Source organism: Zingiber officinale, chromosome 1B (genome assembly GCF_018446385.1).
Source record: "Zingiber officinale cultivar Zhangliang chromosome 1B, Zo_v1.1, whole genome shotgun sequence".
NCBI classification, from domain to species: domain Eukaryota; kingdom Viridiplantae; phylum Streptophyta; class Magnoliopsida; order Zingiberales; family Zingiberaceae; genus Zingiber; species Zingiber officinale.
Window position 1 is genome coordinate 171035314 of NC_055986.1, and position 71429 is coordinate 171106742.

General features: G+C 40.5%; 4 protein-coding genes and 1 long non-coding RNA gene across 5 annotated transcripts; 3 read left to right on the plus strand and 2 right to left on the minus strand.

Annotated features, from left to right (window-relative positions):
* Positions 1–3028: 3028 nt before the first annotated feature.
* LOC122021433 (FCS-Like Zinc finger 5-like) lies at positions 3029–3549 on the minus strand. Its single transcript, XM_042579583.1, has 2 exons — positions 3310–3549; positions 3029–3236 (listed from the first exon to the last, which is right to left on the minus strand). Exons 1-2 carry the CDS (start codon positions 3498–3500, stop codon positions 3041–3043), a joined length of 387 nt encoding a protein of 128 aa, XP_042435517.1. The 5' UTR covers positions 3501–3549; the 3' UTR covers positions 3029–3040.
* Positions 3550–22100: 18551 nt separating this feature from the next.
* Positions 22101–24543, plus strand: LOC121992209 (pentatricopeptide repeat-containing protein At1g71460, chloroplastic-like). The gene has a single exon (XM_042546423.1). It carries the CDS (start codon positions 22157–22159, stop codon positions 24155–24157), a length of 2001 nt encoding a protein of 666 aa, XP_042402357.1. The 5' UTR covers positions 22101–22156; the 3' UTR covers positions 24158–24543.
* A 15345-nt stretch (positions 24544–39888) lies between these two features.
* On the plus strand, positions 39889–41036 carry LOC121992319. Its single transcript, XR_006114853.1, has 2 exons — positions 39889–40219; positions 40814–41036. It is a non-coding gene; the product is annotated as an uncharacterized LOC121992319 (long non-coding RNA).
* Positions 41037–44435: 3399 nt separating this feature from the next.
* LOC122045193 (CST complex subunit STN1-like) lies at positions 44436–44903 on the minus strand. The gene has a single exon (XM_042605306.1). The coding sequence runs from the start codon at positions 44901–44903 to the stop codon at positions 44436–44438; it is 468 nt and encodes a 155-aa protein (XP_042461240.1).
* An 8960-nt stretch (positions 44904–53863) lies between these two features.
* LOC122045201 lies at positions 53864–57237 on the plus strand. Its single transcript, XM_042605314.1, has 3 exons — positions 53864–53895; positions 55821–56255; positions 56385–57237. Exons 1-3 carry the CDS (start codon positions 53864–53866, stop codon positions 57235–57237), a joined length of 1320 nt encoding a protein of 439 aa, XP_042461248.1.
* Positions 57238–71429: the final 14192 nt, after the last annotated feature.

A 71429-nucleotide genomic window follows, 5' to 3' on the forward strand; every position in this document is an offset into this window, starting at 1 on the left:
GAGATGGAAGCGGCGCTGCTTAGGGCTGAGAGAGCCATGGAGGAGGCTCTCCAGTTCTGCGCCCAGCTCCGCCGCATGCAGATGAAGCTCCTGACGCTGTACTCTACCGCCGCCGGCTGCCTCGGTGATCAGTTCACAGTCGGTTCTTGTATCGAGGAGTAAAGGATTTGACGTCCCTTTTAATTGCTATTTGATGGATGCACTATGTGGTGGATTATTTCATTTCTAAAATGGAGAAAATAGATATCATTCAATCGAATCGACAATTGTACTCCACTTGTCAATTCATGCTCAGAATAGAAGCGTAAATGAGAAAACTTGATGCTCCGTCACCACAATTTTTTCTCGATTTTAAAAAAATAAAAATCTGAGTTTAAATAAAAATGAAGTTTGCACATCAACAAAACATCTCTAATAGCCGCGAGGCATTGGAGGAGCTAGCTCCTTTGGCTCGCCCCATGGCACGAATCCATGTACTCACACATCACTAAATGGACGACATTTTATATATGACTTCTGCAGCCTCCTGTTGCAACTTGAATTGTAAAACTGTGTTCGATCCATGCTTCTTGATGGAAGACGATATACGTCTGTGCAAAGTGGAAAGGCACCGTATGCCTACTGAATATATCCCTTGATTGGATCGATAAACATCTTGTCGCTTCTTGATCGGCTACCAGCTGGAGGAGCAACGCAGCTGGTTGAATGAGCCCATCTCCTAACTCATTTGAACACTCGGCTTTACGGCTTTACCTGCTCAGTTTGATCAACGCACTTAATTTGTCCGGCCAACCCAACCACTCAACTTGCCTAGGCAGACCAAACTTATATGGGCTAGCCCATTGCTTGGGCCATTCAGCTAGGTTGTATGTAATTAGATTGTCTTGCTCAATTGGCTCATTTAGTTTATCCAGTCCACTTGACCTGTTGACTCGTCTGACATATTTGATAGGTTATACCAGTACTCAAATGATTCACGAGTGGTCGATCGTTAAAATAGGTCACCCCACCCAGACCACTTGGCATATTTGAATAGGTTGCACTTAGACCACTGAACCTATCCAATAGGCCGAATTAATTGCTTTGGTTCAACTCAATCATCCAATTGGCTTCACCCTCTAATCCGAATCATTCGTTCTACTTACACCTCTTCAATCACTTAGTTTGTTTTTATATCAAATTATTTCATGATAAAATTTTCTAACAATTATAAAAAATTTAGTTCTATAGAGCAAATGCAACATAAAAACGTATTATAAAATTTATCTTTTTTTCTTCTGCCCGATCATCAAGAGAAAGAGGAAAACAAAAATTCGTCCTCTAGTTTCAGGAATATTGTTTATTTTTTTCGGAAATCATCCCAGCAAGCAGGAAAGCCAAAGCACATCTTCTAGTTAGTGTACCTCCGTCAGACTTCATTTGGATGGTGTGTCAGCGGTTGAATTATTATATTTTTAACAAAGGGCTTATTTCCACGCGTCCTCTACTGAAAACTTATTGGTAGAATTGTTCGTTCTTATTTCATGCATCTTCCTTTACTGAAAACTACTAATTAACTAATTAAGGTATCGGTTTTTGTTTGTTTACATTCCTGCCCCACATTTATTGCTTATTTTTTCAATCTGTTAAAAGACCCTCTCTGCTCTCTTGCAAAAAATAATGAGAGATAAAGGAACAAAGTCCAGAGTTGCAGTAGCGGGAGCGCTATCGGGAGAGAAGCATCACCCGGAGCTCCGCCGCCTCAACCTGCGAGCCCACGTTGCTGGGCCTGTAATAACCTGTCACCGGATCCAGCACCCAAGAATTCAGTAACGACGACGAAGAAGCAGAAGCAGAAGCAGAAGTGGTGTTGGAGGATTTCACCACCACCGTCGTCTTCTTCTCCGTCGCCGATGCTGCGGCGGAGTATGCCCTTCTGCATCCATGCATCGTTCATTAAGTTAGCATAATTATACTGCACTTATATATGGGGGGAGGCTGCTTATAAGCACTAGAATTAAAAGGCTGCGGCATACCTGTTAAGAAAGAGGGTGATGCCTTGGGAGAGGGTGGAGAGAGACTGAGAGAGCGAGGCATCGCTGAAGAAGCTTGGTTGTTTCTTTCTTGTATGAGTTGGGTTTGAAGAAAGGACCGAGTCGAGCCGCTTTTTCTTTTCTTTTTTTTTTTTATCTCCTCCCTTGCTCTTCACTTCTATCGTTGTCTAGTTTCTGCTGCTTGGTTTGGGGGAGATGAAACTTTGTATTTTGGTTGAACGAAAGGGAACGGAAACGTTGGAGAAGGTGGAACGAGTCTTCCGAGTTCCGTCCGTGGGCCGCACGCGCGTCTGTTACACGTTGCGAAAAAATAAAACATTCAGAAATTTATATTTATTATAAAAAAACCCGTAATTATTATTATATCCGGCGTCATAATTACTAGTCCAAAATTTTAAATGTCATTTCCGAAAGTTGTATGGAAGAATGCAAGTTTGCCGTCTCCATGAGGTTTTCTTATTAAGCCTACCAGATGGACTTTAAACCTGGTAAATTAGCTTCCAGTAGGTCAATTGAGCTACTTTGAAGGTCAATAACTTGGTATACTGCGCTTGTCGTGCTCAATTTGATGGATTCTTTGTCGAATCTCAAATGGCATTCGAATGGGCCTTCTGATCGTAGTTCAACTAGGCCCTGATGGGCAACTCGTTAAACCCACTGATGTTGTGTTCTTATGCAGCATATAGTTTCTACCAAGATGTTGCTACATGTATCAGATACAATGGCCTCTATCATACGACTATGTATATTTTAAATACTATGAAGAAAAGAAGTTTAGACACTGAACCAATCCTTGCATTTCGTTTAGATACTAAAAAAAGAGGCGAACCAACCAGCCAAATTTTCATTTGAATACCAGATTAATTTAAGATAGAAATAAAAATTAAAATAACAATGATAACAAAGGAGGGGCATTTTGGAGAAAGCCCAACCCGACCCAACCCAAGTCCTACTGCCCCCTCCTTCCCTTCCCATTCGCGCTCATCCATCTCCTACTATTAGAACAACTATTTAACCCTACAGGAAGTGGAACCCAACTCTTCCGCCTGCCCCCCGTACTCCACCTTCTCCTGTCGGCTGCGGTCCACCGGCACCACCACCTCCCTGACCAGCGAGCCGTACTGCTCCTCCCTCCACCCGCCCTCCTCGTCCATAAAAATCCGCTGCCGCCGGCACTCCTCGCTGCAGAACCCCTGGTCGCCCCTGTCCAAGTGAGAGAAACGTTTAGCTTTTTAAAGAGAAAAACAGGAGTTTGGTTTATTAATTACTTCCCCACCTGTACATGTAGATGTCACGCCCTTCCTGCAGCTTTCTCCGGCATAGGCCACAGCGTTCCAGAAATGAGCCACCGGAGGTGGAGAGAGAGGAGGGCTTCTTTGGGAGAGAAGTTTGGCTGATTCTATGGTTGTATTTAGGAAAGGAAGAAGACTCTTGCGATTCCACGAGGAGAACGCTTAAGCCGGCCATCTCTCTCTCTCTCTCTCTCTACCTTTGTGCCCCTGCTCGCTATCGTGTTTCCGATGGCGGAGCAGCGAGAAGGTTGATTTAAAAGAGGGAGAGCGCGGTGCGGTGTGTCTCAGGAACAGCTTCTCCTTGACGGGGATTGGGGAACAGAAACATTGAATGCGGCGTCTTCCTTTTGGATTTTTGCCTGCATTAAATCAAACCCGACGCGAATAGTACGTGGTAACAAGACAAGGGAAGTAAATGTGATTCCGAAACACCAAATAGCATCCGACTTGAAACTACCAAAAGTGCAATAAAATTTTATATATATATATATATATATATATATATTTCAGCAGGATCCCTCTTCTTCTTTATTGATATTTACCAAAATATACCCTTATATTCATTTCAACCAAGAAATGAATATTGTTTTACTCACACATTTGCTACACCACCCTTATAATTAATAAAATGGCGGGGATTGCCTTGTCCGGAGAGTTTGAGACTGAGACTGACTGAGAAAATTTATTATGGATAATAAATTGCTGTGATCGGAGACTGTGGGCATCCGTCTTTCGTGACAGGCTTCATCAAATCTCTTAAATTTTAATTTCCGGATTGGAGAAGGGGAGTGAGAAGGCAAAGAGCGTAGCGTAATAAAGAGTGTTACAAAGTCGGGAAGCCTGAACCCGAACATAAACAGGAGACTACTTAGTTAGCAGATGTAGCTTTGCAGGTCTTTATAATCTTTTATATATATTTGCATGCATGACACGTGGATGGTGGACGCTAGCTTTCATTTGAATAATAATGGTTTAATAGTTTAATATGATTAAGGCGGTAAAGAATAACTGAGTTAAGTTAAATTTTGGAATAATTAAATTTGTTTAATAAGATAATTGGATCGAGTCGAGTTTAAAATTAATTAAAATTTTAAAATAATTATTCAAGTTTAGGTTGTTCATTTTTATAAGTTTAAATTTATTTAAAATTTATTTGAGTTTGATTCGTTTAAATGTTATTGAATTTTTCATTCAAATTTGACTTGAGTTTAATTTATTTAGATGTTATCGAACTCTCAATTTAAACTCGTTTGATTGTTTAAGATTTTTACTTATTTGATTGATTATCGAGTTTGATAATTTAAACTTATTTATTTATTTATTTATTGATAAAAAATTTATTAATGACATGGTTTATGAATATTGCTAATGAACATTAAGAAGTCAAATATACCTGTTTAAATTTGTTTGTTTAGTTTATCGAGTTGGTCAAACTTGTTTATTTAATTGATCTTATATATATTAAGCGAACATAAATAAATTCTTATCAAATCGAGCATTTAATTTATTCATGAAAATTTGATTCATTTATCGTCTTAAATATGATCGTGTTTTTTCTTTAACTCGATCCATGATTACGTTGATTTTGAAGGAGAAAACAGAGGGAAGTCGAACTGATGACAATTAGTTTCCAAAAGCACAGAAAGAAAAAAGAAGAGTGGGAAGAGAGTGGAAAGAACTGAAATTAAGATTCACCTGTAGGCGTTGCACTATACCTTGTCGCGCGTTGTTCCACCTTTCACTTCAGTTGCCCACATCGATCGAAGGCGAGTAGGACTTTGTTCGTGCAGACTAGATGAATGCAATTTGACTCTAAATCAAAATTAGACCCTTGCCCCTAGCATGTTAATTTTTTTTCTAAATTAACTAGAAGAATGGAAACTATGTATACACATTTCGCCTACATCACATCATGCATCCTCTCCACTCTTGGACAGAAGCTGTACGTTTAACAGGAATTTTGGAGTGTGAGTAAAGATTATTTGTGTCCACCCAAAGTAAAATGGGAGTGCCATGATTCCAAACTTCTGTGCAACACTGCGTATATTCTACTTTTGTTGAATTTAAAAATTAATTGAAATAGAGAATATGTTTCTATGCCAAAACTCACACTTTCTGCATGCGGATTTACATGTCATCGATGCGACTGAATCTAATATACCACGAGATTGGCCGCTTGAAATTAGGGTGGAAATGAATCGAATTTGTTCACGAGTGATGAGGGAGGTAATAAGCGGGTATCATTGATTAAAAAGGTTAATAATTTTACTGAGGTGGTAGTTAAAGTTAATAGAAAGTTGCTCCTCGATTATGTAGTACTCCCGTAATTTCATGTCGCTTTGACTTTGCATTACTCCCGGATTAGGATCATACTGGCTTCATGCACTCCCGACTCCATATCGTTCCTAGACTAAGATCATCTCCATTTCCGTGCAGTCCCGAGTCTAAGCAACTCCAGCTCCAAATCTCGATTCTAGATCACCTAGATTTACTAGAGTAGCACAGCCGACTATTGACAACCAAGGTAATAAGCTATGGCTCGCTAAAGATAAGGACAACATAGTCGTTGTTCCTTGGAGATCATGAAAAATACCACCATTTAATCCAAGAAAAGTTGACAACATAGTCATTTATTTCAGAAAACATGAACAACACCGGCATGAATCTCGGAACACGAGGAGTCTAGCTGCAACTCTATATAAGGTAGCTCGCTCCTATATGTGCAAGTAAGCGCACACGTATCCAAAACCCTAGACTTTTGTTCTTCCTTCTACCTCCTCTAACAGAGATTTACTTGAGCATCAGAATAACTGCACTCAGAAACTCTCTGACCGTCATTCTAACCCTCTCCTTTTCCTTTTCTTCCATTCAGGCTTCGATGGTCTCTCCACAAATCCTTAATGTTGCTAGGCAATTAACGACCAAGTCAATATCGACACCCACTCACCAGTGTCTCGTTCGTCGGCGTTTTTAGACAGGATCAAATTGTCGTCGTCTGTGGGAACACTGAGTGAAAAACTGAATTGAAATATTAAGATGAATGATATCAAAAGACCTAACCTCATCGCCATGACAACGGACGATTTCAACAAGTTGGTTGTTGTCACGGTGCATATGGTGTTGAAAGGACAGCCTCAGCAGCCAACATCGCATATGCCCAATCCCTTAACTGAGATGTTGTCCCAATCAGTTGAAGCACCTCAAGCGCCTCACAAAAAATTGACCCAACCCACAGGAATGCCTCACGCTGCGTTCCCCACTAAATTCAGTATGTCAACTGTGAGGGAATCCTCCTTGGAATCTTCGGGGAAGACCCTGCATTGAAATTCGTTGAAGGAAAAAGTTTCCGCATCTGGCAAAGTGTAGGCTCCTGGGGTCCTCTATTTTCAAAGAGCATCCTTCAAGCAAATTACCACGACATTTTTGAGTGTTGCAAATCGGGTTATATAGTGGTATGACCGACCCCAAAAACCACATATGTGAATTCGAAAATGCCTCTCTGTTGCATCAATATATAGATGACATTAAATGTCAAGTCTTCCTGATAGCTCTATCGGACTCGGCGCAAAGTTAGTTCAATCGTCTCCACGCCTCATCCATTCAAACCTTCGAGGACTTGATGGTCGTGTTCATGCAGTACTTTGCCACCAGCCCGAGGTACCAAAAAACTCCACACGACCTGTTTGCCCTCAAGTAGAATCCCAAAGAACCCTTGAAGGAATACATACAATAATTCAATCGTGTAGCTATAGATGCTCTTTTGGTTACCCAAGAGGTGCATGCCATTGTCTTCTCACAAGGTTTGACATATGGGGATTTCTTTAGATCTCTGGTAAAGAAGCCTCCAATCGACTTCGATGGGTTGCAGGCCCAAACACTCAAATTTGTTAAGGTGGACGAAGATCAATCGACAAAGAGAAAGGAAGTGCCGACTCTAGTTCCCGCCCCTACCTAGCTGGATTGCAAGGCTCCCCCTCCTCTTTTATGGAATTAGGAATTTGCCAACCAGAGGGGAGACAAGGTTGTGTAGACAATGGAGACTACTTTGACCTCTGTATCCGAGTTGGGACGAGAGTCTTTCAAGGCAGAGTGTTATTGTGTCTACCATCTATTCAACACTCACTCCACTCGATGTGGCTAGCAGTATGTGAGGAAATTATAACGAGTGGTCGATCAATGGAGAGCCAGTCAAAGTCAACCTAGTAAAAGAAGATCTCCCAAACCTTACAAGTGTCATCGCCGCCCTGACCATAATGCTTATATCAATCATCATTCAGATTGACAATCTTGCTCTCCCCCAGGGAGCCCTGAGGCTCCTCTTGATCTTGTCGAGAAGTGGCTGAGGGGAAGGACAAAGACAAAAAGGCAAAGGCAAGATTAATCTCCAAGGTACTGTAAATATGATTTTAGGAGGCTCAACGGATGGAGATTTCACTCGATCCCGAAGGGCTCATGGTAGAAGATTGGAAAGTTACGCAGTTAGCATCAGTCAAGGGAAAAATAAAGGGCCCTTCAATTAGCTTCAGACCTGAGGATTTGGAGGGAATAGAAACCCCTCTTGATGATATTTTAGTGATCCAGGCTTTCATCGCCAACTACAGGGTGAAAAGAGTTTTCGTAGATATGGGTAGCTCGATCAACATCATTTTCAAAAGAGTCTTCGACCAAATACAACTAGACAGGGAGGAACTTCATCCTAGACATACCTATCTATATGGATTTGCCGAGCATGAAGTGCAGCAGCTCGGTCAGATTGATCTCTCCCTTTCCTTAAGGTAAGAACCATTGATGAGGACTCAACGTACACCATTCATTGTTGTGAACACAGCTTCCATTTATAATGTCATACTTGGGAGGCCGATGCTAAGTGCTTTCTAGACAGCGATCTCCACTTTCTATCAAAAAATCAAGTTCCTGGTGAAAAGCCGGGTTGGGGAAGTGAAAGGTGTTAGTGCAGTTTGCACTAATGGTCTAACCAGGTTTCGATGAATGACAAATAAATTAAGTTAAGTATAATTGTAACCTAACCACTTTACCAAGTGTGCAGGAGTTAACCAGATAAGTTGACGGGCCGACCGGATATCTGGATAAGTCAACGGACCAACCAAATATCTGGAGGGAAGTCCAGCTAGGTTAACGGGTCGACCGGATAGCTGGTGTGAAGTCCAGCTAGGTCAACGGGCCGATTGGATAGCTGGTGCAAAGTCCAGATAGGTCGACGAACCGACTGAATATCTGGCAGGAAGTCCGGTTAGATCTGTAGACCAGACAACTGACAAATTAATAAGTAAAGGTAAGTCACTGGAGGAGAGTGACTAAGTGATGATGCATCCCGGTTAAGGGGACAGTAGGCGTCGATCCAGGTCAGGTCGATTTCAGATCCCTAATCTAAGAATCTGACTAGTTCGTGGTCCTGGGAGGACAAGAACTAATTACTATTGTTCATTATTACTGTGCTAACATTTGTTTTGCATAGATGTTTTAGTTATTAGACTAACACATGTTGTAGGGAAAAAGGAGAAAAAACCTTCGGATGAACAATGTCCGAAGGTGCCTTCGTACTGTTCATGGAAGGCACCTTCCAAGGGATAAAACTTGACCGCTTCGACGATAAGCTGCAGCAAACTTTGGGATAAAGTTTATCCCATTGGAGGTGTCTTCCAAGGCTATGGAAGGCGCCCCTCAATGCCCTATATAAGGTAGTCTCGAGGAAGCTTCAAATAATAACACATATACGAGCGACTATGCATCTATTTGAGGTTCCGACTGTTCTGGGCTCCTCTACCACTCTACTATGAAGCTGTTATGTCTAACGACTGCTCCGAGGACTTTTGATCACTACCGATAGACTGACATCGACACACAAACAAGCTACTTCATTTCCCAAGTGTCGGTAACATCTTTTGTACTTAAATTCTGTAAATGGGAAGTGCAGTCTGTTGCACTTCTCCGATCTTCTTTGTACTCGATTTTATCTTCCGAAGGTACCAAAAGAGGTTTTTAGTGGATAACCCATCGATAGGTCTGTGGGACCTGGGTCTTAGAGTAGGAGTCGTCGAAGGCTCCGAATCAAATACAACCACTTGTGTTTTCTTGTGTTGTTTTTTTTTAAATTTCCGCTGCGTATACCTTGATTTCAAAACGAGAAAACAAGTTTTCAAAAATCACATGATTCACCCCCCCCCCCCCCCCCCCCCCCTCTCACGTGCATATCAATCCAACAAAAGGGGACCAGTCAGTGGCAAGAAAATATTATGTTGATGTAATCAGAACTGACTCGTGTAAGACTTGCTAGACTTAAGATATTGTAGTACAAGTTGTCCAAGAGGTACCGATATCCCGATCGATGGAGGGCAATGAAAACATGCAATTTCATCCCGACTGACTATATGGGGTTACCCGAGTAGCCATCGATCTCCACTCGGGGCTCAAACAAGAATTGATTGTGTGTCTCTCATGCAAACACGACGTCTTCGCCTGATCGACCAAAGATATTACAAGTGTTTCTCCGACTATGATGACTCATCAACATAACATGCTTTTGTAGGACCATTGATGTTAGATAACATATGAATAAATATTATATATAAGATAGGATGACTAACTATGAAATAATTTAAAACTTAACATAAGTGAATTTGTTTAGGGGATAATAATAATAGTTTGATATATATATATATATATATATATATATATATATATATATATATATTTTATGTTATTGGAATTTTATAGATTTATTAGAAAATATCTAGTTTTTTGTAACGAATTTTGGAATAATTCATGGGATGATGCTATTAAGGAAGGAACATGTTCATTTGATTTACCTATTTAAAGAGGAGTTGATTAATTAAAATAAACCTAAGTTATATTATTACCATAGCTTCATTTGGCGCCCAACCCTTCTCCCCTTCCCTTGCAATTTTCGCCTGACGCCACATCCTTCCTTTGCTTGACGTCGCAACTTCCTCTATTGACCCATCTCCCTGCGATTTCCTCCGCACGTCGCCCACTTCTAGTTTTTCCCATCTGAGCAATGAGGCTGGGAGTTGGTGGTTGCCAGAGATTGAGACACCGTCGACAACCTCAAAAACCCCTTAGATTGTTGCCATCGCCAACCTCCGCCGACCCCTCCCTTCTCTCTTGTGGTTCCATAGACGCTACTACCGACAACCTCAAACCACTTGACTCTGTTGCCTCCGCCGACCACGATGATCTGTTGTCAAAAAAGAAGGAATAGTAGGGATTTGAGCTTGAGAGAAAGCACTGGATTTGAAGACTACTAGAACGTTCTACATTAAAGGTGGGTAGTTCCCTCTTATTCTTTTTTAGACCCTTTGTACTTGATGCATAATTTTATTTTATTGTTATGGTGGTATACATAGTTTACCTTGACTCTATGTTTGATTGATTCTTATATTGATACTTGTTCTGCTTGCCCTATTGTTTAATCCATTGAATATTTATACAGTCTCCTTGTTATTATGTTTGATTGTTTATACACGTACAATACCTTTAGATAGTGATATAACTAGTGGTGTGTATGCTAGTATATGGTGATGCTTGTTTCTTGTCTTTATTTGTTGTGTACATGTAGATCTTGACTGCCCATGAGACCATCCGTGGTAGCGTATTTTTCCACAGTCTATAACTAGATAGCTACGTACATGCCCTGTCTACTCATGAGACCATCCATGGCATAACATTTCTCCCGCAGATAGTGGCCACTAATAAATTATGTCTGCCCACGGGATCATCCATGGTAGAGTGCTTCTCCTACAAACAGTGATGGCTTACATTCCCTGATTGATGATTCAGCTACAATCAATAGTTGTTATATACTTGTTATATGTTTATGCTATGTAAGGATTGGATGTATGTGTCATATTTGGTTGTTCCAGTTTGTGATTCCTAGGCTGGTAATTTCCTCTTACTCTTGCTAGTAAGTAACTGAGGATTTTCCCTTTTCCCCTTTACTTTTAGTATCATGTACTATTTGTTTTATACCCAAAGAATATCTTATACTCACTATCCCTTTGTTTTCCTTTGATTTCCATATTAGCTGGTATAAAAATAAAGTCATGTCGCTCGAAGATTCCTGGCTATTGGTCCCATGTCGCCTGAGATGCCTTTTATTCCTTGTTTCGTCATTATGGCACTTTGACTTTTTAGTTATTTGAAATTTATTTTGAGATTTTTCTATTAGAGTTGTTCTAATTGGTCAGTTTTTGAATAAAATATGTTATTTGTTAGACATGTGTGCATGCAGACTTTTTCTTATTTATGTATTTTAGTTAGGGGATGTTATGTTATTATTCTCTTTACTAGAGTGTCTGCGATGTGTGGCTTCGTATCATGTTACATTAGCATTGTCACTAAAGGGTATCTCTCCATTATTGGATGACCATTTATACCCCTAGAGCGTGACAATTTTATTTGTATAAGAGCCTAGGTTGCAATACCGATTTATGGGTTTTTGCAATACCGATTTATTGGTTCAAGGGACGAGAAGCCGAAGTGGAAGTCTGCTCGAGGAGAAGGTTGGAAATTAGGTTCGGATTAGCTCTATTTCGGTTGATTGAAATCACTCAGGCGATCGGAGCAGCGGAAGAGCTAAAGTGGAGCTATGGAGCTGCTAGAGGCGCCTTCAATAGGAGTTAAAAGCCGCCTTCGCGACCTTCAGGCAGAAGATGCCTTCAATGGCTGAAGGCGCCTTCAACCAGCCATGGAAGGTGCCTTCGATAGAAAATTCTGGCCATTGCGGAAAAGGATAAAGTTTTATCCTTTGCCTCACTGGAGGCGCCTTCTAGCCCTGTAGAGGGCGCCTTCAACCTACGGATAAGTTTTTCCATGGGCTATAAAAAGACCCATGGATCTAGGAAAGAGATAACAACTTCTGTATTCATTTCCTAGCAATAGTCTGAGCTATTAACGTGTATAAGAGACTTCTCCATCTTCACCGAAGGAGACTTTTTAAGAGCTTTCATTTGTCTTGGATTAACAACCACCTAGGTTATAACTAAGTAAATTTTGGTGCCTCGTTCTTTAATTTCTTATTATTTTATTTTATTTTCTATTGTTGCTAACTTGAGTTGAAAGATCGAGAAGGCTTTTAATTTTTCTATTTCAGGCAACTCAACCCTCTCCAACCGGCCTACCCAGTCCTACACTTACTCAATGGTTTCCTTAGTCTTTACTTAATGGAGCTCGAGCTGTTTAGCACTAGCACGGAGACTTGAGCAGGTCTTACAGAAGATTGGCACATATTCTAGACCGAATTATCCTGACCGGGCATTTCATGCCCGGACCAGTCATGCTGTCTCGATCTCAAGTCTTGCAAAGGAGTGATCTACTCAAGTATGATAAGGCTAGAGGTAGTTAGCACTCCATGGACGGTCCAACCTCCTACCCTGAGCGTCTTGCAGGTAGTAGTCACCTGACACTAGCCTTTTAACAATTTTATATGGCCCGTCCCACTGAGGTGCTAACTTGGTTACCTCTCCTACAGGCTTTGTCCTTTTCCACACTAAGTCCCCTTCTCCGAAGAACCGGGGAATCACCCTTCTTTCGTAATTTTGACATATTCACCGTCGATATGCAGTTAACCGGGCAGCTGCTTGTTCTCGGGTTTCATGATAAAGTCCAGTTCTGAAAGTCGCCGCTCAACATTTTTCGCATCATATAGCAGCCTTCTGACGAATGACACCCCAACTTCTATGGGCACAACTGCCTCACTACCGTAGACCAGGTGAAATGGGGTGAGCCCGATGCTCTCTCGTGGAGTCGTGCGGTATGCCCAGAGGATACTAGGTAGCTCTTCCACCCAATCGTCGCCTACATGATCTGGCTTGACCTTCAAACCCAAACTATCTTTCTGTTGGTGACCTCCGTCTGCCCATTACTTTGAGGATAAGCCACGGACGTGAAGGCCTGGGTTATTCCGAATCCTCGACACCATTCCTGGATCTTGCGTCTTTGGGACTGTCTTCCATTATCTAAGACCAGCTTATGCGGTATTCCGAATTGGCATAGGATGTTCTTTCATAGAAATTGAATAACGACTTCCTCAGTAATCCTAGCTAGGGCTTTTGCTTCCACCCATTTAGAAAACTAGTTTATTGCTACAAACAAGAATCATTTCTGACCTGGTGCCCTTGGGAAGAGTCCTACAATGTTCATGCCCCATTGATCAAAAGGGCATGAGACTATTGAGGCTTTCAGCATATCGGTCGGCCGATGGGTTAGGTTCTGGTGCTTTTGGCAAGATAAGCAGGTATTCACCAATTGTTGGGCGTCTTTCTGCAGAGTGGGCCAAAAATACCTGGCCAGTAATACTTTTCAAGCCAGCATCCTTCCTCTAACATGGTTACCCAACACCCCTGATGTACTTCTTACAAGACATACTCCGCTTCATCCGCACCTAAGCATTTGAGCAGTGGTTTGGAAAATGCCCGCTTGTACAATTGATCCCTAATCAAAGTATATACGTGAGCTCTTCTCCTGATCAATCTAGCTTCTTCAGGATCAACAGGTAGGACGCCTTACTGAAGATAAGTGATCATTAGGACTCTCTAGTGGATTGACTCTTTTATATTGTTCTGTAAGTCTATTAGCGCTATTAGGAAGCTTTGGGCTATCGACTTATCCAGCACCCAAGTGGTCAAAGAGTTGGCCATTTTCGCTAGGTCATCCGCCCTTTCATTATCTGCCTGGGGAATCTTAGTCTCTGTGACTTCCTTGAAACCTTTCATCATTTTCTCACATGCTTCCCTATATAACTGTAACTTATCACTGTTAACCTCAAAGCTACCCGCTACTTGCTGAGCTACCAGCTGAGAATCTGAATAAATGACCACCCGGGTGGCTCTGACATGCCGAGCTACTTGCAGGCCTACTAATAGTGCCTCATACTCCGCCTCATTATTAGTAGATCTGAAGTTTAGCCTAACGGTCAATTGCAGAATATCTTGCTGAGGAGATATCATAAGTATCCCTACTTCGCTTCCCTGCTAGGTGGACGACCCGTCTATGTAGACCTTCCAAGTTTCTTTAGAATCAATTTGATGGACCTCTATCAGAAAATCTGCCAGGGTATGCGCTTTAATCGTCGTTCGGGGTTGATACTGTATGTCATATTCTCCCAGCTCAGTTACCCATTTGATGAGACGATCGACTACTTCTATGTTGGTAAGGGTCTTCCCCATGGTGCTATTGGTCAGGACCATGATCGAGTGTGCTAGGAAATAAGGCCGCAGGCGACGGGCCATGAGAACTAATCCGTAAACTAACTTCTCCAGGGTCGTATACCGAGACTCAGTCTCTTTCAATAGATAACTAAAAAAATATACTGACTATTGTACATCATCCTGTTCTTTCACCGACACCGCCCCCACGGCCTCAAGGGTAGTTGACAGATAGACCCAGAAAGGATCCCCCGCAATAGGTTTAAATAGTGAGGGCAAGGTCTCCAGGTGTTTTTTTAACTCTTCGAAGGCTTGGTTGCATTCTTCATCCCATTGAAACTTGGATCCTCTCCTGCCCCCCCCCCCCCCCCCCCCCCATATTGTTGTAGCGTGTCGCAAGTCTCTTCTGTGTCAGAAATCAAATTTATGGCTAAGGTGGATTTGATGAGGATGTCGTCTACATAGATCTCCATGTTCCGATTCATCATTCTTTGATAGGTAGCTCATGCATTTCGTAATCCGAAAGGCATGATGGTGTAACAAAAAGTACCATCTGCCGTAATGAAGCTGACCTTCTCTTGATCTTCCAACACCAGAGGGATTTGGTGGTATCCCTGGTAAGCGTCGAACATGCAAATCCTTTCGCAGCAGAGGTTGAGTCCACCATCTGATCAATCTTGGACAGCGAGTAACAATCCTTAGGGCTAGCACGTTTGAGGTCTCGGAAGTTGATGTAGACTTTCCACTTGTTATTGAGTTTTGACACCAGGACCACATTAGAGAGTCAGGGCGGGAATCGTACTTCTCTAATGTGCCCTGCCTTCAAGAGCTGATCCACCTCAGCTCAGATTATCTTATTTTGCTCGGCCAAGAAGTTCCGCTTCTTCTGCTTGACCGACCGTGAATTGAGCAGAAAATGTAGTTTGTGCTCAGCTACTTTGGGCTTGACTCCAGGTAACTCTTCGGGGGACCAAGCGAAGACGTCCCTATTGCGTGTTAAGCATTTGACCAGATATGTCTTGATCTCGACCAGCAAGTCGCTAGATATGCGGGTGAGACTTTTCGGACGCTCGGAATAGAGCTGGACCTCCTCCCAAGTTATGTGTTCCTTTGCTATAAGTAGAGGTTCCTCTTGGATGACGTGAATCCCGTCATCTTGGGTTCTTTGAGCCTTGCGGGCCTCCGCCTTTACCATGTCGATGTAACACCTGCGAGAGATCAATTGCTCACCTTTGACTTTCCCAACCTGGTCTCCTATAAGGAATTTAATCTTCTAATGGAAGGTGGATACTGTCGCTCGGAACTCGTGTAATATTGGTCTTCCCAGGATGACGTTGTAGGAGGATGGCGAATCTACCACAATGAAAGTGCTTCTTCACGTCCTCAATAGGGGCTCGCTACCCGGAGAAATGGCTGGCTTAATTTGGCCCATGGGTCTTACTTCATTGCCAGTGAAGCCGTATAATGAAGTGGCCACGGGTTGGAGCTCACTGGCATCAATTTGCATGCCCTCAGATGCATTCCTGAACAACATGTTGACAGAGCTTCCAGTATCAACGAAAACCTTGGTCACACGATTGTTAGTTATGACGGCTTTGATTATTAGGGCATCATCATGAGGGAGCTCCAACCCCTCCAGGTCTTATAGCCCAAAATTGATTGTGGGCCCGACAGCTTGCTCCCGACTGCATCTTACAACGTGTATCTCCAGGCGACGCTAATGAGATTTCTAAGCACTGGAGGAATCTCTATCTATGAGCCCCCCAGAGATCATGTTGATCTCTCTAATGGCTACATTTCCCCTGTTCTCCTCCTCCAATGATTCTCTTGGCTCCTTGCCAGAGCATAGCTGCTGGCTTCCTTGACCTGCGTTGTCGATCGAGGATTTACCTAACTGACCTGCCACGACCTGCTGGCCGACCAGCAACCTCTGAAGTTGAGGCACGATCTTTGGTCGAGACAGGCCTAGTTCAGTTGCGCTCCGAGAGTCATGTGCAAATTGAACGCAATCCCTAATCGTATGGGTGTGAGACCTGTGGTAGGTGCAATAGCGAGGTCCCCACTGATCAGGTCTTGGGGCTTGCACAAATTCTACCCTTTGGGCAATCCGAGAGTCATGCCTGAGAGGGAATCCCTGGTGCGCGAGAGAGGTTGAGTTGGCTCTTGGGGCGGCGTCTTCTTTGGTTTGTTGGCAGGAGCAGGCGCCTTGTCCGCTTTCCACCGAGCTGCCTAGGCTTCCTCTACGTTGATGTAACTGGCAACCTTCCCTAACATCTCATTGAAGTTCTTCACAAGCTCTCGGATGAAGGCTCGGAAGAACTCCCCTTCTACCAGACCATGGGAGAAGACGCTCATCAGTATTTCAGAGGTAGCAGATGGGATATCCTGGGCTGCCTGGTTGAAGCGTTTGATATAGCTTCTCAGGGCTCAGTAGACCCCTGCTTGAGGGCAAAGAGACAGTGATCTGTCTTTTGGTACTTCATGCTACTAGCGAAGTGGTGCAAGAAAAAGGTCTTAAAGTCATGGAAGCAGGTGATGAACCCATTCGACAGCCCATCGAACCATTTTTGTGCCAAACCAAACAGAGTGTTTAGGAACACTCTGCACTTGATGGCGTCATTGTATTGGTGCAGTAGCGCAGCGTTCCTAAACTTCTGAAGATGATCCTCTAGGTCCTTGCTATCGTCATACTTCCCAATAGCTGGGGGCTTATACCCCTTCGGTAGCTTCTCCTCGAGTACTCTTAGAGAGAAGGACACCTACTCCTCAGGCTCCCCCTGAGGCTCCTCCTTGAGGACTATGACTTTCCCTTTCTTTGAATCCCTAGGCAGGGAGCTCTCCGCAATAGAAGTCTGTGGTTGCTCTTTCTTATGGTAATAGTCCGGGCCTTTCTGGTGATAGTCCGGTCCGGCCTCTCAGTAGAAAGCTGGAGGGAAGTCCTCGGGCTATTTTCTCTTAGATCCCCTATCCAAGACGTGAGTCGGGTCCTTGAAAATTACAGACATCTTGTACGGTCGTGGAGCAGTGGTTTGCTTTTCGGAAGCCGCCCGCCTCTTGGTCTCCCTGAAGAGTTCATACTCTCCTGCTATCATGGTGACGTTGATTCTTCCAATATCCTCCATCTTCACGTTCCAGAACAGGTGAAGGAAGTTTCCACAGACGGCGTCAAATTGATCCTCTCCGGAATCTGAGTCAGACAAAGGCCAGATGAGTTGTTGCTGGTGTTGACGAAGAGGCGACTAGGACACCCTTATTGTATGTACCCCAGAGAACGGACCCCCACTTGGCACTGACCGACAGCGATGGCTAAGTCGGCGGTATTTGAGCTCTGCGCGCACTTAGACAAGCACATAGAACGTTAGAGGTCAGAAACCAGGGAAAAAGTCCCCGGAGCAGGCATTCCGACGCTCAAGTCAGGTACTTTTTCCTAGAAGAACAATATACGAAGGAGAAAGAAAAGTAGAAGACAAGTGCAAATGTGCGAGAGAGCGTACTTGCTCAAGGGAGAGGACCTCCCTTTTTATATGATAGTGCGTACCTCTGGAGCCTGACAGGGAATGTCGGGTGTCAGGACTTGTCTGGTGATAGAGGACACATTGCATCCTCTCATGGATTGGAAGAAGGTTCCATTCGCAGATGATCGTAAACCATTGGGATGTTCCCTGACATACAACAATTATTCTCTGACAGGCGGTTATGATTCCCTGACCTTGTTGTCGCGTAGCGCCTTCTATCCTGCCCGAGTATGACTAGGGCAGCTCGAGATGATCTGTCAGGTGTAATACCTGACCTAAGTCTTGATGAGCACGAAGAGCTGTGGCGAGATCGCTCAAGAACTGACCGGGAGTTGACCTACTGAGAGAACCAAGCCTGGATATAATCGAGATGTGAAAACCTGACTAGTCAGAGCAGGTCAGGCATCACCTCGATTGCACATCCTAATTCAGATCTAGGATCCTGATCTGTAAGCACCCTACCGGGCATCATGCGGCTGATGACTCCAGGCGGTCTTATCTGTTCTTTCCCTAACTGCTGACTGTCACATGCTCCTAACTATTGACTGTCACCCTCCATGACTTCTGATTGTTACGTCTCCTTGACTTCTGACTGCCATGTCTCTTTGACTTCTGACAGTCTGACCCTACCATTATTATGGCAAAAGGCGAATACGCTCGCCCCCAGCGCCCCCGCCAACCTATCCCAAGGCCAACACGGAAGAGGTAAATCATGGGCGGCTATTAGTCTTTGGAATAGTGACTAACACATAAGAGAGGTATTTACCTCGGATTTGCCGAGATTCGAACCCCAGACCTTATTGTGACAACACCTCATGTGCTAGCCACTAGACCCATCCGAGGGGGCGTCTGACCCTACCATTATGCACCATATCAATATACAATTTGTCAAGTATTATCAATAAAATAGGCAAATCCAAATTAAATTATTTCTCACACATATTAAAACATACATAGGGGAAAATGATCGAGCACATCAACTTATAAGTATTGTTGTACCAACAATCTTCGTAATCCCCTATTACGGATAACTACTCCTTTTTATAAATTGTGTAATGGATGGAGGCTGTTTGACAAATAACGGGATCAGATTGATAGCCAACGTAGGAAGTGCGCAATTAGAAGTGCATCAGATATTATTGCCATGAAAAGATATTGTTTCTTACTTTGGCCTGTTGAATTGGATTCCAGACATGCAAATGATGTCCATCCACATTACTAAGAGAATGGATTTTTGTTCACTGACAGGTATGCTGTTCTCCAGGCCCATGATTTAATATCCAACAAACTGCCGTGTCACAAACATGAACCCTCATCCATCACTACTTCTCATCCATCAATTGCCAAATAAATGAACGACAACTTTTTACAGAGTAGGCCTAATCAAGGAACAAGAGTGGCATGTTACATCATACTTCAAACAATGTAAACCTTGTATATATCAACATTCGTGCTTCATTGATACGACCATCACGAATAAGAACATTGATGATCCATTCGTAGTTTTGTTCAGAGGCCTTTTATATCATGCTCTTGAATCATCATATTGAATATTCTAAGAGCTAAATCAACGAAATCTGATCTCTCACAAATTCTTAAAACAACATCAAACATGTAATGGTTTGGTACAAGACCATTCGATAGCATTGAGTCGACGATATGAATTGCTTCTTCATATTGAGAATTAAAACCACAAGCTTCTATAATTGTTCTACAAGTTAAGGACCCTTCATTATCAATGCCATCATAAGCCATTCTTGCATTGCCAACATTTGTAAATTTGCCCTTCATTTTCACTACTTCAGCCATAACAATAGGGACCGACTCAAGTTTCATTTTAAACACTTGAGCATGAAATTCTGTTCCAAACTTAATTGAACCCATCTCACCACAAATACTTAAAATCCTGGCTAGAGCAACACCATCTGGCCTTTGCTTTATTTGGAGCATAGACTGAAATACAGACAATGCATCGCATGAACTACCATTCTTTGAGTATGTATCAATCAAGGCAGTCCAAGCAGGACATTTCTATTGGGAATCTTATTAAATAGTCTGCAAGAGTAGTCTATATTACTAGAAGCTAAATACATGGTCATCAATAAAGTGGATATAGAGATATTTGGTAAGAAGCAATCACAGCGAATGCATGCATTTCCTTTCCTGTCTTTGAAGCTTTCATTTTGGCACAAACAGGGATAGTCGTAGCAATTGTGACAATGTCTGGTTTGATTCCTGTTTGCTGCATCTAAGCAATTGACCTTAGTGCTTGTCCGAACATATCCCCACACTTGCAATACATATTGATCAAACCCGCTAGAACGAATACCATTTTATGGTAGCTCCTCGAGCTCTTTGGAACAAAACCATGAACTTCATGGCCTAAATACCTTTTCGACAGTTCTCCTATCGCCAGAAGGGTAGAGGTTAATATGACAGAATTAGGCTGTATCCCTTTGCTTCCCATTAATCTCTAGTACTTGATAGACTCCCTGTACAACCGTTTATGTGCAAAACCTTCTATTAATGCTCCACGCAAAATAATATATCTTTCGGTAATTTCATCGAATACCTTCATTGCCATCTGAAAATCTTGCCACATTTGAAGTACATGTCGATCAAACTAGTGTGCGACAAAGAAGAAGTGTAAAATCCATTCTTGATGGGAAGCCCGTGTAGCTTCGCGCCCTGAGTGAACGAGAACAAGCCTACAATGCCCTTAGAGAAAAAAGTGACGCCGCCACCTCACCTTAGCAGGGAGATCCCACACTTTCTAGAAAGGGATAAATCATAGAGGCATTTTACATCCATTAAAAATTGACTTGAAAATCTATTGAATCTATGGAACACAAAAAGGTGTATTCATTCTGTTTCCACCCCTAACTCTCGCATCTCGATGAACAAAGAGAGGGACGTATCTCCCCACCGCTTGTCTATGACAACGTTCCTCTTAAGCAACGTGTTCTAGAAGCCTAGATCTCCTATATCACAAAAAAAAATAGAACAGAGGATGAACCACTTATAATTACGATCGGATCATCATCACGATCTAATCGTAATTGATTGTGATCCCTCTCTACGTTCACCGTCTCGACCTAAAGCCATAAAGCCCTTACCAAATGGAGGTCGCCCCTCGCCCGGAAGCCACCTGGAGGCTGCCCCTCGCTCGACACCAGGCTACTTGGTCACTTGCCTACTATTGGTGGTTTCCGGACGGTCTACGACCACCCGTCCCTAACTAAACTATAATCTGAGAGGATGATGAAACTAGGGAGGAATCTTAACTAATTGTGGTCGGATCATAGCCACGATCTAACTACAGTTACAAATGATTCATCTCTTGATCCATTTTTTTTATGGACTAAAGGATCTACCTGTCATGTTCTAATATAGACAGTCCTCAGCGAGAGCTTGCGAACAGTCTTCTAGCATCATCTGGAGTGCGGGTGTATATTTGGATGCGCTTAACAAGGAGGAACTCATTGGTCTTAGGCCATGGGTGCGCAAGTGGATATGAACCTAGTGGCCAAAGGCGAGGGCTTTAAGGCGGTGTCAATTATTTGATCAATCATAATTCATTTGGAATTATGTACTTAACTTATTTTAAAATTAAATTAACCCAATTGAATTTATAAATTAAATTGGTTCAGCCAGCTACTTCGATTTAACCTCTATTTCTATTTTTGACCCTAAAAATGTTAAACGTTTATAATTTATGCAGTGCCAGGTAAATTAGCTTGCACTCACGAGATAATACTCATAATAGACATTAACAAATATCTGGGTTATAAAAAAATCAAACTACAAGGGGTATTCTATAAAGGTTATTAAAAAAGGGTAAAATAAAATTATCTAAAAAAGAGAGCACCTATGTTTAATATTTTCAATCAGTAATTGAGTTTTTTATTTTTTTTATTTATTTGTTTTAATTTCTCGATTATTCAAATTAGATTTTGTCTTAGATTTAAAGGTTAAGTTATAATATTAAACAAAAAAAAAAAATCGGAAAAAAAAACTTTGGGCACAAGATGTGCGGCGGTATCAAAACTCTTTCGATCCTTCCTTGTTTTTGAATATATCCTGTTTGGATATGTGTATCTTTTATCCCTCGGCTGTTGGCACCAGAAGCTGCAATGGATTGCAAACATTTGCACTCGGTTACCGTCGTCTACCCCAAACCCAAAACCATCGGCAATCGATCGTCGATTCCTCCGCCCTTCACCTTCCACTCCAAGCCACTTTCATGTTTCTCCGTCCAATCGTCCCGGATTCCCAAGTTCAGGGAGGCGGACGCCTTCCCCGACTCGCTCCCCCTCCATTCCAAGAATCCCCACGCGATCTGCAAAGACATCCAGCGCTTGGCACGCCTCGGCCAGCTGCACAAAGCCCTCGCCATCCTCGACTACCTTCAACACCGCGGGATCCCGGTGAATATCACCACATTCGCTGCCCTCCTGTCCGCCTGCTCCCGCCATAAAGCCCTCGCCTTTGGCCGCCAGGTTCATGTCCACTTGCGCACCCATGGCCTAGAGGGCAATGAGTTCCTCCTCGGTAAGCTCGTCCAAATGTACGCCACGTGCGGGTCCCCAGATGATGCTAGAAGACTGTTCTCGGAGCTCTCGCCGAGGACTGTCTACACCTGGAACGCGCTGCTCAAGGGGAACGTCGTCAGAGGAGGCAAGCGGTGGGGGGACGCGTCGCTCTCTCTGTTCTCCGAGATGCGGGAGTTAGGGGTGGATACGAACGAATACACCTTCTCGTGCTTGATCAAGAGCTTTGCAGGCTCGCCCTCTTTCACTCAGGGCGCGAAGATACATGGGCTTCTCATCAAGAATGGATTTTACACTTCTTCCCTGTTGCAGACTAGCCTGATCGATATGTACTTCAAATGCGGCAAGATTCAGATGGCAATGAAGGTATTCGATGAAATTACCGAGAGAGATATTGTTCTGTGGGGAGCAGTAATAGCAGGTTTTGCACACAAACGGTTGTACAGGGAGTCTATCAAGTACTTGAAATTGATGGGAAGCGAAGGGATAAAGCCTAATTCTGTCATATTAACCTCTACCCTTCCGGTGATAGGAGACTTGTCGGAAAGGTATTTAGGCCGTGAAGTTCATGGTTTTGTTCTAAAGAGGTCGAGGTACTACCATAATATGGTATTCGTTCTAGCAGGATTGATAAATATGTATTGCAAGTGTGGGGATATGGTCTCTGCGAGACGGGTTTTTTATGGATCCCATGAGCGGAATGCAGTCTCATGGACTGCTCTGATATCAGGATATGCATCATGTGGAAGGTTTGAACAAGCACTAAGGTCAATTGCTTGGATGCAGCAAGAAGGAATCAAACCAGACATTGTCACAATTGCTACGGCTATCCCTGTTTGTGCCAAAATGAAAGCTTCAAAGCCAGGAAAGGAAATGCATGCATTCACTGTGAAGCATTGCTTCTTACCAAATATCTCCATATCCACTTCATTGATGACCATGTATTCAGCTTTGGGTAATATAGACTACTCTTGCAGACTATTTAATAAGATGCCCAATAGAAATGTCCTTGCTTGGACTGCCTTAATTGATACATACTCAAAGAATGGCAGTCCATGCGATGCATTGTCTGTATTTCGGTCTATGCTCCAAACAAAGCAAAGGCCAGATGGTGTTGCTCTAGCCAAGATTTTAAGTATTTGTGGTGAGATTGGCTCAATTAAGGTTGGAACAGAAGTGCATGCTCAAGTGTTGAAAATGAAACTTGAGTCAGTCCCTATTGTTATGGCTGAAGTAGTGAAAATGTATGGCAAATTTAGAAATGTTGACAATGCAAGAATGGTTTATGATGGGATTGATAATAAAGGGTCCTTAACTTGTACAGCAATTATAGAAGCTTATGGTTTTAATTCTCAATATGAAGAAGCAATTCATATCTTTGATTCAATGTTATCAAATGGTCTTGTACCCAACCATTACATGTTTGTTGTTGTCTTAAGAATTTGTGAGAAAGCGGGTTTTGTTGATTCAGCTCTTAGAATATTCAATATGATGATTCAAGAGTATGATATTAAGGCCTCTGAACAAAACTATGAATGGATCATCAACCATCTTATTCGTGATGGTCGTATCAATGAAGAATAGATGTTGATACATACAAGGTTTACATTGTTTGAAGTATGATGTAACATGACGCTCTTGTTCCTTGATTAGGCCGACTCTACAGAAAGCTGCTGTTCATTTATTTGGCAATTGATGGATGAGAGGTAGTGATGCAAATTTGTCCAACGTAAGTGATGTACTTGCTTCCCAGTGACATTATACAATATAGGGTCACTGCATAAGTGGTTTACTTGTTGCTCAACAGTTTGTTTTAATTTCTTCCTTAATGGCATTAGCCTCTGCTCAATATAGTGTCAATGCATAAATGGTGAACTTGTTGCCCGCTGAGAAAATACAATAGTTCACCATATGACACCTTATATGTGAATTACATTTAAGTTTATATTCCTAGTATGCTTGTTATTTGCAAAGCCAATAATCATTTTAACATTAACTGGGTCTTGAATGGGCTGGTAGTAAGAGCTGTTAAGAAAGATTGTGTCTGAAACAATCAAGTTAACAAGCTGTAAACTGCTTATGCTGCGTTTGATTAGTATTCTGGTAATTTTTTGATTTCATTAGCATAATTTTATAAGTTTTCTGCACTGATTTTTTGTGAAGGTGCATCAACAAATAGCCTGGACTCATGGGTTGTATTTTGTGAAGTTCCACGTTAAGAGTAGAGGAATTTGATTTATACTTATGTTCTTCATCACCTTCTTTGTGAAATGCTTGACCCTTCCTTATGTCAAGATTATTGTGCATTTTATTGTATAGTTTGATTTTGTCAAGGAAAATATCCTGATTATGTTGTGTAATATTTTTCACTTAGTTTAAGGCTTTTGGCCATGTTATCTCTAATCTGTAAGATTTATCAAGCTTCTCATTAGCACCTAGATAAAATTTCAGAAGAAATAGTGGATTAGTTCTTTTGATCTGGGGGAAAAAATAGTTCTTCAGATAGGAGTTACACTTTTCTTTGGTAGATTCTTTTAGAAGGATGCTTGTGAAGTCGGTTTAATTTGATTACATATGTAGTCTTTGCAAGATGATATGTGGCTTCTTGTTTGTTCTCTTCCTATATATCTCAATGCAAAACTTGAATATTCCCTTTTAATAAAGATTGATTTTTTAATATTTTCAGTTGTAGGAGGTTAATTCACGGTTCATGTGCTGTAATACATCATTGTCATGTTAGCAAGTCCTGTTACGGTCTTTTATGAAATTTCAGAGCACTCCTTTGAACAAATACACAATTGTCATATTAGGGGATTAATCCATGGGTCAGGCACTTTGCTGTGTGATAGTAGACCAGTCTACTATTGCAGTTAAAGTAGTCCTTTGGAAGGTTCGAGGAAGTCCTTGATCCAAGATGGCATTACTTGCCTTGGTTTCTCGGAAAGAAAATAGCTGGCCGGCTGTCACTGAGGTTGCAACAATTGGATGCTAAGTGTGAAACTAAAACAAAGGTTTTCTCTCTAGCTTGTTAATATTTCTTATGCCTATTTGATATTCATCATAAATATAGATGATTAATATAGATGATGATATAATAGAGGATAAATTTTAATGATGTAGGAAATTCATATAATCAACCTACCAAGATAAAGTTTGGTTGTTGTATGCCTATTTGATATTCATAACTACTACTTATTCATTGTGTATAGAGAGAAAATATTGCCTTTTCTTCCACTTCTAAGTTCATGAAAATATAAATTATGGCGTGGAAACGTGATGTTGGGTAGGTCTCCCTTTCTAAAAAATAAATTATCCTTGCGAACACAAATTAAGATTTACATCATAATAATAGATGCATACACTCAATAAATACATTCTCCAAAAATACACTAACCATAGAATTTGTTTGCAAATGGATTACAGCAACACCGAAGAGCCTTCTTATTTGAAGCAAGTACCAGCTTTGCAAAGCCATAATTACACGAAATCAAAGCAAGGTCAGCTAAGCCCGGGCCGTAACCTGGTAAATTAATCCGGTGAAAACCAAATCTCCTATCCATATAGTCTAACATCGTATTGATATCTATAATGGTTAGTTATGTTTTTAATAACTAAGTTTTTGTTTTCATGTAAAAAGGAGGGTAATAGAATAAATAATAAAAATTTATAAATTATTAATTAATTAAGAGAATTTTATTAGTTAATTTATAAAATTTTAATTTTTAAAAAATATAATAATAATTTTGAATCTTGATAAATCAGGTAATCGTCAATCCGAACTGTAGTTAAGTCTACTCAGACCATCAACAATGACTTGTCGTTGTCGTGCTATACCTAACGCTGCCAAGTACTTAGATTCAGCATCACCTTCTCACCGTTTGATCTGCAATATCTTTTCATACTGCTTGGAGGCGCCTTGGACCTTCGAGATAGGATTTTCAGGATCTATTTAAAGGCCCCTGGAGCTAGGAAATAATCATTCATTCAAGCATTCAACTCTGTAATTAATTCCTAACAGCTTGTGAGCGTTTTTAGTGTAAAAAGGTTTCTCCACCTACAGTAAAGGAAACACTCTTAGTGCGCTTTTTTCACCGCCTTGGATTAACAACCGTCTTGGTTGTAACCAAGTCAATTTCTGGTCTTCGTTTTATTTCTGCTTTTAATTTTATTATTGTTGCTGTATTTTTGAGTTGAAAGCCTTGAGGAGGGTATAGTTTTATTTTTCAGGCAATTCACCCCCTCTTACCGGCCCCGCTGCACCAACAAGTGGTATCAGAGTCAGACTGCCAAAGGTGTGCTCCTTCCATAGCAAAGAAGGGAGACGCAATTGTACTCCTTCCAATTTTTCAGAGACGGTCAAGCAAGCGGGTTGGTGTTGATGATCCCGCAGCTCAAAGGGAGAAGGAAGATGGAGGCGCCATTTGACAGGCCAAGTCATAGCGTCAGGCAATTAGACGTAGAAAAAGTTAGACTTCCAGCCTTTATTGGATGAAGGCATGCCCTCAAAAAACTTATACTCAGTCCTAGATTGCACCATGATGATGGCGGGCTCAAAACGCTTGAGGGAATAGAAGTAGTGGAAAAGTTGAGGATGTTGGTACCCCAAGATTGTTTTGATGTGATCAAACAAGTTAAATTAGGTTCTGTTATGGTTTGATCCCTATGTCTAAGTATACAGGAGCTTAGGAGCACAAGAAGTCGAGCGAAAGACGCGACTAACGAGAAGAATGACATGGGCGAGAGCCAACGAGCTCGGTGTGTCCGAGGGAAGAGGTACTACGGAAGAGTACACTGGTGGACGAGAAGGACGTATGCAACGTTTGAGGGACGAGAAGCCGGAACGGAAGCCTGCTCGAGGAGAAGGCCAGAAATTGAGTTCGGGTGAGCTCTATTTCGGTTGACCGAAATCACCCAGGCGATCGGAGCAGCGGAAGAGCTAAAGTGGAGCTATGGAGCTGCTAGAGGCGCCTTCAACCGGAGTTGAAGGCACCTCCACGACCTTCAGGTAGAAGGCGCCTTCGACAGGCAATTCTGGTCATTGCGGAAAAGGATAAAGTTTTATCCTTTGCCTCGTTAGAGGCGCCTTCCAGCCCTATGGAAGGCGCCTTCATCCTGTGGATAAGTTTTTCCAGGGGCTATAAAAATACCCTTGAACTTAGGAAAGAGATAACAATTTCTGTATTCATTTCCTAGCAATAGTCTGAGCTATTAATGTGTGTAAGAGGTTTCTCCGCCTTAACCGAATGAGACTTCTTAAAAGATTTCATTTGTCTTGGATTAACAACCATCTAAGTTATAACCAAGTAAATTCTGTTGTCTCATTCTTTAATTTCTTATTGTTTAATTTTATTTGCTATTGCTGCTAACTTGAGTTGAAAGATCGAGAAGGTTTTTAGTTTTTCTATTTCAGGCAACTCAACCCCCTCTAGGCGACCTACCCGATCCTGCAGAGGAGCCAAAGGAACTTGATACAAGTGATAATAAATCATCATTCCACACATGGCGCGGAAGGCGTTGGGAGCGAATTGGGACAAAGGGATACCAAAATACTAACTCAAGGATGAGAAGAAGGAAGGAATGAGAAATCGCAGACCGCCAAGAAACTGATCTTTAAAGAAGGTCACGAAGCCGGTAGGGGGAGGATATGGATGGTCATCAGGCCCAGGGAGGCGTAGTTGATATGCTTCGGACAACCTCAAGCTGGATCATATAGATTTAAGGTCACTCCTGTTCAAATCTGAACAAAAATAGGCATACTAGGGCACTATCGTATCTCCAACCATTATATAATCAATAAACGAAGGTGTGATGAAGGAAGAAGGAGAAGTACTTACACGAAAGGAAAGACTAACAAGCAGAAATGAGCAAGGGAAGAGAGATTGGAGGAAGACGATGCACTAGTAAACCACTACGAAAGGTCTTTAGGGTTTTTAAACTAAAACCCTTAAGGTGCATCAGGAGTCGAACCGGACAATCGAAACAGTGGAGCATACTATGACCGTCAGATCAAGGGACATAAGTGCCCTGGGGTCGTGTGTAGAAAGCGTGCGTCAGACATCATCACAAGTAAAGTTCAGGGGGCACGTGTCAGCTCCCTATGAAAGGGCATTTATAATGGACATGACAGGGAAATCATGGAGGTGATATGCAAACAGGAGCACCCTACCTCATGAAGACCATGCCTCGAGGATCGAAAATTTCAGGCGATGGCCTCGGGAAACGAAGCAAGAGACAACGGGAAATATTGATCAAAATTTGGTGCCTCCACCCATCCTCAGAATTAGAGTACGGTTCAAATTTAACTAAAACCTTATGTAATGCACTTTGTGATCACAGGAGCATTAGGCTAAGTCCACCAGCCCAATTCCTTCTGAGCCACAAGTGTTGTCCTGCCAAATCATTTCTCGGTCGGGATTCTAAACTCTCGCCCCAGCGCGAGTTATAAGTGAGCATGCTCTCACCTCCAGACTCTCGCATAAGTGCGAGTTATAAGTGAGCATGCTCTCACGCCTCCAGACTCTCACCCCAGCGTGAGTTATAAGTGAGCATGCTCTCACGCCTCCAGAGTCTCGTCCTAGCGCGAGTTATAAGTGAGCATGCTCTCACGACCAACAACCTCTCGATCGACATTCCAGACTCTCACCCCAACGCGAGTTATAAGTGAGCATACTCTCACGACCAACGACCTCTCGGTCGAGAATCCAGACTCTCGCCCCAGCGCGAGTTATAAGTGAGCATACTCTCATGACCAACGACCTCTTAGTCAGAATTCTAGACTTTCGCCCCAACGCGAGTTATAAGTAAGGATGCTCTCACGACCAACGACCTCTCAGTCTAGATTCCAAACTCTCGCCCCAGCGCGAGTTATAAGTGAGCATGCTCTCACGCCTCTAGACTCTCGTCCAGCGCGAGTTATAAGTGAGAATGCTCTCACGCCTCCAAACTCTCTCCCTAGCGTGAGTTATAAGTGAGCATGCTCTCACGACCAACGACCTCTCGGTTGGGATTCCAGACTCTCGTCCCAGCATGAGTTATAAGTGAGCATGCTCTCTCGCCCCAGCGTGAGTTATAAGTGAGCATGCTCTCACGCCTCCAGACTCTCGCCCCAGCGTGAGTTATAAGTGAGCATGCTTTCACGACTAACTACCTCTCGGTCGGAATTCCAAACTCTCGCCCCAGTGCAAGTTATAAGTAAGCATGCTCTCATGCCTCCAGACTCTCGCCCCAGTGCGAGTTATAAGTGAGCATGCTCTCATGACCAATGAGCTCCAGGTTGGTATTCCAGACTCTTGCCCTAGCGCGAGTTATATGTGAGCATGCTCTCATCAACGACCTCTCGGTCGAGATTCCAGACTCTCGCTCCTGCGCGAATTATAAGTGAGCATGCTCTCACACCTCCATACTCTCGTCCCAGCACGAGTTATAAGTGAGTCTGCCCTCACGACCAAAGACCTCTTGGTCGAGATTCCAGACTCTCGCCCCAGCACGAGTTATAAGTGAGTTTGCTCTCATGACCAACGACCTCTCGGTCGGGATTCTAGACTCTCGCCCAGTGCAAGTTATAAGTGAGTATGCTCTTACACCTCCAAACTCTCACCTCAGCGTGAGTTATAAGTGAGTATGCTCTCACGCCTCTAGACTCTCGCCCAAGCACGAGTTATACGTGAGCATGCTCTCACGACCAATGACTTCTTGGTCGGGATTTCAAACTCTCGCCCTAACCTGAGTTATAAGCAAGCATACTCCCACCCTCAACAACTCATGGGTAAGCTTTCTACACTCTTGTTCCCGGGAGGGTTATCAGCAAGCAGAGCCTTCACTAACCCCCCTCAGGGTCTACATAAAGTAAGGAAGTACTAGGGAGGTAAGGAAAAAAAGAAACATGTACAAAGACCAAAACCCAATCATATTTGCATCTATTTGATAAAATACAGGAAACACTCCTCAAAGGATCATTTTTGCATTTGAGACATCTAATCGATCATAGTTCTCTTCTAGTATCAGCAGCCAGTTGGCACCTCGGGCAAAAGTGTCCTGCTTGACTTGCCTGCTCCAGATAAGCTTGAGCCTAAATCAGCTTCACCTTGGTGGACTGAATAATGCGACGTTTGATAACGAACCTGTCACACTCGTAAAACAAATTAACAATTTGTTATCCATAAACCCCTTACATACACAATGATGTTGTAATAACAAGCCCAGGATCGAATCTTTCGAGGAACTAGCGGTCGGATGATAACCTAGGATTGCACGTTATTTCTATTTTTGGGGTTTTTAATATGTAAACGGGGGAGTTTAAGCTTTTAATCTAAATCTAACAAATGCAAAGCACAACAATAAGAAATTAATCTAATGCACAAATGAAACCTAACTAGGTGCCAATGATCAAACCATAACGCATTGTCACTCTACGTCATAATTAAACCATCAACACTCACTTAAACTAAGAATGAACAACAAGACATAAATGAATACGATCTAAAGCAAAATTTAAATCTTAACTACAGAAACTAAACTTCTCAACCGTGCTACAAATTAAGCTAAGCAAAATTAAGAACAATTTCAAACTCAATTGAAACTAATTATCCAAAACACTTAAATTAAAACAATTAAGCTAAAAAGAACTATGCTACTGAATCCAAATAACATAAACTGAAATCTAAATCTATCAACAATAAAAAGAATGCAAAAATTAAACCCTAATCCATCTCAACACCAAACCAATCTACACGACAACTTCTCCTTGCTGTCACACAAGGAAGCATCCATGAAACCTCACTTCAGCAATCGGGGAAGACAATCTCAGTAGCTAAACTCAGCTCAACCTTTACCAGATTCACCGGACACCTCTCCAAGCGAAGCTGATGAAAATCGGAGCCACCCAACTCAGGAAATCTGCCAATCTGTGAACTGCAAACTCAGATCTAATGTGGAGAAGATGATGGATGGAATGTCGTCGGGAATGGTCCAGAAGCAGTGGAGGAACGCCACCAAAGCTCACTGATGGGAAGCAGAACCCCTAATCGGAGGAACACCTCTAAATCTGGTGCGGCAGAACAGAGGTTCGCAGACACAATTCTGCCCGTAGGAACGCCTTGGAGCGAAGTCAGATCACCGGAAGCTGGTCGCAAGCATATGAGAACATCGTCGCTGATGAAGTTGGCCGAAAAATGGATCTAAAAGTGGAGATGGGGTCGGAATCTCGGAGAACGCCGCGTGACGCGAACGCTATACTGTGGAGGAGATCGACGAAGCCAAAGGGTACTGCAGCTTATGTTTTGAATCTGATCCAGATCTAAACGGACGACTGAAATTGATTTGGAGTTTGATCAATGGTGGAAAGTCACTTAAAATCCGATCTGAAGGTGCTGATCTTGATCTAGCATTTGGATCTACTCTTCCTTAGGTCGGATTGACCGGATCTTCACTGGATGGTTCAGATCTATCCAATCTTTGATGAACGGTCCATAATGGAAGAGGTGTGTTTCTCTTTCAAATGGAAGAGGTGTGGTTCCCAATGATCTGTGGGACCATGTGTTTTGGTGTTTGGGCAAAGGGTTTAAGTTAGTTTCACCCTTGTTATTTGATATGTGTATGTGAGTGTGCAAGTATGCAGGATACACATGTGACTCAGGTTGATGGCTTCGGGTCCGGTGAAGGATGGAGCATCCGAGGGACCGTGGACAAGGCAGCGAGGACAAGAGCCAAAGGAAGTAAGCTTGAAGGCAAGATGTTAAGGCTGCAAAGAAGCGTCCAGTGAGTCATAAGGGTGAGGGTACGAGTGCATGAGAGATTCTACTCGAAGTAAAATCCTAGTTTTAGGGTTTTACTATTGCGTTACTGTAGCAGTATTGTAGCAATCGATTGCATGTTTTAGCAGTCGACTAGTGCAGTCGACCGCGCAGTCGACTGGGTGCGAACAGAATGTTTTTGTTCATTCGGTCAGTGTGGATCAGTCGACTGCTAGTTTTAGCAGTCGACTGGTATCGAGCCGTTGGATATAACGGTCGAATTTTCACAGAGGGCAGTCGACTGGTAGGCGGGGTTTTCAACCCGCGACCTATATAACCAAGGCTTGGAAGCTTGGTTATCCCTGACGAAATTAGTGGTGGTAAACCCTAATTAGTAGTCTACTAGTCTCAAGAGTCTTGGTTGGTGTTGTGGTGAGGTTTCTCCACCCACAAGGAGCGACTTGAGATAGCTGGAGTTTATTGGGGGCTAATCCACCGACGAATAGGGATTATCAACCTCAAGGACACGCCGTGGAGTAGGAGCAAGCAATCTCCGAACCACGTTAAATAATTGTGTAACTTGGTTTGATTTCTTTCTTGTCTTTAGCTTTCTTTGTATTCATATTAGTTTGTATTTCCGCTGCGCAAACTAACAAGTGTAGGAAGTGAGTATTTAAGGGTGTCGTCTATCCAACCCCCCTTCAAGCCGGCCACCGATCCCTCCGGGGAGAGAGTATGAGCGAGAAATGGAGGAGAGAGTGTGATTGGGGGAGGGGTTGTGTGAGAGGGAAATTAAATGACACAATGATTGGGAGAGAGATTGGGTGAGTGAGAACTTAATGCGGGCAATGATTGGGAGAGAGACTACCTAGGAGTTAGGATAATTAAATGAGGCAATGATTGTGAGATATAATGCTTAGGTGAGAAATTATTATTACAGTAAATCTTGTTGGCCAGAATCTGGCCAGCTAGAAATCTCTATCTTCGAATTATAATGCATGCATGTACATGCATGTAATTAATATATAAATATGATATTACTAAAATATCCTTGTACATGCATGCATGCATGTATTCTGGTTGGCCAGATTCTGGCCATTTAGCATTACTCTTAGGATGCGTTTGGTTCGGGGTTATCCTGGATAACATTGGTTATCCATCCAGGGTTATCAACCAAAACCTTGTTTGGTTTAAATAATTGACGATCCCTAAGTTATGATGTATGCCTGACACATCAGCAATTTGGGTATATATCCCAGAATCAGAAAACCTCAGCAAAGTGGGGTTTTTCTTAATTCCGAGGTTAACAAAAATTTTAAGACAAAATTACCCTTCATTATTTACCCTTTGAGACAAAAATAACCCTTCAGATTTATAAAATGTCAATCTGCCCTTGGATATAATCAAACTTCTGATTCACAAAAACCCCTAGCCAGTTCGCCGCTCCTCCTCTAGCGGACACGCACGCAGCTTTTCCCTCTCGCGGCTATCCTCCCTCTCTCAGCGATCTAGCGGCGTTTCTCCACGACGATCCTCCCTCCGCGATGATGCTCCCTCTCGCGAAGATCTAGCGGCGTTTTTCTGCGACGATCCTCCCTCTCACACACACGCCGTGTTCCTCCCTCTCGCAACGATCTAGTGGCTTCCCCCCTCACGAAGAACCCTAGCGGTTTCCCTCATGCGACGATCTGCATGAGGAGGACCATGGAATCTTATGGAAACATCAAGATTGGCGAATAGGTTTAGCGGAAGTTAGGCGATCAAGGAGGTTAACTATTTCTTTCATATGTACTGTTGCTAACTATGAATATGGCTTTTTCTGGCAATTCTATCAGGTAAGTTCTGCGAGAAAATATTTTACATATGTGATTTTATGGTTTATTCTATATTTTAGCACATTTTTGTTTCTTTGTCCAGACTAAGTATTTCCACTGGAAGTTTGTTGAAGTTCTACTCAAATTCCATAATTGTCGTGATGCCTATCAACCTCTGTTGTTAAAATTGAAATTGTTCTTCAATATAGCCATAGATACCTTTGAAGGCTTGAAATGGATATACTTTATTGATCATCACTAGTATCTTGAACTATGGTTATTATTCATTACTTCTATGCCTCGTTGATAATTTTCTTCTCCATCAAGAATCAAGATGAAAACATTGTATATACATATGAAAGCATTATATAAATGTTCATTTTGTTAAGACATGATAGAAAGCTAAGGGATTTTTTTTGCTGACAAGATAAACAAGATTTAAGCTATTCCTACCGAGATAGCCAGAGAGATGCTTGATTCATGATCTTAGCCAGAGATATTATTAAGTTTTGTTGTTATATTTATGTTTTGATGATAGTATGTCCTTACCCAGCATTGCCTCTTCTCTGTTCCACTGATACTATCATCCATAATATTTATACAAGGAAATGCTTATGTTATTAAAGCTTCAGTTTGTTAGTAGCATGATAGTACATTTTCATTTCATTTTTTCTCTGATGTATTAAGGTCAATTGACGAAATTGATTCTGTATCCCCACTTGCTTCAAGCCTTGCTGTTGGCTTTTCGGGAGCTTTAGCTGCTGCTGCTCCTCATTCATTTAACACTGCTAAAACTCGGTCCTAGAGTATAGTCATACCTAAGCTAAGGTACAAATTCCTTGGACATAAGTTTACTAACAATTTATTTCGGATGTCACTATTCGAGCACTTATAATGTTTACACATTACATTATTTGCTATGAAGTCATGGCAGAATACAAGTTTTACTATGCAAGTAAATTCATAGTTCTAAAAAATTACTGATAACCATCTTGATCGGCCATGGTGGATTGCATCGTCTGTGTTCGATATGATATTTGCTGATAAATTCAAGTGTAAATGGATTGACTTCAGTTTACAAATAAATTGAAAAAAATCTGAAATTTAAATAATTATAAACACTGCTTCAAGCCTTGTTGTTGGTTTTTCTGGAGTTTTAACTAGTGCTATTTTTTCATTCATTTGATACTGCTAGTATGAATTGGTAAAATACAGCAACCTTGAACAATGGTCATGTTTCTGTCATGTCTCTTTTTTTAATCATAATTTACAGAAACTTAATACTCTTGCCAAACCTTATAATTGTCAATCTACTCAGTACGTCACTTATCCATATCTTATTCATTCATTGTGTGTATGTAATATGATGGTGCAAATATTAAATTGACTATTTTTTTTAAGCAGTATATTGCCATGGAAAGAAAGCTTTTGAGATGGGAAGCAGTTGTCGGAATGTCTCCTGCTGGCAGGAACATTATGTTCTTCAAAGCTTCTCTGTTCCACTGACGCTGGCCTCTATGCTCAATTCATTTTTCAGAGATCAGCAGTCAAGATTATTCTAGCACAACTCTAGCTCTGTTTTTGTTTCGTTGGTGAGAATGTTGAATTTGCGGGGAGATAAATTACTGGGAAGAAAGTTGTTTGTGGGGGGAGTCTGATGCACATGATGTATTTATTCTAAGTCTGTTCATTAGAACTAATTTTCTTTTTATTATAAAAGCTTTTTAGATTACAAAAAAATAATGAAATATGTTTTCTAGTGGTGTTGCAATTCTAAAAGTGGTCAAAAATTTATTAGAACAGTTTGAAAATTTTAAGCATAAAAGGCAGGACTCAAAATTAATGAAGGAAGAGTAATATTGTTGAAGATTTTGAAAAAAAATGTCAAAAGACATATCTTTCTAAGATTATTTATTTCCTTTTAAAATCAAATAAATTAAAACAATTTGATTTTATATTTTATATTATAATAATTTTAACTAAAACTCAATCGAAAACTGGGACCAAATTTGACTCACAATTAATCAATTATTATAATTAATATTAATAGTAATATTAATATTATTTTAAAAATATTAATTAAATATCAAATTAATTTAGTTGTGAAAATATTTAGGACTGAACCAGGGGTAATATAGTAAATGTACAACTAGGTTATATAGTAAAACCTCCAAACAAACAAGTTTTTGTTACATTACTTATGATCGAACCAAACAACATTAGATTATATTATATTCTTTATAACCTTGGTTATGTGATTACTTGATAATCACATAACCAAGGTTATGATTGATAACTTGAACCAAACACACTCTTATTATTATCATATCTATCTCTCCGCTCCCTTTCCTTCCCTCTCACACTGACCTTATAATCTTTTTTAGGTAATGCTAAATGGCCAGAATCTTGCCAGCTAGAATATGGTTTGCTAAGCCATGCTGTGCTATGCTCTGACATTTTATGCTAAGTATTTATGGTAACTCTTGTTAAGTGATATGCTATGTTCTGCTATGTTATGTGAACTTATCAAAGTTAAATCTTGTCATTTGCAGTGATTAAGAGAATTTGACCAATTTTAATCGTGATATTAGATGGTATTATGTGGTACATTAAATACGGGCGATCACCCTAAATGTTTACACAAGGGCGAGGAGTTTTTTTAACTCATTCGGTCTATTTAGGCCAAAGCCTATTTAGACTAAAATCCATTTAGCGTTAAGCTCATTTAGCCCTAAGCCCATTTACACCAATGCCCATTTAGCCCAAAGCCCAAAGACGAAAGCTCATTTAACCCAATTAGCCCAAAGGTCATTTAGCCCATTTAGCCTAAAGGTTATTTAGCCCAATGGGCTTTGGGTAAATTGGGTTAAATGACCTTTAGGCTAAATGGACTAAATGACCTTTGGGCTAATTGGGCTAAATGGGCTTTCGCCTTTGGCCTTTGGGTTAAATGGGTATTGGTGTAAATGGGCTTAGGGCTAAATGAGCTTTGGCTTAAATGAGCTTTTACCTAAATGGTTGAATGGGCTAAAAAAACTTCTCGTCCTTGTGTAAACATTTAGGGTGGTCGTCTGCATTTAATATACCACATAATACAATCTAATATCATGATTAAAATTGGACTAAATGACCTTGGGCTAAAAAAACTTCAACATGACTTAGCAAACCATAAGATAAGATAACATAACATAACATAAGAGAACATAACACAGCAGAGCACACCACAACTTAACAAGAGTTACCCTAAATAGCAATCCTAACTATCCTTGTGCCATAACCATATCGCTCACTCGGTTTAGGGCTGATCATATACGCGCAATGCCTGTTGGATGCACTCGAGGATGTGCAGAGTTTGGACATTCGGACCGCGTTCGACGATAATAGAACTAGCGGTAAGCTGTAGTGCCACATATGGACTCAGTGTGATCTTCCCTTGGACTCAGACAAGCTTCCCCAAGTCAACTGATGCGGCTTGCCTACGAGCGATCTCTGCCGCCACATCGAGGTCGTCACCGTGTTCGGGTTGTGGTTGGAGGAAAGGGATGCAGGGAATGAGGCCGCTGTCATCGTAGACAAGGATGGTCAGAGTCTCGTCGGTGCCCTCCATACTCACCACGACCCCCATAGTCTCAACCCGCGCCACCGGCCTACCTTTCTAGGTGAACGACGGAGGAGAGTTGGGGTTGGTGTGGATGGAAAGGGACAGGAAATCGGATGCCCTGAGTTTGAAATGTATAGCTGGGTCAACGGTGGTCATGTTGATAGCTAGCAGCGGTGCGGGGTGGGATGAGCGTGACGAAGGAGAAGGAGAAGAGAAAGGAGGCGTAGAGGGCGGTGATGGTGTTCAGCTAGGGTGATCTTAATATAGACAGAGATCAATTCACTTAATTGATGCTCTGTGTGCATCGATTAAAACGATGTACTAGATAGCGAGGAACAGGAGAGGACAGGACGACACAGCACGCGAGGGGACAGGAGGGACAACAGTTGATGTGACGGTACAACTCGCAAGTTAACGTGACAGCACAACACGCAAGTTGACGTAACGCGACAACCATTGAGTTCAAATAATCGACGTGACGCGACAACACTCGTAGCATGGGTGCGGTGAATACACTATGCATGCGTTCAAATAATCGACGATTTTCAGTGGAATAGGGAATCACGATAACGAGCGAGCGGGAGGACCCGGATGCAGAGGAATGTTGTCCGTCCATCTAAATTATTTTTTAAAGTTTCCATCCATTGATCCATCCATATATTGACCTCATAATCCATATATGTTTTAGTTCTTTGTGCTTAGTTCTTTTGGGCGTTGGGCTTTGTCCTTTGAGTTAAATGGGCTTTGAGCTAAATGGGCTTTGGGTTTAGGGTTTTTCCCTTTGGGCTTAGGGCTTTAGGCTCATGGTTTTGGGGTTAGGTCCTACGGCGTCTACACTCCATACTCACCACCACGGCATGAGAGTGTTTATAAAGGAAGAGAACTGATGCAGATGTTAAGAAGACTCACTGAACAACTTGATGATATAAAATCCCATGTTACCAAAGCAGATGCAAATTTTGAGTGTTATCGAGAAGATGATTATTGCGCACTAACCTACCTTCAAGAGGTATGTTCAAAAAACTATTGTTACCATTTATGCAACTTCCTAAGAAAAATATTCTTTTAGATTTTGACATTGTGCTCTTATTTGGGAAAATTTGCATGCAACCCCTAATTAGAAACAAAATTTTGCATGCAGTCTTCATTGATAAAAATTTTTATTTTCACTTCCTAGTCAAATATAGTGGATACTAATTTACCTAACTACCCCTGATATTTTTAAGTATAAAAAGTAAAAAATAAGTATATTTCTTATTAAATTCGGTACATCAAACTAGAATTTAATATATTTTCTATCAAATTGAGCATGATTTTTTTTCCACCTCAATTGGATGAAAAATATACTAGATTTTTTTTAAATGATGCTCAATTGGATGAAAAATATACTATATTTTATTTAAATGATACTGAATTTAGGAAAAATTATAGTGAGTAGGAAAAAAGTCGTACACAATTTGATAGAAAATATACTCGATTCTAGTTTAAAGTGCTGAATTTAATAGAAATTATACTCATTTTTAGACTTTTTGTACTTTAAAAATATGAGGGGCAATTTTGATAGAAAATATATTCGATTCTAATTCAAAGTGTTAAATTTAAGAGTAATTATACTCATTTTTATATTTTTTATACCTAAAAAATCTGAGGGGTAATTAGAAAGTCGTGCTCAATTTGATTGAAAATATACTCGACTCTAATTTAAAGTGCTGAATTTAATCGAAATTATGCCAATTTTTAGACTTTTTGTACCTAAAAATTATGAGGGACAATTTTGATAGAAAATATACTCGATTCTAGTTTAAAGTGTTGAATTTAAAAAAAAAATTATACTTATTTTTAGACTTTTTGTACCTAAAAAATCTGAGGGATAATTAGATAATGATATTTGCATGAAGAAGTTGAAGTAAATAAGTGAAACCAAAGTTTTATGAACATGAGGATTACATGTAAAATTAACATTGTGATTAAATTTTTTTTTTAATTTATCATTCTTATTTCATGTAAGGCTTAGGTTAAATTCATAAAAAAAATCCATTTAACCACGAAAAAATTCATTACAAATCTATAATAAAATCAGTAAATAATAAAAAATCAATAACAAAATTAGATAAATTCATCACAAAATTAATAATAAAATTGTTAATTTTACGAATTTTCGTTGTTAAATGTATCCGTTGCAATGTTGCCACGAATTCTGCGACGACCGGGAATAATCCTATGTTTAGGGTTGCCGTGTGCGAAGGCTGGGTGGCAAGGGTTTTGTTGACGTGTCCGAAGGAAGGCCGGTGCGAAGGGTCTCTCTCCGGTGGTTGTAGATCCGGCGGCTCGGGTGCGAAGGAAGGTTGGGTGCCAAGGGTATTTATCTTTCTCTCTTCGGTGGTTGTAGATCCGGCGGCTCGGGTGCGAAGGAAGGTTGGGTGCCAAGGGTATTTATCTTTCTCTCTCCGGTGGTTGTAGATCCGGCGGCTCGGGTGCGAAGGAAGGTTGGGTGCCAAGGGTATTTATCTTTCTCTCTCTTCGGTGGTTGTAGATCCGGCGGCTCGGGTGCGAAGGAAGGTTGGGTGGGAAGGGTATTTCTCTTTCTCTCTCCGGTGGTTGTAGATCCGACGGCTGGGCCGCCGGATCTATGACCTAGAGGCCAGATCTCTCGCTCCGGTGTCTGCTAGAGGGCAGATCCAGCGTGCAGCCTGGTGTAGCCTGCACAGCTCCGGCGTGCTAGAGGGCAGATCCGGCGGTCTACCTTTCGCAGCTTGGTCCAGCCGAGCAGATCCAGCGGCCCAGCCGCCGGATGTGTGGCCTGCGCAGCCCTATGTGGCCGTGCAGATCCGGCGGGCCACTGGATCTGCCGTGTGCAGCCTGGTCCAGCCGGGGAGATCTGGCGGCCTGGTCTTCATAGCCCTATGGGGTGCGGTCCCTGCCCGTTATGTTGTGCGATGGGCCGTTACCCTGCACGTTCCGGTGTGCGATGGGCCGCTGCCCTTGCGCGGCCAGGCCGCACGTGCCCCTGCACGGCCTGGCCCTGCTATTTTGTTGCGAGTATGCTGATTTTTTTTTTTTTTGTTTTGATTTTGACAGTTCATTGTTTTTACAGGTTCCTTATGTAGAGGATCCAAATACTCCGGAAGAAACGTTTTTGTAAGTTTTTCAGGTTTTCTTCTATCTATTTATAAATGACTTTCCTTCTTTTCAAGGCAACGACTGGACTCATGCTGATTTGGTGCAGTAGATTTTGATAAAAGTAGGTATGCAGTCATTAATTAGTGATTAACTTATATAATTATCATAATTAACTAATTAATTAATTAGTTGAGAAATTTGTGTGTGTACTTACATTGGGGAAAGATAAACCAAGAAAGAGATGATGTTGCCCGTATTAATAGGGAGCATTTAAAAGAAATCCATGATAAAAGAAATAAAGAAAATATTGAAAACCAAGAATAAGTGGATGATTCGTATATAATTAATTACCTAGTATTCCAAATAGAATGAGTAAAATACCTCCTATATCAGGGCCCATCTTGATGCTTGCGAGCTATCGAATTAGAAGAGCAATTAAGGGGGAAAATAATGCAAAAAGATTGTCTAAAAGGAAGTAGAAAAGCAAAACTTATGAATTTGTGTTTTCTTGTGCTTCCATCAATGGTCTTTTCCATTGAGTATAGAGGCATTTTGTTATGAGTTATTTGCTAAATTTAAGAATTTTGTTAACTCTTTAACAAACTAAAGTAAAAGAGTGATTTAATTAGGATGCGTTTGGTTTGCTAGATTAATTAATTTATTAAACTGTTAATTACAACAGATTATAAGCCTCAAAGGATTACTTGTATATATATGGCAGTTGGAAAAAAGTTGACTGGGAATTTAGAAAGTGAGTGGATAATGGATTAAGAAAGTAATTAGAAATATGAAAAAGAAAATGTTCATATAAAGATCTTAAATTGTTTTGTGAAAATTCTTTATGAATTTACTTTGGCTCAAAATTTCGATGACATAATATAAGGGGTTGGTTATCAATAGTATTAACTCTCCCAGAAACATGGGAATTTGTAACTAATCAAATTTTAATTAACGATTGAATGAAGTTATTAGATAATGACGGGTTGTTATTAGATAACGCTCGAACATGGGAATTTTGTTTTATTTTTAATTTTCTACTATATTATTAGTGACTGAGTTTTAAAATTGGTCCCTAATATGAGGATGTTATTCACACTAAATTGTATTGATAAAATATTATCAAGCAATCATAATGCTTTCAATGAACCAAAATATCATGATTTTCATAAACATATAACCCCCAATATTTGGTTAAGTTTCCAGACAAACTATCAAGGAATAGATATCATCTACATCCTAAACAACTCACGATCTTTAAAAAGTTTTAATATGCTTGGAAATGGCTAATCCTACATTGGTTCATCATCATCTTCAGTAAGCTGTATGTGCCCCAACTATTTTGGATTGGCTACATATTTTGTATGCCTCCATTAAACTCTGTGTGCCTAGAATGTATAAATAATGCCTTAAGAATGAAAATAACAACAATTTGATACTTTGTCATATTAAAGCATCACAAATCATCAGTATTTATCAAAATTGTGTTACAGCCAAAACAACAAATATTTTTCCTTGCACTATGTAAGCAAATCAAAAGGAGCATCTCTTGGATTCTTTAGTTAATAATTATATCTTACTCTAAATAAAATTGTATAGTAATACTTCTATCCTAAATATTCTCCTTCCTGGGCCTTGGAATGGCATGGTTCCAACAATGACAATGTGACAATCTCTTAGGCAACTACTAAGCAAAAAACAACAATAAAAGAATGATAAAGCAGGGGAGTCAACAAGGGTGAGATAAAAAAAATGATAAAGTGCAACTTTAACATAAAAAAAATTTAGACGGATGCATGCAAAATCTATACCCACTAGACTGAACATCTATTTAAATGTTAAAATCAAATAGCAATTTGGTTGCAACATCTTGAAATAAATAATTTGCATAAATTATTGATAATAAATGTTGGAAAAAATCAATAAATATTAGAAATAATAATTAATTCAGCATGAAGTGCATTTGAATTGGTTTACTCTTTAATGTTTATTGTTTAGGTGAATTAAAAAATAAAAAAAATGATGAAGTATTTGATTTTGCATTTAAATATTTTTGCATGGCATAATTTTTAATGAGATAATTAAGAGCAAATATAGATATGACACCTATATACATATGTATCTTAAAAACTTCTAAAGATTTTCATATTTTGAAATTTTAACTAATAGTATTTTCAAATGCCAACTTCCATCTAACTATTTTAAAATATTATTTTAATATATAGAGTTGTTTGCATATCACATGGGTTAAAATCTACTGTGTAAAAACCTGAAAAATTTAATTAAAAATTGCACAATGGTTTGAATTCTAGTTCTAAACTATATATACATCTCACATAATAATAAATATAACACTGCAATATCAAATACAACTGCTAACAATTGTAACTAGCATCGAATGAGCATGGATTGACATGCAATGTCCAACACAAGTACAATTGTGAATGACATCACGTGCACACATTGAGCCAATGTGTGGTTAAGGAGAGAAATTGATATAACTACTAATTGTCCTGAAACCATCTACAATTGCTAACAACTATAACTATCATCGAATGAGGATGGTTTGACATGCAATGCCCCACACAAATACAATAGCGAATGACATCACGTGCACACATGTAGCCAATGTGTGGTCAAGGAGAGATTGATATAACTACTAATTGTCCTGGAACCATCTCATAGGTGCAAGGTCTTATTGCCATAGTCATTATCTAGAAGTGACTCATCGTTCACAAGTAAATTATTCAATGTTATGGGGTTTGGGGTTTGGGGTTTGGGGTTGGGGGTTGGGGGTTGGGGGTTGTGGGGTTTTGGGGTTTGGGGTTTGGGGTTTGGGGTTTGGGGTTTGGGGTTTAGGGTTTAGGGTTTAGGGTTTTAGGGTTTTAGGGTTTAGGGTTTAGGGTTTAGGGTTTAGGGTTTAGGGTTTAGGGTTTAGGGTTTAGGGTTTAGGGTTTAGGGTTTAGGGTTTAGGGTTTAGGGTTTAGGGTTTAGGGTTTAGGGTTTTAGGGTTTAGGGTTTAGGGTTTAGGGTTTAGGGTTTAGGGTTTAGGGTTTAGGGTTTAGGGTTTAGGGTTTAGGGTTTAGGGTTTAGGGTTATTCGTTACGGGTTAACCGTTCATCGTTAATGGGGTAAGCGTTAATCTTTAAAGGTTAATCATTAAGGGTTATTCGATATTTGTAAATCGTTATGGGTTAATCGTTATGGATTATGCATTAAGCGTGTATCATTATTGGTTACTCGTTAATCATTATTCATTAAGGGATAAACTTTAATAATTACACGTTCATCGTTAAGGATTAAGATTTATATATGCACCTATTATCACAATACCCAATTCATAACATCACTTAATCTAATATAACATCATATTTCATAACAACACATATTCTTACATATCATCACAGACAATACAATACAACACAGAACTCATTAACATGCCAACATTACACACCAAACCACACCATACCATAAAACCTGCAACCACCCGACTTCACACTAACCCAAACATCCGATAACACATAATAACATACCACGGTACAATACTGACGATGAGATAATCTAACCATAACATACGATGGAAGACCATGAGCCGGCGTTTAGGGGTGTGCTGCACGGTCATAACAACTCCTAGCCAAGCGGATGCAATCCATCCAGTGCAGAGGCTCCATATTGGGATCGTCTTCTACTCCAACATCCCTCACCTTAAGCTGCAGTCCTCCCTCCTCCCCCTGCGTGATCTTGCCTCGAACTCGCACTAACTTTCCCAGCTCCACAGTCGCTGCCTCCCTGAGAACTCTCTCTGTCTCCACTTCTGCAGCGAGCCCCAAATGCGAACGGTCAGTGAGGTCGATGATGCAAGGAATACATCCGGTCCCATCATCGACAACGAACTTGAGAAAGTCGCCGGTGCGATCCTTGCTCACCACGACGCCAACCGTCTCTAGTCGCCACACTTGCATACCTCTCCTGAAAAAGGTAGGATCATTGTTTGGGGGGTTATGGACAGTGAGGGAGAGGAAGTCGCTTGCTAGAAGCTTGACATGGATGGCTTGAAACCAGTTCATCTTGGTGAAGATGAGATTGACAGCGGATGAGGGGAAATTTTTGGGTGGCGCGGGCAGGTTGAGGGTGAGGAAGGGATTTGGGAGAGGTCTTATTAATCTGCCAACCTCCACCTCCACCTGCATCACGGGGCGACAGGCCGAGACGGGACGAGACAAAACTGGATGGGACAGGACGAGACGGGAAGGGACAAGACGAGACGGGACGGGACAAGACGAGATGGGACAGGACAAGACGGGAAGGGACAAGACGAGACGGGACGGGACAAGACGAGATGGGACGGGACAAGACAAGACGGGACGGGACAAGGAGACGATGCATGTGACACAACATTACCCACATGACACTGCGCGCGACACGACACAACACTACGCGACACTACTTTCGGCGTGACGGGACACTGCACCCGACAATCCACAACGGGCCACTACGTGCGACATGACAGGACGTGACACGACACTACAAGGAGAAGCACGCCAGCTAACATGGCGCACTAACAAGACGAGACGAGACGACACTGCACACGAATATATTGCATTTAACTTTTATTTTTATATTAATTAAAATTTTAATATAGAATTATTTTAATTTTAAATTTTTTTAGGAAATAAAACCATACGTTTATGTGTTAGGCGTTAATCGTTAAGCGTTAATCGTTATTCGTTATTCGTTATTTGTTAAGCGTTATTCGTTAATCGTTAATCGTTATTCGTTTACAGTTTATCATTAATCGTTAAGCGTTCATCGGTAAGCGTTAATAGTTGTAGGTTAAGCGTTAATCTTTAAGCGTTAATCGTTAATAGTTATTCGTTAAGCTTTATGGGTTTATCGTTAATCATTATGGGTTAAGCGTTATTTGGTATGGGTTATACTTTATGGGTTATGCGTTACACGTTATTCATTAAGGGTTAATTGTTATTGTTTAAGCGTTCAGCGTTAAGCCTTTAGTGTTAAACTATTAATGTTAATCGGTAAGCGTTATTCTTTATAGGTTAAGCGTTAATCATTTATAGATATGCGTTATCATCAATTGTTAAGCATTAATCGTTATCCTATATGATTTATGTGTTAATCGTTAATCGTTATGGGTTAAGTGTTAAGCGATAAGTGTTAGGTGTTTTGCTTTAAGGGTTAATCATTAGGCCTTTAGCGTTAATGTTTAGCCGTTATTATTTATATTTTTTGCTTTTATCGTTAAGGTTTAGGGTTGTCGATTGTGATTGAGGGTTTAGCGTTATGTATTAGGCGTTAATCGTTAAGGGAGATATAGTTTTTTCATTATACCGGTTTAGGGTTTATTAATTAATGTTTTGAGTTATATATACACATAATATCATAAGACAGTATTCATATCATCACACAATCTAATGTAACATCATATTACATAAAAACACATATTATTATATATCATCGCAGTACAGTACAATACAACACATATCACCCTTAACGATTGGCAACATTACACACCACAACACACCATACCCTAATACCTCCAACCTAATACAAGACACAACACAAGACCATATGACCTGCAACATAAAACAAGACGGAACACAAGCATTACTTAGCATACTTAGCATTACTAAACACACTTATTATCTTCTTTCCAATGCAGTAACATGCAATTGTAGATGTGCAGTGTATCCGCGTTCGGACGATGTTCGACCATAAAATAACAATCGATCAGCTGTAATGCCCCATCCGGACCCAAATCAAGCTTCCCTAGGACTCGGACCAACTTCCGCAACTCAACTGGTTCGGCCTGCCTGCGAGCGATGTCTGGAGCCACATATGTTCCGTGAGCAGGTTCGAGGGTTTGGATGCAAGGAATTTGGCCGCTTCCATCGTAGATACGTATTGACAAAGTCAAGGCCGTGCGCTGCAGACTAATAACTCTCCCCAAAGTCTCGACCATACTCACCGGCGTACCTCGCTGGGTGGTGAACGTCGTTGGATGGTAGGGTTCGTTGTGGATAGAAATGGACAGGAAATCAGATGCCCGCATGCTCCAATATGTGCATCGGGTGGAGGTGGTCATATTGATAGATATCACTTGATCACGCAGCCTGATGAAGGAAATATGAGGCAGCAGAAGAACGTTCCGAAGAGGTGGATGTCGAAGTCGAAGGGAGAGAGGAGGCGTACTTGAGATTGGAGAAGAGATGGGAGACTAGGCTGAACTATAAGAAGATGAAGAAGAGGCAGAGGAAGATGAAGCAGAAGAGCAAGAGAGACCTTGGTGAGGGTCGCAATGACAATGAAGTGACCTTATATCAGGATTGGGGTGGAGGTGAGTAAAGCGCACAAATTTAAAAAAAAAATTTCCTTAACCATCTTGCGGCAGACGTGACAAAACATGGAGAATAGCGCAAGCGGACACAACGCGACTGCACATTCAGGCGCCGAAAGCCGACCTGACACCACAAGCAGGCGTCAAATTGTGACGCGACGGCACCAGAAGTCGTCAAAATCTGACGCGACGCCACAAGTAGGCTAGGGAACACGACGTGACGCTACCTGTCAACACAATACATATGACGCGACTGCACGAGCACGCAACTTGACGCAACCTATCGACATGGGACTGGTGGCATATGACAGGACGAGCACCCTAAGAGGGGACCATGAAGTTAACAGGTGGCAGTTGTTTTTTAATTAATTTTTTTTTCTTTATGCTTTAAGCTTTATTCTTTATCCTTTATGCTTTATCCTTTATGTTAATATTGCTTTTGCTTTTACTTTTACTGTTGCATGAGACGAGACGAGACGAGACGATACGATATGACACGAGATCAGACGAGACAATATAATACAAAACTCTAACATACAAGTTTAGACGAGACAAAACAAGACTATTTCAGAATATACAACACAAGCCGAGACGAGATGAGACGATACTAGACAATACTATTCGAGACGATACTAGATGATACCAAACGAGACGAGACGATACTAGATGATACGAAACGAGACAAGACGATACGATACGAGATTATACGATAGGATACGATACTATACGATACGATACGAGATTATACGATAGGATACGATACTATACGATACGATACTATACTATACTATACGCTACTATACGATATTATACGATAACTTGACGATTCAAGAAAATATGAGACGAGACCTATATTCTCCAATATAAAATGTCATGTCCCGATGTTTGATTGATGCACGTATATAGATATATAGGATGGTCGGTCTTATAAATTAAAAACGAATTCAAATTGTTTTTTATCTACGATAAGTTCAACATGTTTCACAAATATTTAATGAATAATAAATTTTATCACAGCATTTAACAATACATTTTGTACGAATTCGAAATTTTGAATGTGTCAGATCAGTTGTAAATATCACGAATAATATTCCCGTTGCAAAATTCCACGACTTCGACTACTCTAATAATGCAAACATATATTTAGGTTAAATTAAGTTTAATGACTATATTTAATATCTATATTATGATTTTATTAATCAATTATTTATTTAAAAATTAATTACTAAATGCGTATCATTTGGCCAAGTGACGAACTTTTCGAATCACTGGAACAAGCAAATATTTAGTAGAGTGCTTGTTCGACGGGTGTTATTGCTACAAGCAGAAGATCAAATCTTAACCTCATTATCAGACGATAGATAGATGCTGTATTACAATCTTGCTAAAGTTGCAATCAAGATAGGAAACAGTTTTCTACCGTTGCAATCGAGATATTTAGGTAACAATTAATTCAAAAAAGTGACAATAAATACACTCACTCATTTCTCTCTTAATGCATGTACTTTCATATTCCTTCTCACTTTTGCATATGCTATACAAGTAGTAGATACTTCACCGCATTCTGAGAGTCCGTCCATGTGATGGCATCCTACCCAAAAGCTTGCTTGCTTGCTTGATGGTCGTACGGTCGGTATGTCTGTCCAAAAAAACATCCATCCATCCATCCATCCATCCATCCATTAAACGCCACTTGAGCTTCTTTGCAAACATTAAAATTATAGGCACACATCCTTCGACTCAGCTTCTTATAATCAAGCTCAAATTAATGGATAATTGAACATCTCCAGCTACGTTGAAGCAATATTTAACAATATATGTTTAACAATATTGATTGTCAAACGAGAACTATTTTTTCAAGATAAGATAAGATAAGATAAGATAAGATAAGATAAGATAAGATAACAAAACAAAATATAAGATAAGCAAGAAGTTATTAGATTTGATGTATCGTCAAAAATCTAATACGGTATTCTTTCATACTTAGAGAAATTCTTTACTAACGGTTATTATCGACAGAACTATGGTTTAGGGTATTACAACAAGCACATTTAAGCTCAAGTAAAAAACTTACAAAGGAAGAGTGAAGATAGGGTTTAGGGAAAAACACTTAAAACCAATATTGATTACTTTTTTAAACCCTAAACCCTAAACACCAAACAAAACCAAACCAAAATAAACCAACCTAAACCCTAAACTAACAAAATAAACCAAAATAAGCCTATGGGAGACCCTACCCTAACCTAGACAATATAGTATAGTTGGAGATGTTCATTTATCCATTTAAGCTAATAAGAAGCTTAGTGGAAGGATGTAGCTTTTGTTTGCAAAGATATAAGCTCAAGTGGCGTTCTTTTAGCTTCGATATAGCTCCTACCTACTTTTGCACCATTTACTTCTTTACTCATCATTAACCTAGCAGCAAGCAGTTATGGGTGGCACAAAATTGAGTAACAAATTTTAAACCTATCATTCAATAAGTATTATATTATATTGTATTGTATTGTATGATCACCAACCGGTTAACAACATTATCTGTATGATGTTTTTGTCTGAAATCAACTTCGACATTCAATAGCAGAATGGAAATTCTTGAATATCATCAATCAAGCGTTGCAATCACAGTCACATTTGTAGGTGGGTTAAAGAGGTTGTGTCCATTGATCCGATGCACGAGCCAATAATCTTATTTATGTGAGACCATAACCTAACCTACAAAATATAGTATAGTAGAGTATAGTTGGATATGTTCTTTTATCCATTTGCAATAATAAGGGAGAAGCTGAGTGGATGGATGGATGGATGGATGTGGATTTTGTTTGCAAAGAAATAATCAAGCTTGTGAGGGGTTTTTTTTTCCTACTTTTGACCGTTGACTGCATTGCTCATCCATGAACCAAGCATATCAACTGTTTTAGATGGCAAAAAGGCGTTTCAGTCAAAAGGTTTGGAGTCCTTTGACCTTAACAATAGCCTTAGCCTTAGCCTTAGGAATAGCTTTGGCCTTAACTTTAATGAATGAGTTTGAAATGTAACTAAACCCTAACCCAAAACCCTACAAACTCTTATAATTATACAAATCGTAAACAAACGTTTACGTTAAATCAAATTAAATGAATATAATATATCTATTATCTATCTTTATTAAGCAAGCATTTAATAAATAAATAATTAATTATTATTAAATTTTTTTTATATAAAAACCCTAAATAAATATATTTACTTATGTTCAGGTTCTTTTTTAAAAGAAAATTAAATTCAAAAAATAAAAAACGTAATCAGAAAAAAAATTTAGATTAAAAAATTAATATAAAAGGTGTGAGTGGGAGAGAGAAAGGGAGGAGAGAGGGTGTACGTTTAATTGCGTATAGTTTTGCCGGGGTGCCGGAATCAGGATCCGTCAGCGGCGGCGCGTAGAGGGGGCCGAGGCCCACAGTGCGGTAGTTCGGGGGTCAGATCGATTCGGCCGTCTTGCGTGCCGTAACGGATAAAAACGCCTTTGGGGCAACTTCAAACGGCCATAACTTGGCCGTTTGAAGTCGGAATCGAGCGAAACAAGATTTGTTAGTTCCGGAATTCAGAGACCTACATTTCATACCATAACCCTCAGGGTTATCCTATGCAGCCAAAATTCGACGTCAAAAAACGCCGTTTGGTCCTCCGAAAAGGGCCTGGAAGTAAAATATGGCCCTCGTTTTTCCCCCGGGCCCCGACCGGACCCCGACTCCTACATGCGGTCCCACCGTCATATCCTCCTCTCCGCGACGACCCGCCACGTCTTTTTTCATCCCCAAACGGCTATCGGTTGCGTTCAAACTTCGTATCCCATATTTACCGTTCGGCACTACCTAAAGGACCCGTTCGTAAATTTAATTTTATATTTTCAACCGGACTCCATCTCCGACATGCAGACACACCTTCGGGTCCCCCTCTTCGCCCCCTACCCCCACGTCCTGTTTCCGTCTCCTTCCGACCTCTTTTCCCCGATCACGCAAAACGGACTCCTGTTATTTTTATACCGCCGGCTCCGTCGTAAAAATTCTCCAACATCTCCCTTCACCGTCTCCGTCAAAATCCGTTGTCTCGACCGCTTCATATCCTATTATGTATATATATATATATATATATATTATGTTTTATATATTAAAAAAAAAAAAAAAAAAACTGCGCAGCGCAGCGCAGCGCAGCGCAGCGGGAAAAAAAAGCGGGCGGCCTCCCTCCGTGCGCACGGTGCACAGTGCTAGCACAGTGCACTGTGCGCAGTGCACAGTGGGAGCACAGTGCACGCACAGTGCTAGCACAGTGACGCCGGTAAAAAAAAAAAATTATTTATTCCTTTTTCTTTGATTTTCTTTCTTCCACTCAGACTCGCCGCCTAATAACTTTTTCCCCGGAACTCATAACGTATATCCGTCCGCGCCACCGCGTAGAGGATTCAGAGGGCTACAAAACCCCTCTCGTGGAAATCCTCAATCTCCAAAACTGAATAAATTAAACATCCTCCTATTATATATATGTGTGTATAATTAACCCTATAAATCAATATTCTCTCTCTCTCCTATTAAAACAATTTTGAGCGGGATTCCTGTACATGTAATCGTTAAGTGTGGCCGAGATCGATAGAGGAGGTGTGCGCGGGAAACACTTATTCCCATTTTTTTAGAAAGATATATATATATAAAAGGATGTGTGAGAAAGATGAATTTGAGCGAGATCTTTAATTAATCAGGCAATCATTGTCTCTTATTGAGAGATAGAGAGAAGGATAAAGTGAATGAGTGAGTGGGGTGGGATGGGGTGTGTTGTGGGCGGGAAACACTTATTGTCAATGATTGAGATAGAGAAAATTTTTCCTACTTCCCTACTCCCTACTCCCTACTACCTAACGCATACTACTATCCTAATCCCTACTACTTCATACTACCTACCTTACCTACTATTGCCTACTGCTTCGTGCTGCCTACTGTCATATCCTGCTACTTCTTTACTACATACTGCCTACTGGTTACTCACTGCTACTTCCCACCGCTTGCAGTTGCTGATGCTTGCTTACTGCCTATCTGTCTGTCTGTCTGTCTGTCTGTCTGTCTGTCTGTCTGTCTGTCTGTCTGTCTGCCTGTCTGCCTGCCTGCCTGCCTGCCTGCCTGTTTATCTGCCTATCTGCATTTTTATCTGGCTATCTGCCTGCCTGTTTATCTGCCTATTTATCTGCCTATCTGCATTTTTATCTGCCTATCTGCATTTTTATCTATCTGCCTGACTGTTTATCTGCCTATCTATCTGCCTGTTTATCTGCCTATCATTCTGTTTTTTTATCTGCCCTGTTTATCTGCCTATCTGCCTGTCTCTTTATCTGCCTATCTGCCTGTCTCTTTATCTGCCTGTCTCTTTATCTGCCTATCTATCTGCCTGTTTATCTGCCTATCTTCCTGTTTATCTGCCTATCTTCCTGTTTATCTGCCTATCTGCATTTTTATCTGCCTTATCTGTATTTATATCTGCCTGCCTGTTTATCTACCTATCATCGTGTTTATCTGCCTGTTTATCTGTCTATCTGCCAGTTTATCTGCATTTTTATCTTCCTATCTGCCTGCCTGTTTATCTCCCTATCATCCTGTTTATCTGCCTATCTGCCTGTTCATCTGCCTATCTGCCTGTTCATCTGCCTATCTGCATTTTTATCTGCCTATCTGCATTTTTATCTGCCTGTTTATCTGCCTATCATCCTTTTTATCTGCCTGCCTGTTTATCTGCCTATCTGCCTGCCTGTTTATCTCCCTATCTACCTGCCTGTTTATCTACCTGCCTGTTTATCTCCCTGCCTGTTTATCTACATGCCTGTTTATCTGCCTGCCTGTTTATCTGCCTGCCTGTTTATCTGCCTGCCTGTTTATCTGCCTGCCTGTTTATCAGCCTACCTGTTTATCTGCCTACCTGTTTATCTCACTGCCTGTTTATCTCACTGCCTGTTTATCTCACTGCCTGTTTATCTGCCTATCTGCCTGCCTATTTATCTGTTTATCTGCCTATCTACCTCCTCCTCGATGTTGCCTGCTCCCTGCATGCTACTAAATATTGTTACATAGAATACTTCTAAATTATTACTTTTTGACAATTTGCTTTGCTGCCTGCGTATTGGTGGCATTACGATGAATTCAACTTCGACATTCGATGACATAATGGAATTTCCTGAACATGCATACATACATACATACATACATACATACATCATCAAACGTTGCAATCGCTGTCATCACATTTGTCGGTAGGTTAAAGAGGTAAATTATCCCATTTATCCGATGCAACAGGCAATAAGCCTATGGTATGGTATGGGATGGGATGGGATGGGATGAGATGGGATAACATATCCTACACAATATAGGATTTAGTTTGGAGATGTTCATTTATCGATTAAAGATAATAAGCATGCAATGCAATGCAATGCAATGCAATGCAATGCATTGCATTGAGTGGAAGGATGTCGCTAATGTTTGCAAAGACAATATGCTGTCGAGTGGCGTTCTTTTACCTTCTGTTTATACCTCCTCCTTATGCACCATTTACTTCATTGCTCATCATTAACCTAGCTACCATCAATTTTGGGTGAGTGGGAGTGGGAGAGATAAATGGGGGTGAGTAGGTGTACGTTTAATTGCGTATAGTTTTACCGGGATGCCGGAATCAGGATCTGTCAGCGGCGGCAAGTGACGGAGGCCGAGGCGTTGCCGCAGTGCGGTAGTTCGAGGGTCGGAGCTATTCGATCCTCTTGCCTGCCGTAACGGATAATAACGCCTTTAGTACAACTTCAAACACCCATATCCTCTGGAATCGAGCGAAACACGATTTGTTAGTTCTGGAATTTAGAGACCTACATTTCATCTTATGCAACCAAAATTCGACGTCAAAAAACACCGTTTGGTCCTCCGAAAAGGGCCTGCCTGTATGTGAAATATGCCCTGGTTTTTCTCCCGGAGCACGACCCGACCCCAACTCCTACATGCAGGCCCACCGTCATATCCTCCTCTCCCGAATCAAACTTCGTACCCCATATTTACCGTACCGTTCAGCACTCCCCCATAATAAATTTCGGACTTCTTCCTTCCCCGTCTCCGTCAAATTCCGTCACATCCTATATATCTATATATATATATTTTTATAATCTATTTATAAATTAAGATTGAAAAAAATATTTATAAATAGATAAAATATAAAACCTGCGTGAAGGAGGAGCGGCAAATCGCACAGTTGACCATTAAATCTAATTATATATCTTTTATTTTCTTTCTACTTTCCTAACTTTTGCACCGTAACTCATAACGTTGATCCCTCTCCGCCAACGCGTAGACGATACGGAGGGCTATTGATTACCCATGTGATGTCATGTCAAGTCAAGTGTTCGGGGTAATTCACATTCTTAAAAAAAAGAGGGAGGTTCCGTTCCTAACCTACTACTAAATTATATCATCTCATGTTTAAATTAGCGGGAACTTTTATTTAGTGATGTAAATTTACGATATATTATATTATTTCATTTTATTTTATTTATTTTTTTATTTTTTTATTTTTTTTTTATAGAGAGATGTGAGCGGGAAATAATGACTGCCAATGATTGAGAGGGAGTGTGAGATAGAGGTGTGAGCGGGAAACAATCATTGCCAATGATTGAATTTAGAGAGTGTGAGAGAAAGATATATATAGAGATGTGATGAGAGCGGGAAATAATGATTGCCAATCATTGATAATATAAGTGTGAGAGAGATGTGTGAGCGGAAAACAATCATTGCCAATGATTATATTGAGTGTGTGAGAGAAAGATATATAGAGAGATGTGAGCGGGAAATAATAATTTCCAATCATTGATAAGATAAGTGTGAGAGAGAAGTGTGAATGGGAAACAATCATTGCCAATGATTGAGATAGATATATAAAGAGAGAGATACGGAGAGAGAGAAAGAGAGAGAGAGAGAGAGAGAGCATACTCCTGCTTACTACTCCATACTGCTTACTATTGCTTACTACTCCCAACTGCTTACTACTGCTTACTACTGTCTACTGCTTACTACTCCCTACTGCTTACTACTGTCTACTGCTTACTACTCCATACTGCTAACTACTACCTGTTGCTGCTTATTGTCTACTGCTTACTACTCCATACTGCTTACTACTACCTGTTGCTGCTTACTGTCTACTGCTTACTACTCCATACTGCTTACTACTACCTGTTGCTGCTTACTGCCTACTGCTTCCTACTCCATACTGCTAACTACTACCTGTTGCTGTTTATTGTCTACTGCTTACTACTCCATACTGCTTACTACTACCTGTTGCTGCTTACTGTCTACTGCTTACTACTCCATACTGCTTACTACTACCTGTTGCTGCTTACTGCCTACTGCTTCCTACTCCATACTGCTTACTACTAGTTGTTGCTGCTTACTATCTGCTGCTCCTTATTGTCTACTGCTTACGACTGCTTACTACTTCTTACGACTGCTTACTACTTCTTATGACTGCTTACTACTGCTTACTACTGCCTGCTCCTGTATACTGCTTGCTGCCTACTGCATATTGGTTACTACTGCCTGCTGCTGCTTATTGCTTGCTGCTCCTTACTACTGCTTACTACTAGTTACTACTGCCTACTGTCTGCTACTGTCTACTGCTTACTACTGCCTACTGTTTACTACTGCCTGCTCCTTTCTACTGCTTACTACTGCCTACTGCTTACTACTGCCTACTGCTTAATACTGCCTGCTGCTGTTTACTGCCTGTTGTTCCTTACTACTGCCTACTGCTTACTACTGCCTGCTGCTGTTTACTGCCTGCTGTTCCTTACTACTGCTTACTACTGCCTACTGCTTACTACTGCCTGCTGCTGCTTACTGCTTGCTGCTCCTTACTACTGCTTACTACTAGTTACTACTGCCTGCTACTGTCTACTGCTTACTACTGCCTACTGTTTACTACTGCCTGCTCTTTTCTACTGCTTACTTCCTACTGCTTACTACTGCCTGCTGCTGTTTACTGCCTGCTGCTGCTTACTGCCTGCTGCTGCTTACTACTAGTTACTACTGCCTACTGCTTACTACTGCCTGCTACTGTCTACTGCTTACTACTGCCTACTGTTTACTACTGCCTGCTCCTTTCTACTGCTTACTGCCTACTGCTTACTACTGTCTGCTGCTTTTTACAGCCTACTGCTTACTACTGCCTACTGCTTGCTGCTGTTTACTGCCTGCTGTTCCTTACTACTGCTTACTACTGCCTACTGCTTACTACTGCCTTCTGCTGTTTACTGCCTGCTGTTCCTTACTACTGCTTACTACTGCCTACTACTTACTACTGCCTACTGCTTACTACTGCCTACTGCTTACTACTGCCTACTGCTGTTTACTGACTACTGTTCCTTACTACTGCTTACTACTCCCTACTGCTTACTACTGCCTGCTGCTGCTGTTTACTGCCTGCTGTTCCTTACTACCGCTTACTACTGCATACTGCTTACTACTGCCTATTGCCTACTGTCGACTGCTTACTGCTTATACTCACTACTGCTTACTACTGCCTCCTGCTGTTTACTACTGCCTGCTGCTCCTTACTCCCTACTGATTACTACTGCTTACTACTGCTTACTACTGTCTGTTCCTGTCTACTGCTTACTACTGCCTTCTCCTGTCTACTGCTTACTACTGCCTTCTCCTGTCTACTGCTTACTGCCTACTTCCTACTGCTTACTACTCCCTGCTGCTGCTTACTGTCTGTTGCTCCTTACTACTGCTTACTACTACTTACTACTGCCTACTGCTTACTACTGCCTACTGCCTATTGCCTACTGCCTACTGCTTACTACTGTCTGCTCCTGTCTACTGCATACTGCCTACTGTCTACTGCCTACTGCTTACTACTGCCTTCTGCTTACTGCTTATACTCCCTACTGCTTACTACTGTCTGTTGCTGCTTACTACTGCCTGCTGCTGTTTACTACTGCTTACTACCTGCTGCTGGCTGCTGCCTGCATGGATCTAAATATTGTTGAATATTCCTAAATATCTTTTAACATATTGCTTTGTTGACAGTGTAGAGTATTGGTGACATGGCATTACGATGAATTTACACTTCAACATTCCGTGCACGAATGGAGTATCCGATGCATGCAAAATTCAACGTCATAAATAACCCGTTTGGTCCTCCGAAAAGGGCCTGTAAGTAAAATATGACCCTCGTTTTTAACACGCCCACGACCGTACCCCGACTCCGACATGCGGGCCCACCGTCATTTCCTCCTCTCCGCGACGATCCCCCACGTCAATGTGTGAGTCGCGATCTCGTGCAAAATTTAATGACTGCAACTTTAATATAGAGTCAATGTGTGAACGAGCGGATATTTTTATGCATTCGATGATTTATGGTTTCAGATTATTTGAGTCCTCGGATATTTAATTGCATGCAAAAAAAATTTGATCGAGTAAAATCAATCATTTGGAGATATCAAGTGTAAGTCCGCACTAAGTTTAGTGGAAGAGCGGAATAATTAATGCATGCATTCATGGGACGAGAGAGGTTTTGAGTCGGCGGATAATATAATGCATGCAATTATTGCCGAAGAGGGAGAAAGAGAGGGTGCGTTGCCGCGTAATTTACTGCATTCAATTTTTTGAGGATCTAATGTCTGAGTGAAAACTAATTATATTTTAATTCTTTTATTATATTATTATTATTTTATTCTATTATTATTTTCTATTTTATATTTTATTATCATATAATTATTATAATCATTTTATTTTTATCTCTCGCTGTCTCTCTCCGGGAACGTACGTTGAGCGAGAAAGGGATGAAGAGAGGATGAATGGGAGAGAAGTTGGGTGAACGGTAAATTAATGGAGTCATTGATTGAATAAAAGAATGGGTAATTGGGAAATTATTTGAGCCAATGATTGGGAGAGAGGGTGCGTGAGTGGGAAATTTTTTTAGGCAATGATTGGGATAGAGGGAGGGTGAGTGGGAATTTAATGGACCCTATGATTGTGAGAGAGAGTGGGTGAGTGGATAATTAATGGATGCAATCATTGTTAGAGATGGGGTGAGTGGGAAATTAATTGAGGCAATGATTGAGAGAGAGGGTGGATGAGTGGGATAATCATAGAGGCAATGATTGGGAGAGAGAGTGTTTGAGTGGGAAATTAATGGAGGCAATAATTGAGAGAGAGGGTGGATGAGTCGTAAATTAATGGAGGCAAGGATTGGGAGAGAGAGAGTGATTGGGAGAGAGGGTGGCTGAGTAGGAAATTAATGATTCCCTACAAAACTACTTACTACTGCTTACTGCTTTCTACACACTGCCTGCTGCTAACTACTGCTTGCTGCTACTGCCTGCCTACAGCTGCCCGCTTCTGACTGCTGCATGCTGCTGACTGCTGCCTATTGCTAACTGCTTACTGCTCCCTACTCCTCACTGCTGCCTACTGCTGACTGCTGCCCACTCCTCACTGCTGACTGCTGACTTTTGACTGCTGCCTACTGTTGACTGTTGCCTACTCCTCACTGCTGCCTACTGCTGACTGCTCAGTACTTCTTACTGCTGACTGCTGCCTAGTTCTGACTGATGCCAACTGCTTCCTAAAACCCTAAAACCCTAATACCCTAATTCCCTAATTCCCTGCAACCCTATAACTCAATAACTCTAAACCCTAATTCCCTATAACCCTACAATCCGATAACTCAATAACTCTAAACCCTAAAACCCATACCCCTAATCCCTAAACCCTATAACCCTATAACCGTATAACCCTAAAACCCTACATGCCAATAACTCACTACCCCTAACCCCCCACCCCTATAACCCTAAAACCCTACAACCCTAGAACCATACAACTCAAAAACCATAAACCCTAACCCCTAATCCCTAACCCCTACAACCTAAATCCCTAACACCATCACACCCTATGGCCCTATAACCCTATAACCCTAAGCCCTAAACCCTAAACCCTACTCCTTACATCCCTACAACCCTATAACTCAATAACCCTATACCCGTAAACCCTAAACCCAAAAAACCCTTACCCCTAACACCCTGAAACCATACAACCCTACAAGTCAATAACCATAAAAGTCAATAAACCTAAACCCTAAACCCTAAATCCCTACAACCATTAAACTCAATAACCCTAAAACCGTAAACCCTAAACCCTAATCAGCAAACACCCTCAACCCTAAAACCCTAAAACCCTAAATCCATACAACCCTATAACTCAATAACCCTAAACCTTAAACCCTAAAACCGTAATCCCTAAATCCCAAACACCCTGAACCCTAAAACCGTACAACCCGATACCTCAAAAACCCTAACACCCTAAAACCGTTCAACCCTATAACTCCAAAACCCTAACACCCTAAAACCCTTAAACCCTAAACCCTAAAACCCTCAACCCTAAATCCCTACAACCCAACACCTAAAAATCCCTTAACCCTAAACAATAAACCCTAAAATCGTAAACCTTAATTCCTACAACCCTAAACCGTATTCCATGCAATTATTGGTGGTGAGATAGAGATGTCCGGAATTTAGCGACTTACATTTCGTCATGGGTACCTTAATGCCTCCAGACCTATCAAAACTTTAGAGTCAAAATATATAGCTTGTTCCTCCCAAAAGGACCTATAAGTAAAAATCACTCTAAATTTACATCCGGGATCCGGACGCGACATGCAAGACCACCCCCACGTCCGGCGTTCCTCCTACTACCTCCCCGTGTATTTTCGCCTTGTTCCGAAATACTTTCCACGTAAACCCTAAACCCGTTACCACTCTAAAAGGGCCCTTTAGTAAAAATCACTCTAAATTTTCATCTGGGATCCCGACGCTACATGCAAATCCTTCCCCACGTCCAACCTTCCTCCTACTACCTCCCTGTATATTTTCGCCTTGTTCCGAAACTCTTTCCTCGGGCACGCATAACGAACTCGCTGTCCGAATATACCATCGCGTCCATCTTAAAAAGTTTCATCCGGGTCCCTTCAGTGTCATCGCCAAATTCTCTCGTCTAGTGTCGTTCCTAAGAGGAGAGATAATAGTGACATTTATATATATATATATATTTATATGCCAATATATATATATATATATAATTATAATTATATAAAATAATAATAATGATATACCGAAAAAACAAATTAAAATTATTCATGAGCGTGAATTCTTTAGGGGGAGAGAGAGAGAAGGGGGATGGAGTGAGGAAGGAAGAGAGAGAGTGTGTGTGTGATTGGGAGAGAGATTAGAAGAGCGTGAAATTAAATTATACAATGATTGGAAGATATGTGGATGAGTGGGTAATTAATCCAACCAATGATTGAGAGAGAGAGAGGGGGGGAGGGAGGAAGGGAGAGAGAGTGATTGAATAAGAGGATGGGAGAGCGGGAAATTCAATAGATAATGCTTGGTAGACATGTGGATGAGTGGGAAATTAATGCTTGGGTGCCTATGAGTTCGGGTAATTAAATGAGGCAATGCTTGAGGGAGATTGATTAGGTGGGCAATTATTATTATCAACTCTCCCACCTCTCTCTCCATCCCACTCACACTCATCCCATATTTTTTTAAATACTATTACTATTTTTACACTAATAATATTTACTTTATTGTGATCCATATTAATTATTTATTATATTTTCAAAATCTCTTTCCCCCTCTCTCTCACATGGGATTTATTATTATTATTATTTTAGCTTTACCTTCTATCTCTCCTCTCTCTCTACCCCGAGGAGAGATACGTGGTGCCTTGCTAATATTAAATTTTTTTAACTACCCTTTACTTATCATTATTATTATTATTATATCTATTATGTTATTATTATTTCTACAACCTCTCCTCCCTCCGCCCCCTCCTCTCTCTGTCTCTCTCTTTCTCTCTCTCTCTCTCTCTCTCTCTCGACGGGGAGATAAGAGTACCACACGCAGTAACAAATTTATATTATTGTTATTATCACATTTTTTTAATATATATCTATTATTTTATTAATATAATATCTTTGAAATCATAATATAAGTCAAATTGTCTGAAATTTAGATACTTACATTTCGTCATGGGTGCCTTAAGGCCTCCATACCTAGCAAAACTTTAGACTCAAAAAATATCCTTTGGTCCTCCCATAAGGGCCTATACGTAAAATTCTAACTAAATTTTCATCCGGTATCCGGACGTGACATGCAAAACCGGCCCCACGTCCGACCTTCCTCCTCCTGCCTCCCCGTATATTTTCGCCTTCTCCCGAAATACTTTCAACGTAAACCCTAAACCCGTAATCACTCTAAAAGGGCTCATTAGTAACAATCACTCTAAATTTTCATCCGGGATCCCGACGCGACATGCAAAACCACCCCCATGTTTCCCCTTCCTCCTCCTACCTCCCCGTATATTTTCGTCTTGTTCTGAAATAGTTTCCACGCAAACCCTAAAATCGTAATCACTCTAAAAGGGCCTAGACGTAAATAGCACTCTAAATTTTCATCTGGGATCCCTACGCGACATGCAAAACCGCCCCCACGTCCGGCCTTCCTCTTCCTACCTCCTCCTATATTTTCGTCTTGTTCGGATATACTTTCCACGTAAGCCCTAAAACTGTAATCACTCTAAAAGGGCCCCTTAGTAACAATCACTATAAATTTTCATCCGGGATCCCGACGCATCATGCAAAACCGCACCCACGTCCGGCCTTCCTCCTACTACCTCCCGGTATATTTTCGTCTTGTTCCGAAATAATTTCCACGTAAGCCCTAAAACCGTAATCACTCTAAAAGGGACTAGCCGTAAAAATCACTTAAAATTTTCATCCAGGATCCCGACGCGACATGCAAAACCGCCCCCATGTCCGGCCTTCCTCCTACTACCTCCCCGTATATTTTCCCCTTGTTCCGAAATACTTTCCACGGGCACGCAAAACAAACTCGCTATACGAATATACCATCACGTGCCTCTTAAAAAGTTTCATCCGGGTCCTTTCAGTGTCATCGACAAATTCTCTCGTCTAGTGCCGTTCCGAAGAGGAGATATAGTACTGACATATATATATATATTTATATGTCAATATATATATATATATATATATATATATATATATATATATATATATATATATATATATATTAATGAAAAATCGAAAAAAAATAAATTAAAATTATTCATGAGCGGGATTTCTTTAGGGAGAGAGAGAGAAGGAGGAGGGAGGAAGGAAGAGAGAGAGTATGTGTGTGATTGGGAGAGAGATTAGGAGAGCGGGAAATTAAATGAGGCAATGATGGGAAGAGATGTGGGTGAGTGGGTAATTAATGCAGCCAATGATTGGAAGAGAGATGGGGGGATGGAGGAAGGGAGAGAGAGTGATTGGATGAGAGCATGGGAGAGCGGGAAATTAAATAGATAATGAGTAGGAGAGATGTGGATGAGTGGGGAATTAATGCGAGCAATGATTGAGAGAGAGGGTGCCTAGGATTTTGGATAATTAAATCAGACAATGATTGAGATAGAGAGAATGATTAAGTGGGAATTTATTATTATCATCTCTCCCACCTCTCTCTCTCCTTCCACCTCACACTCACCCCATAATTTTTTAAATACTGTTACTATTTTTACAATAATAATATTTACCTTATTGTTCTCCATATTATTTTATTATTACATTCTCTCTATCCTCTCCATCTCGTTCCCCCTCTCTTTCACACGAGATTTATTTTTATTATTATTATTATTATTATTATTATTTAAGTTTTTCCTTCTCTCTCTCATCTTTCTCTCCCACCACCCCCCACGACAGAGACGTGGTGCCTTGCCAATATTAAAAAAATTTTACTACCATTTACTTATAATTATTATTAAATCTCTTATTTTATTATTATCCCTACAACCTCTTCTCTCTCCGCCCCTCCTCTCACTCTCTCTCATCTTTCTCTCTCCCCCCACGAGAGAGACGTGGTGCCTTGCCAATATTAAAAATTTTTTACTACCATTTACTTATAATTATTATTAAATCTCTTATTTTATTATTATCCCTACAACCTCTTCTCTCTCCGCCCCCTCCTCTCTCTCTCTCTCTCTCTCTCTCTCTCGACGGGGATAGAGAGCTTACCCGACTCATTAATAATATTAAATTATTATTAATATCACTATTATTTTTTTATTATATATCTATTATTTTATTATTATATTAAATTTGACGTCATAATTAGTTATATTATATGTCAAAATGTTCGGAATTTAGAGACTTACATTTCGTCATGGGTACCTTAAGGCGTCCAGACCTATCAAAACTTTAGAGTCAAAAAATATCGTTTGGTCCTCCCAAAAGGGCCTATAAGTAAAAATCACTCTAAATTTTCATCCGGGATCCGGACGCGACATGCAAGACCGCCCCCACGTCCGGCCTTACTCCTACTACCTCCCCGTATATTTTCGTCTTGTTCCGAAATAGTTTCCACGTAAACCCTAAAACCGTATTCACTCTAAAAGGGTCTAGACGTAAAAATCACTCTAAATTTTCATCCGGGATCCCGACGCGACATGCAAAACCGCCCCCACGTCCGGCATTCCTCCTACTACCTCCCCGTATATTTTCGCCTTGTTCCGAAATACTTTCCACGGGCACGCCAAACGAACTCGCTGTCCGAATATACCATCGCGTGCCTCTTAAAAAGTTTCATCCGGGCCCCTTCAGTGTCATCGCCAAATTCTCTCGTTTAGTGCCATTCCGAAGATGAGAGATAGTACTGACATTTATATATATATTTATATATACATACATATATAAATTAAAATAATGAAAAATCGATAAAACAAATTAACAATATTCATGAGCGGAAATTCTTTAGGGAGAGAGAGAGAGGAGGAGGGAGGGAGGATGGAAGAGAGAGAGAGTGTGCGTGATTGGGAGAGAGGTTAGGAGAGCGGGAAATTAAATGAGACAATGATTGGAAAAGATGTGGGTGAGTGGGTAATTAATGCAGCCAATGATTGGGAGAGAGATGGGGGGAGGGAGGAAGGGAGAGAGAGTGATTGGATGAGAGGATGCGAGAGCGGGAAATTAAATAGATAATGATTGGAAGAGATGTGGATGAGTGAGGAATTAATGCGAGCAATGATTGAGAGAGAGGGTGCCTTGGATTTTGGGTAATTAAATGAGACAATGATTGTGAGAGAGAGAGATGATTAAGTGGGAAATTATTATTATCATCTCTCCCACCTCTCTCTCTCCTTCTCACTCAAACTCACCCCATAATTTTTTAAATATTGTTACTATTTTTACAATAATAATTTTTACCTTATTGTTATCCATATTATTTTATTATTACATTCTCTCTATCCTCTCCATCTCGTTCCCCCTCTCTTTCACACGAGATTTATTATTATTATTATTATTATTATTATTATTATTATTATTATTATTATTATTATTTTAGTTTTCCTTCTCTCTCTCATCTTTCTCTCCCGAAAGAGACGTGGTGCCTTGCCAATATTAAAAAAATTTTACTACAATTTAATTATAATTATTATTAAATCTCTTATTTTATTATTATCCCTACAACCTCTTCTCTCTCCGCCCCCTCCTCTCACTCTCTCTAATCTTACTCTCTCCCCCCCCCCACGAGAGAGACGTGGGGCCTTGCCAATATTAAAAAAATTTTACTACCATTTACTTATAATTATTATTTAATCTCTTATTTTATTATTATTATCCCTACAACCTCTTCTCTCTCCGCCCCTCCTCTCTCTCTCTCTCTCTCTCTCTCGACGGGTATAGAGAGCTTACCAGACTCATTAATAATATTAAATTATTATTAATATCACTATTATTTTTTTATTATATATCTATTATTTTATTATTATATTAAATTAGACGTCATAATAAGTTATATTATATGTCAAAATGTTCGGAATTTAGAGACTTACATTTCGTCATGGGTACCTTAAGGCTTCCAGACCTATCAAAACTTTAGAGTCAAAAAATATCGTTTGGTCCTCCCAAAAGGGCCTATAAGTAAAAATCACTCTAAATTTTCATCCGGGATCCGGACGCGACATGCAAGACCGCCCCCACGTCCGGCCTTACTCCTACTACCTCCCCGTATATTTTCGTCTTGTTCCGAAATAGTTTCCACGTAAACCCTAAAACCGTATTCACTCTAAAAGGGCCTAGACGTAAAAATCACTCTAAATTTTCATCCGGGATCCCGACGCGACATGCAAAACCGCCCCCACGTCCGGCATTCCTCCTACTACCTCCCCGTATATTTTCGCCTTGTTCCGAAATACTTTCCACGGGCACGCAAAACGAACTCGCTGTCCGAATATACCATCGCGTGCCTCTTAAAAAGTTTCATCCGGGTCCCTTCAGTGTCATCGCCAAATTCTCTCGTCTAGTGCCGTTCCGAAGATTAGAGATAGTACTGACATATATATATATATATATTTATATGGCAATATATATATTTATATATACATATATATATAAATTAAAATAATGAAAAATCGATAAAACAAATTAACAATATTCATGAGCGGAAATTCTTTAGGGAGAGAGAGAGAGGAGGAGGGAGGGAGGATGGAAGAGAGAGAGTGTGTGCGTGATTGGGAGAGAGGTTAGGAGAGCGGGAAATTAAATGAGACAATGATTGGAAAAGATGTGGGTGAGATGGTAATTAATGCAGCCAATGATTGGGAGAGAGATGGGGGGAGGGAGGAAGGGAGAGAGAGTGATTGGATGAGAGGATGGGAGAGCGGGAAATTAAATAGATAATGATTGGAAGAGATGTGGATGAGTGAGGAATTAAATGAGACAATGATTGATTGAGAGAGAGAGATGATTAAGTGGAAAATTATTATTATCATCTCTCCCACCTCTCTCTCTCCTTCTCACTCAAACTCACCCCATAATTTTTTAAATACTGTTACTATTTTTACAATAATAATATTTACCTTATTGCTATCCATATTATTTTATTATTACATTCTCTCTATCCTCTCCATCTCGTTCCCCCTCTTTTCACACGAGATTTATTATTATTATTGTTTTTCCCTCTCTCTCTCATCTTTCTCTCCCCCCACCCCCCACGAGAAAACCGTGGTGCCTTGCCAATATTAAAAATTTTTTACTACCATTTACTTATAATTATTATTAAATCTCTTATTTTATTATTATCCCTACAACCTCTTCTCTCCGCCCCCTCTCTCTCTCTCTCTCTCTCTCTCTCAACGAGAGACGTGGTGCCTTGCCAATATTAAAAAAATTTTACTACAATTTACTTATAATTATTATTAAATCTCTTATTTTATTATTATCCCCACAACCTCTTCTCTCTCCGCTCCTCTCACTCTCTCTCATCTTTCTCTCTCCCCCCAAGAGAGGCGTGGTCCCAATATTAAAAATTTTTTACTACCATTTACTTATAATTATTATTAAATCTCTTATTTTATTATTATCCCTACAACCTCTTCTCTCCGCCCCCTCTCTCTCTCTCTCTCTCTCTCTCTCTCTCTCTCTCGACGGGGATAGAGAGCTTACCAGACTCATTAACAATATTAAATTATTATTAATATCACTATTATTTTTTTATTATATATCTATTATTGTATTATTATATTAAATTTGACGTCATAATAAGTTATATTATATGTCAAAATGTTCGGAATTTAGAGACTTATATTTCGTCATGGGTACCTTAAGGCCTCCAGACCTATCAAAACTTTAGAGTCAAAAAATATCGTTTGGTCCTCCTAAAAGGGCCTATAAGTAAAAATCACTCTAATTTTTCATCCGGGATCCGGAGGCGACATGCAAGACCGCCCCCACGTCCGGCCATCCTCCTACTACCTCCCCGTATATTTTCGTCTTGTTCCGAAATAGTTTCCACGTAAAATCTAAAACCGTATTCACTCTAAAAGGGCCTAGACGTAAATATCACTCTAAATTTTCATCCGGGATCCCAACGCGACATGCAAAACCGCACCCACGTCCGTACTTCCTCCTACTACCTCCCCGTATATTTTCGCCTTGTTCCGAAATACTTTCCACGGGCACGCAAAACGAACTCGCTGTCCGAATATACCATCGCGTGCCTCTTAAAAAGTTTCATCCGGGTCCCTTCAGTGTCATCGCCAAATTCTCTCGTCTAGTGCCGTTCCGAAGATTAGAGATAGTACTGACATATATATATATATATTTATATGGCAATATATATATTTATATATACATATATATATATATAAATTAAAATAATGAAAAATCGATAAAACAAATTAACAATATTCATGAGCGGAAATTCTTTAGGGAGAGAGAGAGAGGAGGAGGGAGGGAGGATGGAAGAGAGAGAGTGTGTGCGTGATTGGGAGAGAGGTTAGGAGAGCGGGAAATTAAATGAGACAATGATTGGAAAAGATGTGGGTGAGGTGGTAATTAATGCAGCCAATGATTGGGAGAGAGATGGGGGGAGGGAGGAAGGGAGAGAGAGTGATTGGATGAGAGGATGGGAGAGCGGGAAATTAAATAGATAATGATTGGAAGAGATGTGGATGAGTGAGGAATTAATGCGAGCAATGATTGAGAGAGAGGGTGCCTAGGATTTTGGGTAATTAAATGAGACAATGATTGAGAGAGAGAGAGATGATTAAGTGAGAAATTATTATTATCATCTCTCCCACCTCTCTCTCTCCTTCTCACTCAAACTCACCCCATAATTTTTTAAATATTGTTACTATTTTTACAATAATAATTTTTACCTTATTGTTATCCATATTATTTTATTATTACATTCTCTCTATCCTCTCCATCTCGTTCCCCCTCTCTTTCACACGAGATTTATTATTATTATTATTATTATTATTTTAGTTTTTCCTTCTCTCTCTCATCTTTCTCTCCCCCCCCCACCCCCCACGAGAGAGACGTGGTGCCTTGCCAATATTAAAAAAATTTTACTACCATTTACTTATAATTATTATTAAATCTCTTATTTTATTATTATCCCTACAACCTCTTCTCTCTCCGCCCCTCCTCTCACTCTCTCTCATCTTTCTCTCACCCCCCACGACAGAGACGTGGTGCCTTGCCAATATTAAAAAAATTTTACTACCATTTACTTATAATTATTATTAAATCTCTTATTTTATTATTATCCCAACAACCTCTTCTCTCTCCGCCCCTCCTCTCACTCTCTCTCATCTTTCTCTCTCCCCTCCCCATGAGAGAGACGTGGTGTATTCCCAATATTAAAATTTTTTTACTACCATTTACTTATAATTATTATTAAATCTCTTATTATATTATTATCCCTACAACCTCTTCTCTCTCCACCCCCTCCTCTCTCTCTATCTCTCTCTCTCTCTCTCTCTCGACGGGGATAGAGAGCTTACCAGACTCATTAATAATATTAAATTATTATTAATATCACTATTATTTTTTTATTATATATCTATTATTTTATTATTATATTAAATTTGACGTCATAATTAGTTATATTATATGTCAAAATGTTCGGAATTTAGAGACTTACATTTCGTCATGGGTACCTTAAGGCGTCCAGACCTATCAAAACTTTAGAGTCAACAAATATCGTTTGGTCCTCCCAAAAGGGCCTATAAGTAAAAATCACTCTAAATTTTCATCCGAGATCCGGACGCGACATGCAAGACCGCCCCCACGTCCGGCCTTACTCCTACTACCTCCCCGTATATTTTCGTCTTGTTCCGAAATAGTTTCCACGTAAACCCTAAAACCGTATTCACTCTAAAAGGGCCTAGACGTAAAAATCACTCTTAATTTTCATCCGGGATCCCGACGCGACATGCAAAACCGCCCCCACGTCCGGCATTCCTCCTACTACCTCCCCGTATATTTTCGCCTTGTTCCGAAATACTTTCCACGGGCACGCAAAACGAACTCGCTGTCCGAATATACCATCGCGTGCCTCTTAAAAAGTTTCATCCGGGTCCCTTCAGTGTCATCGCCAAATTCTCTCGTCTAGTGCCGTTCCGAAGATTAGAGATAGTACTGACATATATATATATATATTTATATGGCAATATATATATTTATATATACATATATATATAAATTAAAATAATGAAAAATCGATAAAACAAATTAACAATATTCATGAGCGGAAATTCTTTAGGGAGAGAGAGAGAGGAGGAGGGAGGGAGGATGGAAGAGAGAGAGAGTGTGCGTGATTGGGAGAGAGGTTAGGAGAGCGGGAAATTAAATGAGACAATGATTGGAAAAGATGTGGGTGAGTGGGTAATTAATGCAGCCAATGATTGGGAGAGAGATGGGGGGAGGGAGGAAGGGAGAGAGAGTGATTGGATGAGAGGATGCGAGAGCGGGAAATTAAATAGATAATGATTGGAAGAGATGTGGATGAGTGAGGAATTAATGCGAGCAATGATTGAGAGAGAGGGTGCCTAGGATTTTGGGTAATTAAATGAGACAATGATTGAGAGAGAGAGAGATGATTAAGTGAGAAATTATTATTATCATCTCTCCCACCTCTCTCTCTCCTTCTCACTCAAACTCACCCCATAATTTTTTAAATATTGTTACTATTTTTACAATAATAATTTTTACCTTATTGTTATCCATATTATTTTATTATTACATTCTCTCTATCCTCTCCATCTCGTTCCCCCTCTCTTTCACACGAGATTTATTATTATTATTATTATTATTATTTTAGTTTTTCCTTCTCTCTCTCATCTTTCTCTCCCCCCCCCCACGACAGAGACGTGGTGCCTTGCCAATATTAAAAAAATTTTACTACCATTTACTTATAATTATTATTAAATCTCTTATTTTATTATTATCCCTACAACCTCTTCTCTCTCCGCCCCTCCTCTCACTCTCTCTCATCTTTCTCTCTCCCCCCACGAGAGAGACGTGGTGCCTTGCCAATATTAAAAAATTTTTACTACCATTTACTTATAATTATTATTAAATCTCTTATTTTATTATTATCCCTACAACCTCTTCTCTCTCCGCCCCCTCCTCTCTCTCTCTCTCTCTCTCTCTCGACGGGGATAGAGAGCTTACCAGACTCATTAATAATATTAAATTATTATTAATATCACTATTATTTTTTTATTATATATCTATTATTTTATTATTATATTAAATTTGACGTCATAATTAGTTATATTATATGTCAAAATGTTCGGAATTTAGAGACTTACATTTCGTCATGGGTACCTTAAGGCGTCCAGACCTATCAAAACTTTAGAGTCAAAAAATATCGTTTGGTCCTCCCAAAAGGGCCTATAAGTAAAAATCACTCTAAATTTTCATCCGGGATCCGGACGCGACATGCAAGACCGCCCCCACGTCCGGCCTTACTCCTACTACCTCCCCGTATATTTTCGTCTTGTTCCGAAATAGTTTCCACGTAAACCCTAAAACCGTATTCACTCTAAAAGGGCCTAGACGTAAAAATCACTCTAGATTTTCATCCGGGATCCCGACGCGACATGCAAAACCGCCCCCACGTCCGGCATTCCTCCTACTACCTCCCCGTATATTTTCGCCTTGTTCCGAAATACTTTCCACGGGCACGCCAAACGAACTCGCTGTCCGAATATACCATCGCGTGCCTCTTAAAAAGTTTCATCCGGGCCCCTTCAGTGTCATCGCCAAATTCTCTCGTCTAGTGCCGTTCCGAAGATTAGAGATAGTACTGACATATATATATATATATATTTATATGGCAATATATATATTTATATATACATACATATATAAATTAAAATAATGAAAAATCGATAAAACAAATTAACAATATTCATGAGCGGAAATTCTTTAGGGAGAGAGAGAGAGGAGGAGGGAGGGAGGATGGAAGAGAGAGAGAGTGTGCGTGATTGGGAGAGAGGTTAGGAGAGCGGGAAATTAAATGAGACAATGATTGGAAAAGATGTGGGTGAGTGGGTAATTAATGCAGCCAATGATTGGGAGAGAGATGGGGGGAGGGAGGAAGGGAGAGAGAGTGATTGGATGAGAGGATGCGAGAGCGGGAAATTAAATAGATAATGATTGGAAGAGATGTGGATGAGTGAGGAATTAATGCGAGCAATGATTGAGAGAGAGGGTACCTAGGATTTTGGGTAATTAAATGAGACAATGATTGTGAGAGAGAGAGATGATTAAGTGGGAAATTATTATTATCATCTCTCCCACCTCTCTCTCTCCTTCCCACTCAAACTCACCCCATAATTTT

Coding starts and splice junctions, on each gene's coding strand:
- LOC122021433 (XM_042579583.1), bottom strand. CDS start 3,500: ATGGCCGGCTTAAGCGTTCTCCTCGTGGAATCGCAAGAGTCTTCTTCC. Junction 3,237..3,309: donor CGTGACATCTACATGTACAG/GTGGGGAAGTAA, acceptor TCACTTGGACAG/GGGCGACCAGGGGTTCTGCA.
- LOC122045201 (XM_042605314.1), top strand. CDS start 53,864: ATGCCGGAATCAGGATCTGTCAGCGGCGGCAA. Junction 53,896..55,820: donor GGATCTGTCAGCGGCGGCAA/GTGACGGAGGCC, acceptor GCTTACTACTAG/TTACTACTGCCTACTGTCTG. Junction 56,256..56,384: donor CCTGCTGCTGCTTACTACTA/GTTACTACTGCC, acceptor TGCTTTTTACAG/CCTACTGCTTACTACTGCCT.
- LOC122045193 (XM_042605306.1), bottom strand. CDS start 44,903: ATGAACTGGTTTCAAGCCATCCATGTCAAGCTTCTAGCAAGCGACTTC.
- LOC121992209 (XM_042546423.1), top strand. CDS start 22,157: ATGGATTGCAAACATTTGCACTCGGTTACCGTCGTCTACCCCAAACCC.